The following is a 55,039-nucleotide window of genomic DNA, read 5'->3' as shown; positions in this document are numbered from 1 at the left end:
AATGGAGACCCTCCAACATGTGTCAGTGATGTTGTACTACCTCGTTTCTAAGAGTCTCTTGAATACACAGACCAAGTACACACAAACCGGAAAGAGAAACGGCCTGGTCATAAAGCATGCCTGCTGCTCTAAAAGGGGCTAGTTCCTTCATTCATCTGAACAAGGCAGCTGCGACTACCCAGTTATCTCCTTTGCCACACCTTGTCTGTACCTCTGACCTACTTTTTTTTTTTTTTTTTTTTTTTTAAGCAAATACTGGGATCGGAGTACCAACTACCAACTTTATACAGTACAAACTATCTAGGGAATCTTTCTAGTACCAGCATTTGGAGCACCCAGGAACAAACATTTTCTCCGTATTCCTTCTACCTTTCTCATTTGTTTTTTAAAGGGTTTCACTATGTCCCAGGCTGACCTGGAGTTCACGATGTAGACCAGTCTGCCTCTGGGTTTAAAGGCATATACCCAACCCCTATTCCTAGTAACCTCTATTCTCCCATAACAAACCTGAGGCCTGGACTGAGTCTTTAGTGCACACAGCCCATAAATGATTCATAGAAGGAAAACGGGTGAATCCATACAGGACCTATCTGCCTTACATCTTCGCTACTGAAGTAACTATTGAAGGTTTTTTTCTCCGATATGGAGCCTTAACCACTGCCCCAGAATCTAAGACTGCTTTTCACAGCACCAGTGACAACTATATTTCAGCTCAGAGATGGGGTGGGCAAAGGAGAAATTTATCCAACAAATAAAATAGGTACTTTTTCATATGCCAAGAAATTTCCGAAGTGTTGAGTCCACACACAACACTGACTAAAACAATCCCCTGCCCTCACAAAATGTACACTTCTTTCCTATAAGAGACTTCAGCAATGAAAGTGATTAACACATTTGACCTCACAGAAAACTAACAGAAAAATAGAACCATAGAGCTGGGGGTGTAGCTGAGTGAGAAATTCACCTAGCATGTACAAGACCTTTGTGTTTTTGTCCTCAGCACTACACACAACACACACACACACACACACACACACACACACACACACACACACACACACACGCGTGCACACGTGCGTGAAAAAAGAAACATTTTAAAACCAACTATAAAACTAAAAAAAAAAAGAAGTAACAAGGGCCAATGTCCTTTCAGTTCAAACTTTGCCCCTGGCCCAAGCAGATGAAACAGAGTAATTGTAAAGAGAAAAAGCAGAAACAGAAATTTCTTTAACCACGTGTCTGCCTTAGTCCATCTCCAAAGCCCCTCCTCCTTTGTTTCCAGGGCAGGTGGCGACTCCCATTCTCTGGGGTATATTTGCATCCAAAGGTTCCTGTTCCAGGTTGCCAGGCCTGTACTGTCATTAGCATTCCAAAATGAGCACCACGATTTGAAGTAGAAAAGCAGGACATAAGGTGAGCACCTTGACTCTTCCTGCAGCCTGGTACAGAAAGGCTGAATGTTATGGGCAGAGGCTCTTGCTTGGCAAAAGCAGCTGTATTTCATCCATACAGATTAGAAAAAATGTTAACAGAAGGAGAAAGGTGGAACAGAAAGCCAAGACTTAAGCAACACTTTTTTTCAGGAAACAATAGAAGCTTTAGGGAACATGTCCTTTTCTAAGACAAAAGAGCTTTGCTGTTAGGATAATTTTGCAAACAAGATTTTTAAGATGACGCCAGGCGGTGGTGGCGCACACCTTTAATCCCAGCACTTAGGAGGCAGAGGCAGGCGGATCTTTGTGAGTTCGAGGCCAGCCTGGTCTACAGAGTGAGATCCAGGAAAGGTGCAAAACTACACAGAGAAACCTTGTCTCGGAAAACAAAACAAAACGAAAAAAGATTTTTAAGATGAAGCTACCTAGGTCTTTGGAATCTGAGTTCTGACAACTAAATTTCCATCTCCCCAGGATATAGCACGTGAAAGCTCTTAGGAAGGGAGTCCTGTCTTCCCCCATCATCCAAAGCCTATGAATCAACCTAGTCAAGTGTCTAACTGTACCGTCAAGCACATCTCAGGGAATGGAATCGATTAGAACTTAATTTTAACCAGTTGGAAATGAGAGTGATGGTAGACGATGCATGGAAGTACCAGGGAAACTGGACCAGGCCATACTGACAGAAGCCCAGGCAGCAGGCTCTGATCACACAAGGTCTAGGGACCAGATCCAGCCCTTTTGGATGGCCTGGCCATGCCTCAGAGAGATCAGGAAGTTAGACAGCATTCTCACGGCCTCTTCCTCTCCCTCGTGTATGTGTGCATGTAAGGGAAAAAGACACTATAGTACACAAGGTTGCTTGGGAAAATGGATTATTCTAATAAAACTTTATTTTTTCAAACACAGCCACAGAGGCAGAACCTCATGTTTTAACACACACAGACTTATGGATTTTTTTTAATATAAAACAAAGTTTACGAAAAATTTTTTTCCACTTTTTGTTTCTGTAATCCCATTAGCACAGGGACTTTGGCAGCAGGTGGGAATGAAGGGCAGCTAGGGCTGCCATTGGGCAGTCACCGGGCACAGGAGGAGAGCATCAGCCTGGGAGTGGCTTCACTCACACACGAAGTAATACTCACCTACCGGCCAGCCACACCACACACGCAGCACAGATGCAGACATCAACACAGCATCAGCCACAAGCCCCGGAGGTGTGCTCCACTCTGGGAAAGCCCAAATGTGAAAACCCAGGTAATGAAACCGGCTAGAGTAGAGGGAGGTTGCTCGCTTTACAAAAGAAGCAATCATAGGCTGCTTTTAAATGGCCAGCAGTCCAAATGCATTAAAAAACAGCATTTGGTTTACACAGAACTGTTGGAACAGATCTATTGTGTAAAGCAAAATGATTCATGTCTTGAAAAGGCTTGTTCCAGGGCCAGAGGCATTTAAACTGGGAAGCAAGATGATAGTTCTGCCTAGTTTAACATTCCAGACTTAAAGGAATGGAATCAAAATATGACAACTGTAGGCCTCCTTCCCTAAGGGCGGTGACCTAAGGGCTTTGGGAAAGCCAGGACGGAGGCAGAATCACTGTCATCACTTAAACGTAGGGCCTTGCAGAAACCCCATTGGCATTGCCTATTAGAGGCCGACACTGCCATCTGCAGCAGAGCCCAAGGATGAGGATGCCCCAGGTGGAAAGGAAGCTGGCACCAGGGAAATTATGGACCAGAGAGGGAGAGCCGGGGAAGGATGAAACCAAGGATGGGCAGGTAACTCCTGGGTTCAGTTTCCCTGGATTCTCGAGAGAGCCTCTCTTAGGCCCTTAGAGACTGGTAGCCCAGTGGTAATATGTGGTAACTAGCCAGGAGATAGGGAGGAGCCCTGGAAAAGTAGAACCTCAGGGCCACAGGCTCAAGAAGACATGGCTACCTCCCCTGGAGACACCCTTGAAATGGAACAGAAAAATGCCCTTACTATAATAAACGGGAAGGGCAGGTCCAAATGTGTTATGCAGGGTGTTCTAAACAAAGACTTGCAGACTGCAGAAGTAGCAGCTTCTAAATGCATGCCTCCCGGTGCCAAGCCTACCAAAGTATCTGCAATCTTTAAGTCCATGACTCTGGCCACTGGAACCTGCTGCACCGACTGAAGGTGTGGGTAAGAAACAAAAAAGGAAATCCAATCTGGCAACCACCAACTCCCAGCTGCTTCTCAGAGCCTTTGCTTCACGCATCCCCAGCCAATCCCTCAGTGAGCCCCAGCCTCTCTGTGGTCTCTCAGGGCCAATTAGAGGCAAATAAACATTTCCTGGCAAGAGTGGAAGACAAGCAAGCTATGAAACGCTCAGCACCCTTCCTCTTTCTCACGGGCCAGAAAGAGGCTGGGCCTAGATCTTGCAAGAATAAGTTTCCCTACAGCCAGCTTCCGAAAGGCAGTGCCGGGGTGGGCTCCAGGACTTCTGGGGACTAAATGTCAGTGCTCCTGCCTCAGGTCTGCCTCAACATATTCTAGGGATCAACTCTGTCTCTGACTTGAAAGATCAGAACATGAAAGGGTCCCCTTGGTGAAGGAAAGAGAGAACTCCTCAGCTCTGCCTCAGCTGCCCTTATTTGCACCTACTCAGAGAACAAGAGCGGCAGGCTGTGTACAGCTTAGATAATCCAAGGAACACAATGAATGTGACCTTCCTACAAGCCCTCGATACTAGATTTATCTAGTGGGAGAGGGTGGGACTGAGGAAAAGACCATTAGCTGAGGTCACTGTACTTAGACCCCCAAACAGAGCCATCTGCAGAGCAAGTAATGCTATGAACTTAAAAGCCTGGCTCCAGAGCTATTAAGACCAAAACCAAAACCAAAACCAAAACCAAAAGAGCCCCTGTACTCTTGACACCTTGAACAAGCCCAACGTCATATTAAAAGAAAGAAAGAAAGAAAGAAGTCAAGATTCCGGGGGCATCCTGATGCTCTGCTGTCAGAGGAGCAACTGCCTTCCTTCCCTAAGGCTACACAAACACACCTTTCCTCAAGTATACGCCCACGCACACACACACACTCACACAATTTCTCCGAGGAGGCTGACTGAACGCCCCCACCCTGGCCAAATTCTAAGACACAAGTGCCCTTTGAAGCAAAGGGGCTAGTGAAATTCCCCGAGCTGGGGTCAGGAGACCCCTCCTTCCCTGCCCATTGCTCTCAGCGGCAGGGATACTCACACTCAGGGCCGCCATGGGGAGGGTCTGCTCTGGGGCTGTCCCTCCCGACACCAGCTCCGTTTATCTTGTCCCGGCCAGTCTCTTGGCATGGTCGAGCTTGCTGGAGCGAGAAGACTTGGGCTGCCCTGAGTCAGAGCCCTCCACTCACCCCCTTTCCCAGGCTGGGCCCTCAGCCTTGGGGCCTTCACACCGGTTAGTAGCCATTAGACAGTCAGTCTGTGTGGCCCAGGAAGTAGCCTCTCGGTTTTAGTTTTCCTCAATCAGATTCAGGTCCAGGTCCCCAAAGGCCTGCTGGCACAGTGTCCGCTTGTGTAGTGCCTGCCGACCCCACCGCACTGCCCCCTCTTCTTCCTCTTCGCTTTCACTCTGCACGTGGGATGAACCCTCAACAGGGCTGCAGGAAGCAGAGAGAGGCGCGGGGCTACAGGCCATGAACCACGGTGGAGAGATGCTGCTGCCTTCTCGAGCTGTTTCTTGGAGACAGAGACCTCCTGAGTATGGTTTCTGTCAAACAACAAAGATATTAATTTCCCAAAGTAACCTAGAATTTCAACAATTTCCCATTGATTATTTTCCAGGTACGGGTGTTTGCTTGCATGTATGTCTGTGTATCAAGTGGACAGAAACAATACTTGCAGAGACTGGTAGAGGGCATCAAGTCCCCGGAACTGGAGTTATACCACGTGGGTGCTAGGAATCCAATCCACCACAGGTCCTCCGGAGGACCTGTGCTCTTTACCACTGAGCCATGTCTCCTGGCCCTCCAAAAATACATTTTAAAGTGTCTCTCTCAGTTCCACTTGAAGGCAAAAATTCTAGGTTTTAGAGTGAGGTTCCAAATCATACAATTTGGAACATTTAGTATACATGTACATTCTCTAAGGAAAGAACTCCAGTTCCCGCTTTTAATCCCAGCACTCGGGAGGCAGAGGCAGGCAGATCTCTGAGAGTTCAAGGCCAGCCTGGTCTACAGAGTGGGTTTTGGACTACAATAATTAGACCCTGTCTCAAAAAACCAAACCAAACCTGAAGCACAATAAAGCATAGAAGCCTCGGGGCTGAGTATTAACACAGTGGCACAGCATTTGCAGAGCATGCTTAAGGACACAGGTTCGCTCTCAAGCACCACAAAAAAGAATGGAAGCTATGGATTATAAAAGGGGCATGGTGGTATCCGAACTCTCTCGGCTCAGGAGGCTGAAGCCAACCTGAGGTAAATAGAAAGACCTTACTTATCTTCAAAACAAACCAACCAACAAATAAATCCAAAACCACTCATTGCTAAGCTCCACGAAGTCAACACCACCATCTGCTTATTTGACCACTCTGGCCTGCCAGTGCCTGAGAAGAGTCAAGTACATCGATTTTGCCATGAATGCTTCCCGAATGGCTGAACAGAGACTAAAGGAACAAATTCTCCGAGACCCGTGACCAAGTGATCTAGAAAGCAAACTATGGAAAGTGGAGCATACAGAGCGGCTGCTCTCAGGCTAGGACTGCACAAGGTGCTCGGGAGGCTGTGGAAGGCTCCACTGCCTCCTCACACGAGGCGGTGACTCAGTGCAGGGAGCAAACTCGACCTTAAGCACAAGGAGTGGACTCTGACAGGGCTTTTGTGCCTCTGGCAAGGCACTCAGGGATCCCTGTGGGAAGGTTAACGTCTCCGCCTGGTTTCCCTGACCACCAAGGGTTAATCTGACAAGGCAGAAGACTTGAAAGGTTCCAACTCAAAAGGTCCCAGGCAAGCCAGAAGGGCCTCCTAGGGATGCCTACCGTAGGAAGGGTGGAGCTAGATGGTTCAACAGTCTTCCCACTCTCCCCTAGCTCTGCGGACCTACCAGCCCCACCTGATTCATCTTGTCGAAGTCCAGGGAAGGCCGCAGGCGCCGGGAGTCCTCTTCGTGACGCCGCTTGATCCCAGTTTTTCGGGCATCCAGGTCACAAGGCTGCGAGCGGCTTCGGGGAAGGTTGCGGAGACCCCGAGGTCTCCAGGGCAGCTCTGGGGAAGATGCAGGGGAGCTCCGGGCAGAGGGCAGGAAGCGGCTTGCCTGTGGGCCCAGGCTGGGTGACAGGGAGAAGCGGCGCTGGGGTGGGCAGGGTGACAGGGACTCCGCATCGCTCTCCCAAGAACCATTCTGAGGGGAGGTGGCACAGGGCTGAGCAGAATCTTGGGCCAGGGCCAGGCTGAAGAAGGGAGGGCTGTAGGGTCTGCGGGCCGGGGCACACTGAGAAGAGGCACTGGGAGCTTGAAGGAACCTGAGGCTGGAGACCCGCTTCGGAGGGCTCTGGTGAGGCACCTGCGGCCCACCCCCTCCAGCACTGCCCCGGTGCTTGATGGGAGTCCACAGCTTGGAGGGGGCGGGCCGCCACACTGGCTGCCAGCGAGACAGGTCCACAGGCACCGAGAGTGAGCGGCAGTGCCTCTTGGATGGAGGAGCAGGGGGCACAGGAAGCTTCTCTGGGTCTGGGGGTTCAGGGCTTAGTACTTGGGCCAGGGGCTGCTCCTGTGGGGAGTTTCCCCGGCTGGGTGGCCTGAGGTGCAGGCTCAGGCCTGAGGGATGGTAGCTGAAGTTGAGGCTGTCCTGGAACTCAGCACAGGAACAGTGGGGCAGGCCCCTCCAGGAAGCACCTTCTGAAAGGCATTCATAATAAAACGTATTAACAATAGCTAACCTATTATCAGAGCTTATGCATCACATAATGTAGCAAATACTTGTAGTGTCACAAAAATCTCCATGAAGGAGGTGACGGCAGTCTAACTTGCTCCGAAGTGTGTAGCTATCAAATGAACAAAACAGGATTTAGACTTTACTATACTACGCTACCTTCATCCTAAGAACCCCCCGGAATAAAGAACATTTACACTATCTGCCACCTCCTCTCAAAGGTACAATCGTCAAGAAAAACCTGCTTGTCTGTGTGTGTGCCCCACTGACCCCCAGACGCCCAGACCAGCCCTATCTTCACCCAACCTTCCCCGCTCCCAGCCTGAGTTCTGAAAATCAGGCCTAGGTTCGCCTTCTCTGGCCCTCTTCTTTTTTTTTTTTTTTTTTTTCATGACAGGGTTTCTCTGTGTAACATTCCTGGCTGTCCTGGAACTCACTCTGTAGCACAGGCTAGCCTCAAATCACAGAGATCCACCGTCCCCTGCCTCCCAAGTACTGGGATTAAAAGTGTGCCACCATCCGGCCCTTCTTCCTTTCTTATATGCCACCAGGACCAAGGAAGGAAGTGCTGTCTAGAGAAGTAATCCAGCAGCTAGACAATTGCTTTTATCCCCAGGAAAGGCAAGTGAGATGCTAGGGGTCTGAAGGCAGAACGTGTGCTCAAGAAACCCTGAGATTCTGTGTTAATTTTGTTCTTCTGTGTTTGTCTGTGCATATACTCGGCTTCCCTTCCCTTAGGCCTTCATTATAAATTTTGAAAAAACAACAACAAAAAAAATTTTTTTTGAGCTGAGGATCGAACCCAGGGCCTTGAGCTTGCTAGGCAAGCGCTCTACCACTGAGCTAAATCCCTAACTCCAAAAAGCTTTTTTTGAGACTAGGTTTCATTATATAGCCCTGGTTGGCCTGTAATTTTCTATGTAGACCAGGCTGGCCACAAATCTACCTATCTCTGCCTCCCAAGTGCATACACACACACACACACCCATAAATAAATGTAATTTAAAAATAAAATGAGGTGGGGCTAGAGAGATGGCTCAGAGGTTAAGAGCACTGACTGCTCTTCCAGAGGTCCTGAGTTCAATTCCCAGCAACCACATGGTGGCTCACAACCATCTGTAATGAGATCTGGCGCCCTCTTCTGTATACATAATAAATAAATAAATCTTTAAAAAATAGTAATAATAATAAAATAAAATAAAATGAGGTAGAGATTCGTTAAGCTCAACATATGTGGACTCACCCACATGAACATGTACACGTACACAAATGAACATGTACATTCACACACACACACACACACACACACACACACACACACGATTGTGTGTGTGAAGGTCAGAGGACAGCTTGGGGAAATCAGTCTCTCCTTCCATCATGGGGGTCCTACAGATGGAACTCAGGCCACCAAACACTTTATGACATCCTGCCTACCCCCTCCTCCATTTTTTTTCCTTTTTTTTTTTTTTTTTTTTTTTTTTAAGGTAGGGCCTCTCACTGAACCTGTCACTCATCAATTTGGATAGGCTGGCTGGCCAACCTATATCTACCTCTCTAGGCACTGGAATTATAGACTCTGCCATCATTCCTGGATCTTATGTGAATGCTGGGGACCCTAACACATCTACACACTTACAATACAAGCACTTTACCATCTTTCCAGTCCCCCCAAATTGTGACTTTTTTTGAGACCGGGTCTTGTGTAACCTAAACTGACTTCAAACTTGCTATAACCACTGCTGACCTTGAATGCCTTTCACCCTCCTGTCTCTACCTCCCCATTTAAGACTGATTTGGGGGAAATAGCTCACTATAGGACAATGGGCCTATTCCAAGTTTTCTCAAGAATTCTCCAGAAAAGGCACAAATCAAAGTATATAAAATCAGACTTGACCACAGCAAGCATTTGGTCAACAGTTCCTCTCCTTACCCGCCTTCATGAGGCAGGGGTCAGGGATTCTTATGCATAGGACCTGGCCTTCAGCAAGTGTTTTTTCAATGAGAGAAAGAATGTAGCTGCCTGCCAGGTAGCGCAGAAAGGAGACGTGTAGCAGCCCAGCAACACCGCTCAGAGAGCTTTCCGGCTGTCTTAGTTATGATCATCATCATAGGCCCTTAGATTAATTCACACTCTAGGAATTTACATTTCAGACGTATTTCCACATATTAAAAGTGACCTGGGGACAGAGTTATTCACACAGTTCTCTGTAAAGAATAGAAAAGGAGCTGGAGAGGTGGTTAGTAGGTGACAATACTTGCTGTGTGAGCCCAAGAACCAGAGTTTAGATCCTAGCCAGGCACCCACACCTGGGTCTGTAGGGTGGAGACAGGAGGATCACTGAGGCTTGCTGGCTGCCAGCCTACCTCCAGGTTCAGCGAAAGACTGTCTCAAAGGAGTGAGGCAGAGGGATAGACAGAACATCGGACGCGTGTCAAATATGCACACATATACACGTGCACATACAATACATGCACATGCGCCCCAAAATTAGAAGACTGCAAAGTACCCAAATCTCCATCAACAGGGATTAGGTGAACTAATACAGATCCATACAGTGTAGTAATGTACAACTATGTAAAACAGGAAAACACTCAGCACAGACTGGGGAAGGTACTCAGCTGCACTATGCTATAACGAAGCAGAGACGAACAGAAAACTCTGTGCTGAAAAAGCAATAATGCAGATAGATTTATATTAGCTTCTACTTGTATATAGATATCCAGGTGCTAGCAAGATGTCTCAGAGAATAAAGGTGTTTGCTGCCAAGCCCGATGACCTGAGTTCATCCCTGAGACCTACAAAGTAGAAGCAAAGAACCAACCCAATGCCCACAGCCCATAGTATACATACTCCACCCCTCCATAAGTATAATTAAAAAACAAAACAAAACAACAACAACAAAAAAAAAAAAAAGAGAGAGAAGTTATGAGTTAGGCCTACTGACATAGACCTGTAACCCCAGAGGCTGAAGCAAGAGGTTACAAAGTCAGTTTGTGACATTTAGAAAAACCCTGTATCAAGATAAAAAGTAAGCTGGGCATGGTGGCACACACCTGGAATCCCAGCACTTAGGAGGTGGGGGGCAGAGGAGCAGGAATCAACATCAGCCTCAACTACAGAGCCAGTTCAAGACAAAATAAAGAGTTGAGATGCAGTCCTGCTGTGGAATAATCCTGTATACACTGTGAAGACGTGTTGCTCTCATTGTTAATAAAGAGCTGACTGGCCAATAGCTAGGCAGGAAGAGGTTAGGTGGGAGAGCCAAACGGTTACTGGAAAGAAGGGCAGAGTCAAGAAATCACCAGAGAGTAAAGGAAGCAGGAGGTAAATATGCCATGTTGAAAAAAGGTACCACCACATGGTGGAATGTAAATAAGAAATATGGGGGCTGGAGAGATGGCTCAGAGGTTTAGAGCACTGACTACTTTTCCAGAGGTACTGAGTTCAATTCCCAGAAACCACATGGTGGCTCACAACCATCTATAATGAGATCTGACGCCCTCTTCTGGCCTGCAGACATACATGCAGGCAGAACACTGCATACATAATAAATAAATTTTTTAAAAAAAATTAAAAAAAAAAAAAAAAGAAATATGGGTTAAGACATAAGAGCCAGTTAGTAACAAGCCTAAGCTATTGGCCAAACATTTATATTTAATAAGTATGGTTATTTGGGAGCCTGCTGGTGGGACAGAGCTGACTGGTGGGACAGAAAAACTCCATCCACACAGTCCTGTAACAGAGTGCTTCCTTAGTATGTCTTAGTACGAGGTTCAATCCCAAGTACTACCAAAAAGAAAAAAAAAAAAAATTCTAGTTGGATCGTTCAATATATATGTAAGAAATTAGTTAACAAAGCCCAAGCAAGAAAGCTCAACAGATAAAGGTAGTTGCTGTCAAGCCTGATGAGTTGGATTCCCAATCCCTAGAAGCTATATGGTAGAAAGCAAAAACCAACTCCTGAGGCATGGTGTTCCCTTACCTCTATATATGTACTTTGCATTCATACATGCACAGCAACCTCTCCCCCCTATGTACAAAAGAGAACAAGAAGTTTATAGTTAAAGGGTAAAGATGCTTCAGGTCAAGCCTAATGACTTGAGTTCAATCATCCCCAGGACCCATGTGGTGGGAGAGAATTGATTCTTACAAATTGTTCTCTGGCCTCCACACACGTGCATACATTTTATATAATATATGTGAAAGAACAACAAAAAAACCTAATAATAGGAGTTGCCTCTCCATGCCATACATAGTTCTTAAGAGCAAAGGAAGAGCCTCATACATGCCAAATCCCCTGTCTCTGAGCCACAGCTTTCAGAAGGTACTTTTAGGGAGGAACTAAGGAGCGAAATGGACTGGAAACAGGAGATGATGACTTTTATCAACATGATACTTTTGCTATTTTTAAACTATGTAAATGTATTATCTCTTCAAAGCAATTACATTAGAAAAGTTAAACTGATCTAGGCTCACACCTGCAACCCAGCACTCAATAGCAAGACTGTTAAGAGTTCTAGGTCAGCCTGGGCTACAAGATCCTTCCTCAAAAACAAAAGAGTAAACTGAACATGATTTTCCTACAAGACAGTAAAATAGAGATAAATAGCACTCTCAGAAGGTAGCCTTGACAAAAACAAAAAACAAACAAACAAAAACAAGCTGGTGGCTGGTGGTGGTGGTGGTGGCGGCGGCGGCAGGGCACATCTTCAATCCCAGCACTTGGGAGGCAGAGGCAGGTGGCACTCTGAGTCCAAGGCCAGCCTGGTCTACAGAATGAGTTCCAGGACAGCCAGAGCTACACAGAGAAACCCTGTCTCAAGAAAAACAAAAACAAACAAAACAAAAAAACCAAGCTGGTGTGGTGGCAGGACACCTTTAACACTATCACTCTGGAGGCAGAAGCAGATCTCTCTGACTTCAAGGCTAGCCTGATCTACAGAGTAAGACCCTGTCTCAAAACAAAACAAAACAAAAGGCCCACCACAAAAACTAAAGGTAGGTTAAGCAGTTCTGGTCATTAAAAATTAATCACAGAAATGTAAGCACAAACACACATACATATAAAGCACAGATTCCTTACCAGACACAAGCTGGAAAGGGTTCCCACAGTTGGATATGTCTGCATGGTCAGGCAAAGGCTAAGAGAGAGATTATCCGTTATTACTTGGGTTCAGGGCGAGGACACTTCTAGAGAGACCTCTTATATATAATCTATAGAGATTCTCCCTAGAATTCATGGGCTACCAGGATATTAAGAGACTTCTGTGTTGTCTCTTCCCAAAGTTGGTGAGAAATCAGCCACACCTTCAAACATCACAAAGCCCTTGTCACCCAAATGTTAGTGTCCCAGCCCCCTTTCTCTTGGGCTGGGTTTTGAGCCATTGGTGGACTTTTCCAGTGCAAGCATGTTTCACACAACACAGAACAAGGGTAAAATTGTAGCAACAAACAGCTTCCAGGAAAAAAAAAAAGAGGGGAAGATCATGAAGAAGTAGGAATACTGGTCTTTTACCAGACTGATGCTGAAGCGTGTGCATTTCAGCTCATCCAGAGTCTGCTTCTGTAGCTGCTCAGTGATCAGGGTTATCATGTTTTGCCCAGGATTTGACTTGCACACTTCGAAGCAAATGACGGATGTCTTCCCTGTCGTTCTTCCAGATCTCACTCGTGAGCCGTCTTCTCCCACTGAAGCACCGTTCTAGCACCATTGGGACTTCCCTCTCCAGTCATGCCTGCTGAGTCTGCCAATCACAGAGGGATCAGCCCCAAGTACCATTAGAGATGTACCTGGTGCAGAGATGGAGAATGCATGGCACACACACCCCAGCATCCCTATGCCAGGCCTCTGGTAGACATCGTTAATTGATCATAGCACTCTCCCAGTGAGCCTAAAGACAGCCTCAGAAACACACTGAACTTGGCACTCTAGATATCCAGTAAAATAAACTGAAGATGGCAAATTGAAGCCTATTTACCATTCCTCACCTGGCTTATGCTCTGTTGTGTCTACCTGGAATATCAGCACCACTTAGAAAACAGCTCAAGTGAGAGATGCCCAAATGGTTATTTCCATACTGAATTAGCACATTATTCTCTTTATCTTACAGCCAGAAGCCAAGAAAGGAACCCTTCTCCTAAACCACAGGGGCTTAGTGCAGGGAGAGGAGCCAGGCATGGCTTTCTGCTTCAGATCTGGATAGGATTCTGAATCCTCCTATGGCCTGAATACACACATCACTATTCCCCAGTAGATACTGTGGGTATTCTCTTATACAATGGGGAGGAACAGTCAGGCTGGTTGGTTCCGATTACATTTCAACTGTACAGATATTAAAAACAACTCCATGACTTCATTCAACCAAGTTTTTTTCATGATCCCACTCAAAGACCATGGATATAGTTAACCAAGATTCTCCCTTATGACTGAAGCAAACTATTTTTTGTATCAAAGAGCAAGCTTCAAAATCCCACACATTCACTACCTGGGGGACCTTGGCTTGCTCAGAGGAGGGAGGTTAACAATGTCTTTTCTTTTACCTCTTCCCATAAATGACCAACAGGCAGACCCGAGGCCGTGGAGCATTAACTAGTACAGAGAAGAACCAACCAAGAAATCCAAGTCCTGAGCACACACCTGGGATCCCAGCACCTGGGAGGTGCAAGAAGAAACATAGAGCCAGCCTGGGCTACAACCCTGCCTAAAAACAAAAAGAGAAAGCTGCCACCACCACCAAGTCTTAACTCAGCTTGCTCAGTAAGTTTTGGCTAACCACATAACATTCCTGCTGCCACGTAAAACGGGAATAACAATCTTATTCTATCACCGAAACGAGGCCACATGAACTATCAAATTGAACAACACCTTACCAACTGGCCTATAAAAAATAGGAGTTCACATAGGTTCTCAAAGCCTTGGCATGCCCGAAGTGGTGATATCATTAAGATGAAGAAGGCAATAGGGTCTATCTCTGGCTGGATGCCACCCTCTCTCACATGCTCATCAAGGAAGAGCCTAAGGGCTCGGGCTCTTCCTCCTGTGACCTGGGGTGGGGTGGGGGGAGATCACCCCCTTAAAAAAAAAAAAAAAAAAAGAGGGTATCGTCTCCGAGGAAGGCAACAAAGAAGTGCAAAGTACCCTTGGATGTATTTGGAGTTCTTTGGAAGAAAGGTGCAGAAGTCAATCATCACTACAGTTAACTATCATTTCCATGCATAATTATTACTACTATGGCGAACAAAGTTCCAGCTTCCTGAGACCTCCCTCGGCTGCTTCCCACTGCGTTCTGGTGGGAGAAGGTGAAGCTTGACTCTCTTCTGCTCCTATTTTCTTAACTCTGCCCTCAAAAATCAACAGGGGAAGCTAAGTGGAGACTTCTACCCTAGAGACCCCAGGCTGACCAGCCTCGAGGAGCAGGGAAGTGAAAAAACTTGCAAGCTTTTCATGAGGCATTTGGACAAACAGCAAACTCCCAGCCCTCTCTAGGAGCAGCTGAAGAGAGTGATTTTCTATTTTTCTGCATTTTAATTGTTGGGATGTGGCCACACACGGCGGTAATTGGAACAATGCAACTACCACCACGCAACTGATACTCTCAGCCCGAGTTTCCTAAAACAGGCCAGGCTGAGAGGGGGAAACAGAACGGAAGCCATAAGGAATCAAACCAGGACACAAAAGAAGGCAAACCAGCTCTGCAAGGGGCCTCCTCGTTCTCAAGCAGACATTAAAACAAAAGTGTGAGGAGGCTTCTCTGGCGGCCTTCCTTCCCCTTCCATTTTGTGTATCTGAAGGGTAGACAGCCCTCAACACTGACTAAACAAGTTAAAACTTCTCAGCTTAACATTACTGGCACAAGGCTCAGCCCTTCACTGAGCAGCAGGCCGCTCGGCCCTCCCAGCAACCCCACCAGGCCTAACTCTCAACCCAGGGTCTCCCTCCACCACAAGCCCCCCTAAGATAACGACTAGACCCCCCACGCCTATTGGATGGAAGGAACCCCTGACACTTGTGTTTCAGGGAGACTGAGGTTGTGCTGAAACCTGGGCAACCTAGGATCCAGTCAGGCCAGGGGAAAAGAAAGTCATAAATAATTCCCTGGGGGCATTCCCCCCAGGTCCCAGTCCCGAACCTCTGGGAGAAACTGAAGGAAAACAGAAGCGAGGGAGGGAGGTGCAGGAAAAGCTACCAGACTGCTCTTCTTCCATATGGTTCTGCTGAAGAGAGGGGTGACAAGTGGGGTGCACCCATCCCCCCACCACGACGAAAAAGCAAACGGCTAGGCTCTCTCTAATCTTCAACCTCTCCCTCTGTTGCCCTGCCTGTCCCCGTGGGGTGGGGCATGGGGCATCTACTGCCCCCCCCCGGGGGGGGCACTCCAGGGTTTGCTCGGGGAGGACTGTCGCTGTCCTCTTTAGATTCGGGTTCCCCATCTGACCGCGGGAGGCGAACTCAGGACGCAGAGGATGGGGAGGGTCTGGGACATGCACTCCGCCGCCCCCTCCCCCACCGGGTCCCGTGCTCTCCCGCCGAGGCGGCCTGCGAGGCTCGGCCGCACGAGCGGCTGGACTGGGGGAGGGGAGGGGGGAGGGAGGGAGGGCCGGTCGCGGTGCCCGCCCCGAGGCCCCAGCACCACCTGCCCTCCGCTACCTACCGCGGCTCCTCCAGCTCCCAGGGCCGCGGCCGGAGCAGCTCTGAGCGCTCCGTTCGCCCCACGGTGCCCTTAAAAGGCGCTGGCACGAACCAACGGGCCCTAGAGGAGAGTGGGGGGATCGCTCCCGTTCGCCCAATCCCCCGGAACCGCCCGAAGGGACCCGAGCCCTGTGTGGTCTCTCCCTCAATCCTTTCCGGAATCGTGCCGTCGGAAAGGAGCCTAGAGCTATGATTTGGGGACCGGGATGGCTTCCTCACTAACGGATCACCCCCCTCCGAAATATCGCCGAAAGTGGACGCGCCCAGTTGGAAGCATATCCTGAAGCCCGAAGGGGAAGCCATGTCGGATAAAGGTAAACAAAGCCATTGTCCACTCCTTCCATTGCCCCATCTTCCCAACTGGACTGTCTCACTTAACTCAGACCCCCAAACAGTATTAGCCACAGCCTTCTCACCTGGTCTCCTGTCCCTTCCGAAACAGCCACCTTTGTGTAAGCATCCCCCCACTTCCCCCGGCAAAGGGCCGCTCCGCAGCGTGAAGGCTGCTGGGAAATGTAGTCCAAGCGCCGATCAGGGCCTGCTCTGAGTCCCTGGAGCCCCTCTTCTAGCTGCGGGTTCTGCTGGAACCTTTATAAACCTGGGATTTATAAAGGTTCCGGGGCTGTGTCCTCTTGTTCTGTAATTTGTTCTCACCCAAAAGACTTTGTAAAGCTGAGGCGGGCCCGAGGCTGTTCACTCCCTCCCTTCCCTATCCGCCTCTCCCTCCCCCCCAACAGGATGAGGTAATGGGATTGTGATTATGACATCATAGGTGGTTCAATTGCAGGGGGTGTGTTGGGGGGGTGGAGCACGGTGGTTATGGCTGGACCACTTAAGACAGAGAGGGAGGGAGGAATCTGGCATATGAGGAACCTGTGTCGACTGTACTGTATAGTTCCTCCTCAGGATCTGGAAACCACTTTTTATTAAATCTCCACCACCATCTCCCACCTGAGCCAAAGTTTTAAGTCCTTTTTCAAGGACTGAATGTTGATGTAAGTAAGGGGGGAAAACCCAGAGAGGTTCTCGGCTCTTCTGTAAACTGGAGTCTCAGGTGACAAAAAAAAGTTGTCAATAAATGCTCTCATGCTGTGATCACTAGTAGGGCAGACTTTTAGTTCCCTTTTCATTGGTTAGAAAGTGGTAATTCAGTCACTTCACTATTACAGGAGTAGCAACACGTCCCTAAAAAAACACGTGTTCTCTTTGACTATTCCGTACCCTACTCATCTGGGATAGGTAAACAGCAGCAGACCAGTTGCTGGGGATCCTCTTTGAGCTCAGGAGGGGAGGAAACAGGACCCTTGAGTATGCACACTGAAAAAGAATGAAAAACGGAATAAAGTATTAATCAAATAGTGGAGGTGGAAAGTCAGGTGTGGTGGCACACGTCTAAAATCCCAGCACTTGAGAGGCAGAGGCAAGCCTGGTCAACGTTTCAAATGCAGGGGCCAACCAAGGTCACACAGTAAAACCTAAAAAACGGGGTGCGGGGGCTGGAGATTTATATTGCGTTGCACATTTGAGCAAGAGTACAGGAGACATGGTTCCCAGCATGCACTGTGCTACATACTTTATTTACTTGTTTTTGAGACAAGGTCTCATGCAGCCTTCTGCGGGCTTCAAACTTACGTAGCTAAGGATGTCCTTAAACTCTGCTCTCCCTGCCTCAGTCCCCCAGATGCTAGGATTACAGAATGAACCCCCATGTCTAGTTGCACTATATACCTTTTGTTTGGTTGGTTATGGTTTTGGGGAACAGGGTCTCTTTGTGTAGCCCTGGCTGTTCTGGATCTCGCTCTGTAGCCCAGGCTGACCTCGAACTCACAAGAGATCCACCTGCCTCTGCCTCCCAACTACTGAGATTAAGGGCATGAGCCACCACTGCTTAGCTTGCACTATATACTTTAAGTAAATATTGTCGTTTTCCTTTCAATCACCAAATGAGGAAAAATCAACAACAAAACCACCGAAAGGCTAAATGGCTGCCCAAGTGGTAGGTAAAGGCTGTATCAAAAATCTGAGACTTTTTTATTTGGTTTTTCAAGACAGGGTTTCTTTGTGTAGCTTTGTGCCTTCCCTGGAACTCACTCTGTAGCCCAGGCTGGCCTCGAACTCACAGAGACCCGCCTGCCTTTGCCTCCCGAGGGCTGGAACTAAAGGCGTGCGCCGCCACCACCACCCGGCAAACTTGAAACTCTTAACACCTTGTTTTTTCTTTTGAGACAGGGTCTGGCTGTCCTGGAACTTACTATGTAGACCAGGCTAGCCTACAATTCACTGAGCTCCTCCTGCCTCTGCCTCACCGGTGCTGAGATTCTGGACATGGACCACTACACCCAGGAACACCTTGTTCCTTTATTACTAGCCATGCTTACTAAAGTTAAATGATTATGTGAAAGTTAAGTTGGCATTTGAAAGAAACTGAGTCAGACCCTGGAGAGAAGCAGGAAGATTGCCATAAACTCAGGGCCACCCTGGGTTACATAGTGAATTCTAGGCCAGCCTGGACTACAGAGTAAGATGCTATCTCACCCACCCCTCCCACCAAATAAATAAATAAGTAAAATAAAAAAGATAGGAAGGAAGGAAAGGAGATAAAAAATCAAACAGTCCTAAGGACAAGTTATTTGTCTGTTTGTTTGCAGGTCTTGTTTTTGTTTGGCCACAGAATATAATGCAGCTGAGGCTGGCTTTAAACTCCTGACCCTCCTGTTAATTTCTGTAATAAAGAACTTAATGTTTTATTGAAATCAAGCTTTACTTGACAGAAATAAACACCTCCTGGTCCTTTGCTTTTGCCTTCCCAGTGCTGGATTACAGGGGTCAGCAAGATGCCCAGGTCCCTTTGTGGAGTTTATCTGTGGTGAAAGAGGTCAAACTCAGGGCCATAGCACTCAGGCAAGCCCTCTATCTCCAGCCCCCATCTCCTGTGGACCCCACCTCCTGCCCTCCTAGGTCAGACCCAATCTGTTTCCCTGACCCGGTGGTTTTTGGCACAGGACACTACCTGGGCCTCTTTCTGGCCTCTGTCCCACTTCTCTGAGGATTCCGGGGCCTGAGGCCAGTCATCCAGATCGTCCAAAGGAGGAGCATCCACTGGCCTTAGGGAAGTCTTAGTTGCCTTCCTAGAGAGGTGGCAGAGTGAGGGAACATGAGCTCAAGCAGGTACTCCCCACTTCCACCCAATAAAACCGAGTCTTTGCAAAGTGGAGAAAGCAGGGCCCAGCCTGCCTCACTCATAGAAGGAGCCAGGCTAGTGAACACACCCCTTGGCCTCCCTGTCATGCAGAGGCTGGTTTGGGGGGGGGGGGGTTCCGGGTATGCAGGGCTCGTCTCCATTGCCTGATCTGGGCATCCCAGGATTGGCAGCTGTACCTCCTGTTTTTGTTTGGTGGTTGAGGGTGAAACCCAGGCTGTCGCTGTGCCCTGGCAACAACAAATATGCGTCAGATGGAGGTCAAAGGAAAGGGATACTGTTCATGGCTTAGCACAGTGAAGCGGAGGCCTAGACAGGAATTACCCGAGGACAGGATAATACTCCAGTCCACCAAATACAACGAGACCAGGCCTGGTGGCACATACCTAGCCTCCTGAAATTTTCGCACTTGGAGGTGGAGGCAGGAGGATCAGAAGTTCAGTGTCATTCCTGACTGCATAGTGAGTTTGAGGCCAGCCTGGGCTACATGAGACTAAGAGACACAGAGGGCAGGGGAGGAGGGCAGGGAATAATGCTCACTTCAGCAAGCACATATACTAAAATAAGAACTATACAGAAGTTTAAACTGTTCCTTGATTAAGGATGATATTCAACTTTCTGATGCAGTGTGTGTGTGTGTGTGTGTGTGTGTGTGTGTGTAGGACATGAAAATAGAAAGGGAACTATAGAAAAAGAAGGGACATAAGGTCTAAAGGGAGCAGAAAGGAATATACACAACATGAAAACAGAAGAGGGAGCTGGAGAGATGGCTCAGAGGACCTGGGTTCAATTCCCACCACCCACATGGTAGCCCACAACTGTCTGTAGTTCCAGTTCCAGAGGATCTGATAGCCTCTTCTGGCCTCCACAGGCATGCATGTGGTACACAAACATACATGCAGGGAAAACACCCATACACATAATAAAAAATTTTTAAAGTTAAATGAACAAAGAACAATGAAATACATTCATATAATGAAAATATCACAGTGAAACCCAGCCCCTGTACAAAAAAGGTTTGAGGCCAGCCTGGGCTACCAAGTGAGTTCCAGGAAAGGCGCAAAGCTACACAGAGAAACCCTGTCTCGAAAAACCAAAAAAACAAATAAACAAACAAACAAGAACCAAAGAAGGTTAATAAGAAAAGAAACATGGCGGGGTGTGGGGGGTGTGTGTGCAACAAAATGGCTCAGGGGAGAGGCTGATGACCAAGCTTGAGCCCAGAAGAGCCATTGCTGGAAGCAGAGAACCAACTTTTGAAAGTTATCCTCTGACTATGACAGGCACATCTGGACTCACACATTAAATGGTAGAACAGAGCAAAAACTTTAGAAAAACAAAAAAAGAAACATGGACAAGCTTTAAAAGTCTTCCGGGTTAAGACTTCTTTTCTACTTGAGAGAACTCTCAAACTTATTTTTGGGGACTAGGTTGTGGGAGAATTAGTCATTCCTCACCTTTGCCAGAGCACTCCGTTTCCAGGTTTCTTTTCATCACGTGACACTGAGCTCCAGCCATTTGGCTGACATTCTGGTTGTGACCACCCACAGCTCCACTCCCTTGGGGACCTGTTGTAACTGGGAAGTGCTGGTAACCAGGTGCACTGGCAGTATCTACCCGCTAATGCTGGTGGCCAGACGGCTTCATCTGTCTCCACTTTCTACCTGCAGGGAGGTTTCCGGTACCTCGGAAATAAACACGTCTCATACTCCCTTACCCCAGACTCGTTTTCCAACTTACCTGGCATGACAAGGCTCTGTGATGACCCCCACCCACACTTACCATCTCCATCTTAGAGGACAAAGACTTTCTGCACACCTCCTTTCTGGGGAGGCAGTTTCTGCAGATAAAAAGGGTATTAATATAGAAACAGGATGAAGCCAGGCAGTGGTGGTGAACGCCTTTAATCCCAGCACTTGGGAGGCAGAGCCAGTCAGATCTCTGTTGAGTTCGAGGCCAGCCTGGGCTACAGAGCGAGATCTAGGACAGGCACCAAAACTACACAGAGAGACCCTGTCTCGAAAAACAAAACAAAACAAAACCAAAAAAAAAAAAAAAAAGAAAGAAAGATAGAAAGAAACAGGACAAATATCCTGCATCTTTCAGCCACTGTCACCACTAAAACCCTCATAGGAGATAAGGGTTGGGTTGTTTGTTGTTGGTATTTATTTATTTTATTGAGAGGTCTTTTCCATAGCCTCAGTTGGTAGTTTAAAACTGACTAGTATCCAAATTGTGGTGATTTTCCTACCTTGGCCTCCAAAGCTCTGAGATTGCAGGAGTGAGCCAAGTCCAGCCTTTCGTTTTGTTTTGTTTTTGAGATGGCTTTCTCTGTGTAACAGAGTCCTAGCCATCCTGGAACTCATTTTGTTGACCAGGGTTGGCCTCGAACTCACAGAAATCCCCCTGCCTCTCCTGACTGCTAGGAGTAAAGGTTTGCACCACCATGCCCATTTTCCCCCCTTTTCGTATGTGTGGGTGTGTGTGTGTGTGTGGACGCCTGTTCACGTGTGTGCTTGTGCATTATATCAGAGGATGAAGGCAAGCATCTTAATCTTCACCTTGTATATTGAGGTAGGGTCTCTCGTTTGAACCCAGAGCTCACAGATTTGGCTAGTCTAACTAGCCAGCTTGCTGCAGGTGTCTCTGCCTCCTGAAGGCTAAGATGACAGGCAGGGCCCCATGCCACCCAGCAGTCATGTGGATTCTAGGAATCCAAATCGCGTTCTTTTGGTTGCTCTGCAAATGCTTTATCCACACAGCCATTTTCTGGTCCTCAAGTCCAGCTTTAAAGGTTATTTTTCTGACTTTTCTCAAAAAGTGGTCTGCAAGCTATTAGCATGAGTGACACTTGGCAACCTTTATCATTCCTGGGCCATACTCTATAGATGTATTGGCCTGCATTTAAAATAGTTCCTAAGGCTTTATATTAAAACATTTCTGGGCTGGAGAGATGGCTCAGCGGTTAAGAGCACTGGCTGTTCTTCCAGGGGTCTTGAGTTCAATTCCCAGCAACCAAATTGTGGCTCACAACCATCTGTAATGAGATCTGGTGCCTTCTTCTGGCCTGCAGGCAGATGTACAGACAGAGTACTGTATACATAATAAATAAGTGAAATATTTTTAAAAGAAATCTTTATTTTATTTTTATTTTTTATTAGGTATACTGTGTTCTGCCTGCATGTATCCCTGCAGACCAGAAGAGGGCACCAAACTCATTATAGCTGGTTGTGAGCCACCATATGGTTGCTGGGAATTGAACTCAGGACCCCTGGAAGAACAGATCTCTCCAGTGCAATAAATAAAATCTTTAAAAAAAAAAAACCAAAAACAAAAACCATTTCCTTTTTTGTTTTTGTTTTTGTTTTTGTTTTTTTTGAGTGACTTTGTGGCTTTCCTGGAACTCACTCTGTAGCCCAGGCTGGTCAAAGAGATCCATCTGGCTCTGCCTCCCAAGTGCTGGGATTAAAGGCTTGCACCACCACCGCCCGGCTCCTTTTTTTTTTTTTTTTTTAAACCAGAGCTGAGGACCGAACCCAGGGCCTTAAAGTGCTCTACTACTGAGCTAAATCCCCAACCTCCCCCCTTTTTTTTGAGACAGGGTTTTGCTTGGTAGCCCACGGGCATTGAACTTATGATCCTCCTGCCTCAGCCTCTCAAAGGCTTAGACTACAAGCTCTCACCACCAAATTCCCTACATTTTCTTTGATCGTGGGTCTCATTATGTAGGGAAGACTGGTAATTTTCCTTCCTCAGCCTCTCCAGAGAGCTGGGATTACAAGTGGGCATTACCATACCAGCTTAAAACATTTTAATTAAAATTTCAAGATAGGTGTGATGGCACATGCCTGTAATCCTAGAATTTAGGTGGTTAGAGCAGGGGAATCATGAGTTTGAGGTCAATCAGGGCTATATACCAAGACCCTGCCTCAACTAACCATTAGGAAAAAAAAAAAAAAAAGAAAGAAAGAAAGAAAGAAAAAGAGAAAAGGGCTGGAGAGAGGGCTCAAAAGTTAAGGGCACTGGCTGTTCTTCCAGGGGACCTGGGTTCAATTCCCAGCACCCACATGACAGGGGATCTGACACCATCACACAGACTTACACACAGGCAAAACATGAATGCACATGAAATAAAAATAAATTATTTAAAAAAAAAAAAAGAAAAAGAAAAAATTCAAATCGATCCTGAAGCAAAGTACAGGAAACTGGATGGGTGTGGTATCTCACACATGTAATCCCACAATTCAAGTGGCTTAGGCAGAGGGATTTCAAGCTGAAGACAAGTTTAGGCTAAATAACACACAAAACACACAATAATCATAGCGTAATGCTTTGCTACTCAAGGGTATGTTCCTGGGACCGGAGAGATCATCATCGGCTGAGGCTTTCTTTTTTTTTTTTTTTGAGCTGAGGATCGAACCCAGGGCCTTGCGCTTGCTAGGCAAGTGCTCTACCACTGAGCTAAATCCCCAACCCGAGGCTTTTTTTAATCAATGTAGAAATTTTGGTCTCATACCCAGACCTACTAAGTCGGAATCCACAGTTTCTCAAGAGCTCCAGGTGGTTAGTATGTACATTAGTTAAGATTCCCCACCCAGTCATCACCACCACACTCATGGTCAATTATTTCATCTATACTCATGCCCATTCTCAAATGATTTGAAGGAAAAAAAAAAAAAAGACCAACATAAGAATTTCTTGGGCTTAGGGGCTGGAGAGATGGTTCAGCGGTTAAGAACACATACTGCTCTTGCAGAGAAATTGAGTTTGGTTCCCAGCACCCATGTTGGGCAGCTCACAACTGCCCATAACTCCAGCTATGAGGGATTGTCTCTGACCTTCCAACTGGCACAAATACACACACACACACACACACACACACACACACACACACAAATTAAAAATATAAGAAATCTTTTCTTGGACTGGGGAGTCACAGCTAAATGTAGCATTCCCAAGGCTCTGGATTTTGTTCCTATCTCCACCACCACCCACCACTACTACTATAATAATCTTCCCGCCCCTCTCCTCCTTCTAGCAGGGTCTCACTCTAGCCCAGAGTGATCTGGAGCTCACTCTAGTGCAGGCTGTCCTCAAACTCCTATCTCGGTCTCTCAAGTCTTGAGATTACAGGCAGGACACCACACCTCTCCCTACATATAAATAGTCTCTTGTCAATGTTCAAATCTACATAGATAGCCAAGGCTTAAGATTTTCTAGAATGTCGTAAGGATTACGTCAAAAGGTTCAATCCCTCTACTCTCCCTAAAAAGGAATTTCTACCCAGAAAACCTCTCCAAAGGGGCCGGCGGCGACTCGGCATCAACACACACCTGCCATGTCCCAACAACTGCCACACGGGCGGCAAATGCTCCATTTCCAGCCGAAAGCTAGCAAAACTCAAGAGTAACGGCGCGAGAAAGAAGCAAGGAGAAGAAAACACTTCCACTTCAAAACAGTTCCTCCAGACCATCGTCGTTAGCGAAGCTGGTTTAAATCTCCCGGGGTTGCGGGGGCTGGGAATCGAGTACTGGAAGGGTGTGGCCATTGGCCAGAGGGAGAGCCAATGTGCATCAGGCTCTCTGTGGAGCGAGCCGCCCAGCCGACGAGGTACGAGCCTAGCGATTGGTCACGGGGCGGGGTCCTGGTCTGGCACGCTGATTGGCTGACGCTGCAGGCAGGAGGGCGGTGATAGGTTGTTGAGAGAGCGGAAGGTTTGAATGGTCAGGCCTATGGCTGTTGGTCTTGCCCTCCTTCCAGTTCCGGAGAGAAGCAGCCGAGCTGGATCTCGAGCTACCTAGGTAACAATTTTAACTCCAAGAGACGCTTCTGTTCCTCAGATTCCTTGTCATTCGGCGGAGTCTTCGCTTCCGTCCAGTCCTGCAGGAGTTTCTCCAAATTCAAATCTGCCTCTAAACTTAAGGTAAGCGGAGAGCTGCCCATCTCGGACACCCGATCGTCCCTGCAGGCTTCTTTCCGGACCGGAGGTCCGAATAGCCTTATCGCGTTAGTTAAATCTTTTTTTTTTCTGGTCGAGAGTGTGAAGCTGGAGGATCCGGATCAAGCCAATCTTCTCTTCGTCCCACCTTTGTAGTTCCGAGCTTGCCAGACGTCTGTAAGTTTTCGCCCTGAGAAACTGCAGTGTGACATTCCAGGGTGTTATACTTCATCCTTTGGGGGTGCTCCTCCACCCGGGCTTAGGCAGGCCCTGGAAAGGGCGGAGAGGTTGGAAAGGGTGAACATCTGGAGTGTTCTTCTCCTAGATAGCCCTCCCTCCCTTGGTGAAGACTCGGAAGTCATGTCTACGGGACTCTTTCCGTGCGCTAGAGAAGAGGGGAGTTCTGTTTCCGCACCCAGTTTTAGGTCCAATCCAAGGAAGATGCTACACCTACTTTTGGAGAGAAACTCTTCTTTTACCACCCGTTCAGATATCCCCAAATCTCCGGGAGACAAACTCCTCGACGCGACAAACCTAAGCATTTTGTCTGGGTAAATTAATTTTTTAAAAAGATTTATTTTTAAATGATGCACAGGAGAGAGAGAGAGAGAGAGAGAGGAGTGTGTGTGTGTGTGTGTGTGTGTGTGTGTGTGTGTGTGTGTGTCTGCATGTAGGTATATGTTTGTGATTATAGGTGCTTTCAGAGGTCAGAGGCATTGTGCCCCCTGAAGTTGCAGGTGGTTGCTCTGCCTGAAGTGGGTGCTAGGGTCTTAATTGCAGTCTTTTGGAAGAACAGCAAACTCTTAACCATTGAGCCATCACCCCAGCCCGTAAATTAATTTTTAGGTTTGTCCCTTATCTTTGGTTTTATGAACAGGTTTGTTTGCTGAATTATCCTCTTTCAAGGGTTAGGGTTTGAGTCTCAGCCATGACTTTGAACATGCCACTCTTGGGTTTCCTTTCTGTGTAACAAATAATAATAATAATAATAAATGTCTTTTTCTAAATGGGACTTAGTGGAGTATGTTTGTGATCTTTCCTTCTGGAGGTTGAGACAGGATGACCACAGGTTCAAGGCCAGCCTGGGCTACTAGTGAATTTCAGGACAACTAGTGGCCTACAAAATGAGACCCTATTGCAAACAAACAAATAATAACAAGAAGAAAAAAATCATTTTCTTTTTTCTTTCTTTTTCTTTTTCTTTTTTTTTTTTTAAGATGTCCTCATTTATTATATATGCAGCATGTACGACTACAGGCCAGAAGAGGGCACGCCAGATCTCATTACAGATGGTTGTGAGCCACCATGTGGGTGCTGGGAATTGAACTCAGGACCTCTGAAAGAGCAGTCAGTGCTCTTAACCCCTGAGCCATCTCTCCAGCCCCCAAAAATCATTTTCTGTCTTAACAGAAATAATCTTTTCCTGGCTTGTGGGAATCAATGTGCTGTCTAGGAGGAACTCTGAGAATTCTACTATTATTTAAGTTTTATGAGTTGGTCACTTTAATTGTATCTGCGTCAGTGTTGTACTTTAGATTCTGGTCATAATGTCTTTACACCTCATTAGCAAACAGTGTTTGAGGAGCAGTAGAGATTCCAGGGAGAAACTGAATTTGTGTTCAGTGTGAACAGGATAGAGACTGTAGGGTCAAGATTCTACTCACTGAGCAGGTGAGATGGCTCAGCATGTAAAGACACCTGTCACTGAGCTGATGGCCTGCGTTGGATCTCCTGTCTCCTGGAGTTGTCTTCTGACCTTCACACACAAGTATGTGCTCATACAAAGGATAAAATGTAGTAAAAATTCTAAAAAAAAAAAAAAGATCCCTTTAGATTCTTATTAAATGAATCCCATCTCAATGTGTTGGTAAGAAGAAAATGAGGCTCACATTATTGTGTTTTGTTTGTTTGTTTGCTTGCTTTTTTCAAGACAGGGTTTCTTTATGTAACAGCCCTGTCTGTCCTGGAACTCACTCTGTAGCCCAGGCTGGCCTCGAACTCACAGAAATCCTCTTGCCTCTGCCTCCCGAGTGCTGGGATCAAAGGTGTGCGCCACCACTGCCACATTATTGTAATAGAGAAAAAGTGGGGGATTATTTCCAGTCTGAGCTAGTTCCAAATAGCAGCTAGATTTATTTAGATACTATTTAGATTTTTGTGGTAGTAATTGAGAGAGATTTCAAATGAACTCATGATCTACCTTTTTTAGGATAGTACACCCTAATGGGAATCTTGATATATATTCTTATGTCTCAACAGAGGAACCCCAAAACGTTGCCTTGATCTTTCGAATCTTAGCAATGGAGAGATATCTGCTTCTCAGCTTACCACTTCTGTTGACTTTGAAACCGGTAGGTACAGTCTTTAAAGAGAAAACTAACTTTAAGATTGTTATTTTTATTTAATTTTCATGTGAATACATGTTTTTGCATGCATGTATGTATGTGTACCACATGCATGCCTGGTGCCCTCAGAGGCCAAAAGAAGAGTTGAGAGTTGGATTACTTGAAGCTAGGATTACTGACTGTTAGGAGCTACTATGTAGATGTTAGGAGATGAACCTGGGTCCTTTGGAAGAGCAGCAAGTGCACATAACTGGTAACTTGCTTAACTTGCTAACTTGGGCTGGAGAGGTGGCTCAGCCTTTAACGGCTAAGCTTACAACTATAAGGAAAAAGTGATTTTTCCAAGAGAGAACAAGGTAATAGGATAGAAATGGAAGATGTCGAAGATAGGTAAAGAACCTATGTAAAGCCAGGGATATTAACTTATATAAACCCGGCACTTGGAAGGCTGAGGCTGCCAGCACCACTACATACCAAAATCCATTTGCCTAAAAGCTGGAATTTTGAGTTTAGATAATTTTTTAGTTGAATGATAAATGCAAAGAGAAAATAACGGTAATAGAAGTTGCTTTGCACTAAAAAAAAAGTTCTTCAAGAAGGAATATATTTTGTTGACTGATTAATGGTGGGGATGAAAATACAGTAATAAAACATTTTTTTTTTTGTATCCTGATTTAATCTCAGTAGAAGTAAAGAAACTGGCATAAAGAAATGCTTTGTTCTACAAGACCCTTCATTCATCTTTAGTACCCTCCAAACACAAAAGAAATACTTTGTCAGCTAATTGGGGGGTGGATGTATGTGTTTCTGGGTCTAAAACAAAAAAGTTTTGCTCTCATTTTTACTGTAATTTCAGATTTCCCGAGCAACCACTTTTCTGTTGGTTTTCTTGGGGAGGGAGAAGGTGGAGGCTTGAGACAGCAGCTCAGGCAGAGCGGTCAGTGCTCTTAACCTCTGAGCCATCTCTCCAGCCCCTCTGTTTGTTCTCTTGGGGAGGGGGAAGGTGGAGGCGTTAGACGGCAGCTCAGGCTGCCCTCAAACTCACCCAGCTCAGGCTGCCCTCAAACTCACCCAGCTCAGGCTGCCCTCAAACTCACCCAGCTCAGGCTGCCCTCAAACAACTCACCCAGCTCAGGCTGCCCTCAAACTCACCCAGCCCAGTTAATGTTTTTCTTCCTCTCTTTTTTTAAAAAATGATTTATTATTAGTGTGTGTTTGTGTGGTGGTGGTGGTGGGATAACAGACTATGGGATAACTGATGTGTGCCACCATGTTTTGCTTTGTTTTATTTTGTCTTTGAGCTGAGGATCGAACCCAGGGCCTTGCGCTTGCAGCGCTCTACCATGGAGCTAAATCCCCAACCCCTTGGCTTGATTTTTTTAAGACAGGGTTTCTCTCTGTAGTTTTGGTGCCAGTCCTGGATCTCGCTCTGTAGATCCACCTGGCTCTGCCTCCTGAGTGCTGGGTTTAAAGGCATGCGCCACCACCGCCCACTACCGCCCAACTGCCCCCATGTTTTTATGGATTGAACCCAGGACTTTGTGCATGCTAGGCAAACACTCTACCAAGTAAGCTACATCCCCAGCCCATTATTCTTCATAACTGATTGCAGGTTCCTTGGATTCCTCAGGACCTCAGGATGTACAGTTAATTGGGAAGTAAGTTCTGCTGTTAAATGGTCTGCATGCCTTAAGCCTTTCCTCCCTTTTCACTGGGATGTTCTATGTGGACTCTTCAGACTGAAGTACTTCACTTGGGAGATCAGTGGGCTTGGAGGCCTAGATTCTGACTTGACAGCTTTGAAGTTTCCTAGTTCTAAATAGTGTTGTGAAGTGCAGGCTGTTTTAAACCAGCATACACAGAAATACCCTGTTTTTACATGAAGAGAAGTGCTGTACTGCACTCATGCTAGGGCTTCTCTTTGCACGTGAGAGGTGCCTCAGGATGCAGGGTCAGGAATGAGATTGTCTGTTTCTTAATTCATTGCATCACACTTTATTTATTCATAATATGAGATAACAGTAGCACTTTTTATAAACAGCTATTGAAAAGATTAAATAAAAACGAGAAGGCTGGGCCACTTGAGCCATCATCTCAAACAAAACAAAACACCATCCAACCCCAAAATGAAAACAAACACTAATTAGAGCCAGGTATTATGGTTTTTGTTTTTTTTTCTTTTTCTTTTTTCTTTTTGGCTTTTCAAGACAGGGTTTCTCTGTGTAGTTTTGGTGCCTGTCCTGGATCTTGCTCTGTAGACCAACCAGGCTGGGCTCGAACTCACAGAGATCCTCCTGGCTCTGCCTCCCGAGTGCCCGGATTAAAGGCGTGTGCCACTGCTGCCCAGCAATATGGTTTACATTTGTAATTCCAGGACTCATATGGTCAAGGCAGGACAATCAGGAGTTCAAGGCCAGCCTTAGCTACATAACAAGACTGAGGCCAGCCTGGGCTATGTGAGACATGATCTTAACCCCATCTCCCATCTCTACCCCTCAAAAAAGAAAGAAGAACAAAACAAAACATACATCTAACAAGTACCAAGCATTTTATGTTTGTTGTTATAACTATGATGAAGTATCATTGGAGATCCTAAAGTATTTAGCCAGGGATTGCATATGGAATAAAAACTAGTTTCAATTCAACTCTTTCAAAACTTATTCTAGGTGGTGGTCATACACACCCTTAATCCCAGCACTCGGGAGGCAGAGGCAGGCAGATGTCTGTGAGTTTGAGGCCAGTCTGGTCTACAGAGGGAGTTTCAGGGCAGCCAGAGCTACACACAGAGAAAAAACAAAAACAAAACAAAAAATCAAAACTTATTCTAAATTGACTGTTTTAATCTAGTTTATCCTTAGATGTTATGTAAGATAGATGTTACTTTATTACACTAGGGAAAGCTTTCTATAGCAATTTTTCTGAGTGTATGTGAAAATTTTACTTGTATTATTCATGTTTTTTGTTTTGTTTTTTTGTTTTTTGTTTTCTCGAGACAGGGTTTCTCTGTGTAGTTTTGCACCTTTCCTGGAACTCGCTTTGGAGACCAGGCTGGCCTCAAATTCACAGAGATCCACCTGGCTCTGCCTCCCGAGTGCTGGGATCAAAGGCGTGCGCCACCACCTCCTGGTCCTATATTATTCATGTTGTCTTTGAACTGGTTTCTCTTTCTTTTTCCTTTTGTCCTGGTACTTTGTAGATCAGGCTGGCCTTGAACTCAGAAATCCACCTGCCTCTGCCTCTAGAATGCTGGGATTAAAGGTGTGGGCCACCACCTGGATTGATTTTTCTCTTTTATACTTTCTTCTTGGCGGCAGGGTCTCACTGTAGTCCGGTATGACCTTGAACTCAGGGATCCTCCTACTTCGGCCTCCTGAATGCTGGCTTTATAGTGGAGGACCGCCAGGCTGGCTTTACGTTCCTTTAATTAGCCTATGCTGTACAGACTAGGTAGAAATTTGGGAGGAAAGATGGAAATGCATTTAAAAAAAAAAAAAAAAAGGCCTCCTATGGTCAATGTTAGAATATGACTAAGTTATGGTTTGTTTCTACAATAAGATGTAAGGCAGGAGTGGCGGGTGGCGGGTGGTGTCCGGTGGTGAGTCCTTGCTTAGCTTGTATAAGGTCCTAGGTTCCATCCCCAGCACCAGAACGGGGATAAGAGATGTAAGACACACTCCCATTTGCTGCGTGTTTATCTTGTCTAGTTATGCTGGTGAACTGAGGACCTTTTCCCAGCATGCCACTGGGCCTTGATAGTTGTTAATACCCTGCATATCGTTGTTGGAAGAGACAAATCACCAAAGACTAGAGCTCCTTAAAGAGAAGAGAAGGAAAACTGGGGTGCCCTTAGCCACTGAAGAACTAAACTGCTTGGGGATTACCTGACTAGTGGTTTGTTTTCGCTTGCACTTTCAGAAATGATCACCAGGACCTTGTGAAAGGCATCCCAGTAGGTAGACCGATCTGCCCACCCAGCTCCCTTCTTTCTTTCCTTTTCACGGAGGGTCTCACAGTATTTGGCTAGCTAGGCTGGAGCACCTGTTGAGCACAGGGACTTCAGGCATGTGTCACCATGCCCAGCCTAGACTCTCCTTTGGTTTGTTGGACTGTGGGTTTATCTCTCAGGTGGGAGGCAGAGGGTTCCCAGGTGGTAGTGCGGCATGTGGATACCGGATGCTTTAAGTAGACAGTGTCTTTTAGGTACAGCTTCTTTGTAGTACTCCAAATGCTTTGGACCATGGCCACAGAAAGAAAGATGCAATGCGTAGCATTTCTGCAAATAAAGAAAATGTAAGTATTTAATGGAAATTTAATAGATATATTAATTGTATCCCATTAAATGAACAACTGCTTGACATCACAAAACCTAGAGCTGTTTATACCTCAATATGCTAGACAAGCAAATTCATCATTGTAACAATGGAAAAACTATTTTTCCACCTAAGGTTTGACCTTAGGACAAAAACCTAGCTCCATAGCAAGTTATCAGTTATGTTCAGTTGATCAGTTTAAGTATTCAAACTGTCATGTAAATAATTGTTTTGAAATCATCATGTTGTGTTTGTGAGTAAGTGTGGGCACCAGGTGTACACACACACACACACACACACACACACACACACACACATATATATACATGCAAACATACCTTCCCAAGCAAGCTTTCTTTCATCTCTATCCTTTTGCTTAGGATGATAGAATTTGTATCCTCCCAAGCAAATCTGTGTGTCAGACATGAAATCCAAAGCATTATATATCTTCACATACACAGTTAATGGCTGTGTTATGTGGTTCATGAGAGTTATCCATGGCTTGGTCAGATGTGATGCTTTCGGCAGGTATTAGGACTACTTTTCTTCCTGAAGCCAATGCAGTTTGGTTGTTTTTGTTTTTGTTTTTGTTGTTTTTTTTAATGCAGATAAACACCAATCTAAAGACATTGGAGTGGGAGCCACCTAGGACCCCGGGGTTCCAAAACGTGCCTGGAGATCCTCTGGCTTCTCCTCTATCTGTGCTGGTGAGTTACTGGATATCAAGGGATGCCGGAGTACCATGGGCCACAGAGTAAGCTGTGGACTTCTGGCCCGTTGACTTTTCCTGAGCTGGCGTAGGTGGGACGGTGAATCCGTGCAGGCTGAGGAGAAGCTATGCATCTTCTGATCTTTTTCGTTGTTTAAACTGTGGAGTGAGAATGTTCTTAGGTCTTTGGTTCCTTCTTCTTTTCTCTTCGTTTCTTTTTGGGTTTTTGAGACAAGGTCTCACTCTGTATAGTCCAGGCTGGCCTCAGTCTAGGTGCTAGGATAACCACCATGGCACACATTGTCCAGTTTCCTTATTCTTTTTGTTGTTGTTGTTGTTGTTTTTCAAGACAAAGGTTTCTCTCTGTAGCTTTGCAGCCTGTCCTGGAACTCGCTCTGTAGACCAGGCTGGCCTCGAACTCACAGAGATCCGCCTGGTTCTGCCTCCCGAGCACTGGGATTACAGGCATGCACCACGACCGCGCAGCTTCCTTATTCTTTTTTGGGGTGAGGTCTCTCACTGCTGCTCAGGCCAGCCTCGAATGCCTGTCCTTCTGTCCTTCTGTCCTTCTTCTCGGTCTCTGAGTCCTGATGTTGAAGTCGTCTGCCACTGCAGGTGGCTTCTCCTAAGAGTCGTACACTTTTAATTCCTACATTTATATCGTTAGTATATTTTGAGTCAGTCTTTGTATACATAATGCAAGTGTTCTGAATAAAGGGCTTCAGGTTTGTTTGTTATTTTTAATTTTTATTTTCTTTCCTTGAGACAGAATTTGAGTATGTTAGCTCAGGCCTGCCTCAGACTGCTCTTGATTAGTGGGATCATAGACATATGCTTTCACACTCGGCCCTAACTAGGTTCTAATCTTGTCGATAAACTTGACAGGAAGATGGAATCCTGGTGGACAATGAAATGCGGTATCTGGATAGTCCCATCACTGCAGTTCCAAAACTGAGTAAAAAGCTGAAGCTAGAAGACCAGGAAGGGGTTGCAGGGGACCCAATGGAGTTTTCCCTGGAAGAGCAAGAGGCCAAGGTACAGTGTTCTGTTACTTCCCATTTTCATCCTCTCGTTTCATTTCATTTATTGTGTGCATGTGTCTCTATGTTTCTGTGTGTGCATGCATGTGCAGCTGTGTGTGTGGTACTCAGAGGACAACTTCTGAAAGTTAGTTCTTTCCTGTCATGAGAGTCCAGGCATCAAACTCAGTCATCAGGCCTAACGAGCTGAGTCTCCTCAGGGGCCCTTGGTTTTTCGTTATTGTTTCTTGTTTTTTTTTTTGTTTTTTTTTTTAAGATTTATTTATTTATACATTTATATATTTATATATTATGTATACAGAAGAGGGTGCCAGATCTCATTACAGATGGTTGTGAGCCACCATGTGGTTGCTGGGAATTGAACTCAGGACCTCTGGAAGAGCAGTCGGTGCTCTTAACCTCTGAGCCATCTCTCCAACCCCCTGATTCTTGCTTTTTAAAAGCAGGGTCTCATTATGTAGTCTATGTTGTTGACATTTCTGCTTAGCCCAAAGCAGCTTTGAATGGCAATCCTCCTGAATAGTAGGATTATAGCAGGGCAATCTTGTGCTACCACACCAAATTTTCTTTTTCATTTTGTTTGTTTGAGGCAGGGTCTCACTACCAGGCCCAGGCTGTCCTAGAACTCACTTGTAGCCAAAGCTAGTCTGGAATTCACTGTATAGCTCAGGCTGGCTTGGAACTCCTTGAAATCCTCCTGCCTCAGCCTCCCAAGTGCTAGGATTACAGGCATGAGCTTCTACATTTGTTTCTAAGTAAACAATATTGTATACCTATTGTACTAACAAAATAGACAAAGACACGCAGAAAACCCAGGCTTTTCGTCATGAGACATACCTGTCTTTCTACCACTTCATAGATAGGAGCAGGCCGGTTGTGTGTTAAGAGCCAACCTTGATTGCATAGTGAGACCTGGTCTCAGAAGGGGGAGTGGGACTAGAGAGATGGCTCATCAGTTAAGAGCCCTGGCTGTTCTTCCAGAGGACCAGGGTTTGAGTCCAAAATTTTTTTTAATTAAAAAAAAATTTTTAGACTGGAAGAATTACCTGGCGTATAGTGTCATGTCACCATGAGATCGTCCTATTATTGGATAAGAAAGTTTAGTCAGTAATCTGAGTCACTATCAAAAGCAATGGCTGGAATAACCTAGCAGAGCCTTACCATGTACTTCTCACATCACTAGGAGATAATCTGAAGCAGCTTGCGCCTCATTGACGCCCCAGAGATAGTTTCTGAGGTGTTTAGCACTTCCGAATCAGCTTCATTTATTTGAAACTAACGTGGGCAAAGATGTTATAAATTCATTCACTTAAATGGAGTAATTTTGTCTAGGGGGACAAAGCTGACTGAGGGAAATGGGAAGGGCAAGAAAGGGTAGAATAGGGGGTATAGGGAGTAACGCACTCGATGTACAATGCTTACTTGTACTGAAGCTTTAAAAAATTCAAAAGAAATAGTTTGCCATAAATGGTGGTTCCTGCTTATAATTCTAGAACTTGGTACCCTGAGGCAGGAGGGTTTCCTCAAGCTTGAAGTTGGCCAGGGTAGCAGAGAGATACCACCGTTTTAACAAACTGAAAAGTTTCATGAGTTCACAAGGCAGATGTGGTTCCATGGAGTTCGGCACTTGATTCCAGTTCTCGGCCTCTTCCCAGTGTTAGACCATTTGCCAGACTACTGCAGACCTCAATTTTCCCATCTAAAGTGGAGCGCAGGGCTGGGCAGATGCTCAGCTCATACAGTACTGGCTACAGAAGCAGGAGGACCACAGTGCAGATCCCAGAACCCACATAAATGCTGGGTGGTTCCACCTGTAATTCCAGCTCCAGAAAGGTGAAGACAGCAGACGAAGATGGGGCCAGCTGGCTACTTCGACTAGCCTTACCAGCAAGCTCTCTATTCAGTTGACAGACACACTGCTGCAGTGAATAAGGAGAGTGATTGAGGAAGACCTCTGGCATCCACCTGGGGGCCTCCACACGTTCACAAACACATGCACATGGATTACAGGAACACACATGCAGCAATACAATGGAGAGTGTAATAACTTCCACAGGATTGCTGTCCATACAATAAGTGTTAAGAGCAGTTTGTATAATCCCAGCACGCAGAAAACTGAGGCAAGAGACGTCCAAGTTCAAGACCAGCCTATCTCAATCTCTGCTTCTCCCTAAAATAAAGCAAGTGTCTTCTCATCTCACACATCTCTTTCTCAGCGTGTGTGCATGTGTATGTGTAAACACATGGTAGCAGTGTTTGATGGAGGATACGTTAGTTTGTATTGTGTATCTTAAATGTTTGCAATTCTTTTTTGTTTGTGAATTATACCTCAATAAAAGAGAAAAAATAATGTTTTCTGAGAGTGGTGGCGCACGCCTTTAATCTCAGCATTTGTGAGGCAGAGGCAGGAGGATTCCTGAAAGCTGGAGGCCAGCCTTGTCTACAGGGAGACCTTATCTCAAAAGGAAAAAAGAAAAGGAAAGGAAAGAAAAGAAAAGAAAAAGAAAAACTTAAAAAGCAGTTGATGGGCTGGAGAGATGGTTCAGAGGTTAAGAGCACTGACTACTCTTCCAGAGGTCCTGAGTTCAATTCCCAGCACCCACATGGTGGCTTCCAGCCATCTGTAATGAAATCTGGTGCCCTCTTCTGGCATGCAGTCATACATGCTGTATACATAATAAATAAATCTTAATAAAAAAAAAATAAAAGCAGTTGATAACATTCCACATACTTCATTATTTTTTAAGGTTTATTTTATTTTTATTTATGTGTTTGTGTAGATATCTGTGTAGGTCAGAAGACTGTGTCAGAGCTGCTGGAGGTCCAGTTACAGGTTGTGTTGAGCCCCCATGTGAGTGTTAGGAACCCAACTCCAGTCCTCTGAAAGAGTAGCAGGCACTCTTAACCACCGAGCTATTTCTCCAGGCCTGCTTTATTATTGTCACTAGTAACTAATATAATAGGAACAACATTCAATAATTAATACGATACCAGTATGGGCCAAGTGGTTTACTACAGTAGAGGACAATCATAATGAAGACAGAGAAGATTCCTTGGGGGTGGAAAGAAAGTTCAGTTTGTGGCTGGAGAGAGGGCTTGGTGGTTAAGGGCACTGGTCTACAGAGTGAGTTCCAGGACAGGCTCCAAAGCTACAGAGAAACCCTGTCTCGAAAAACCAAAACCAAACAAACAGACAAAAAGATGGCTCAGCTGGTTAAGTGCTTACTCTATAAGCATGAGCTCCAGCCTCAGCATGCACAGAAAAAGCCAGGTGTGCTACAACCCCAGTGCTAGGGAGGTAGCCAAGGGAGGCTGTCCAGCCTTGTCTAACCAGCAGGTCCCAGACTTCATTGAGAGGCCCTGTTGCAAAAACAAGGTGGCTGACTACTGAGGAATGACACCCAGGGTTGACCTCAGGCCTTCACCCATAGAGCACTCACAATTACAAAGAGAAGATCAGGGGCTGGGGATTTAGCTCAGTGGTAGAGCGCTTGCCTAGCAAGCACAAGGCCCTGGGTTCGGTCCTCAGCTCTGAGGGGAGGAAAAGAGAAGATTAGTAATTGTACAGGAGATCCTGGGTTCAGTCCCTGGCATGGGGGTGTGTGTACGTACATATTTCTGGAGTGTCATATGACAATATTTTATTGGTTTGTTTGTTTTTTGTTTTTCTGGACCAGGGTTTCTCTGTGTAGCCCTGGCTGTCCTGGAACTGGCTCTGTAGACCAGACTGGCCTTAAACTCAGATCCCCCTGCCTCTGCCTCCCAGTGCTGGGATTAAAGGTGTGCGCCACCACCGCCCAGTTTATTGTTCCATTTTAGGGAGGAGTCTTGTTCTATGCCCTGACTGGCCTCAAACTTGTGTCCTTCTGCTTTAGCATCCTCAATGCTGGGATTGCAGGTGTGCACTGCCGTGCCCAGCCCATGTAACGTCTTGACACTTCTTCAATGTTGGGATTTGAACCTAGGACCTAGCAAATGTTAGGCAACTGCTGAGCCATATAATATTCACATAGGGCAATTTTATACTTAAATTTTAGGAACTGCCCTACTGCAGTATATCATTTTACATTCCCCAGGAATACACAAAAGTCCCAATTTCTTCACTTATTTATTTAAAACTTTTTTTAGATTTTTTTTTTTGGTGTGTGTGTGTGTGTGTGTGTGTGTGTGTGTGTGTGTGTGTGTGTGTGTGTAGGCATTCACATGCATATGGCGGTCAAAGAACAGTTTTTGTTGGTTTGTATAGCCCAGGCTGGCCTTGAACACACAGAGATCTGCCTGCCTCTGGCTCCCGAGTGCTGGGATTAAACATGTGTGCCACCACCTCCCGGCCATAGAACAGTTTTGAGGACTTGGTTCTCCCTTCCACATTTATAAGGGTTCTGGGAATTGTACTCAGGTTGCCAGGCTCTAGCAAGTACCTTACTTACTGAGCCATCTTGCCAGCCCTGGTCTTTGAATCTTGAACGAGAGAATTGTGGGGTAAGTGAGAGTTTTGTCGTTTCAGGGCGTAAGACTACAGAAGATGGCCTCTCTGTGTGACATTGATGCCACTCAGATGGAGGAAGAAGATTCTGACGAACAGCATCTGATTGGTGATTTCTCCAAGGTGAGTGTGTGTGTGTACGTACTCACAGAGATCTGCCTGCCTCTGCCTCCTGAGTGCACCACCACCTCCAGGCTTTAATATTTTCTTGATTTTAATCTCTTTGCAGAGGATGCTAGATGTAACCATGCATCCTCACTAAATGTTCTTTGTTGACCTGAAGGTAGGCCTCAACCCTAAGTCTATCTAATAAGAAAGCATTTTTTGTTTATCTAGGAAAATCCAGAACACTGGTATGTATATGTAACTTTGTATCCTTTCTTATTAGAAATATCTTTTTGAGTCAGGCTCTGGTGGCGCACGCCTTTAATCCTAGTGCTACTGGAGAGGCAGAGGCAGGTGGATCTCTATGAGTTCGAGGCCAGCCTGGTCTACAGAGTGAGATCCAGGACAGGCTCCAAAGCTACACAGAGAAACCCTGTCTCGGAAAAGAAAAAGAAATATCTTTTTGAGAGCTGGCAAGATGGCCCAGCAGGTAAGAAGCCCCCTGGAACCCGGGGTGGAAAAAGAAAACCAACTCTTGAAAGTTGTTCTCAGACATTGACACATGCACGGTGGCACAAGAGTACCCACAGTCACCCTCACACACAATTCCTAAGATGTCTGAAAATTTTAAAAATCTTTTGTTTTTCCGAGACAGGGTTTCTCTGTGTAGTTTTGTGCCTGTCCTGGATCTCACTCTGTAGACCAGGCTGGTCTCGAACTCACAGAGATCCGCCTGCCTCTGCCTCCTGAGTGCTGGGATTAAAGGCGTGCGCCGCCACCACCGCCTGGCTAAAAATCTTTTAAGCTGGGTGTAATGGCTCACATCCTAGTCTCATCCCTCAGGAGACCAACGCAGGAGAATTGCTGCAAGTTTCAGATCAGCTTAATCTGTATAGTGAGTTCTAGGCCAACCAGAACTATCCAGTGAGACTCTGTCTCCAAAAGCAGGGGTGTGTGTGTGTGTGTGTGTGCGCGCGCAAATAAATAAATAGTACTTGGTTAATATAAAAAGTAGAAAATGATAAAATTTATCCCAAACCTTATCAACCAGAAAAATTATTTTCTTTTTTTAAAAGATTTAATTATTTATGTATTTATTATGTATACAGCATGTACAGAAAAATTAATTTTTGTGTGTATTTCTGCAGACTTTTCCCACACAAACACATACATGCAAGTAGGTTTTGTATCCCCCAACAACCGACAACAAAAATACCTCTTGTACTCTTTTGGGGTCTGTTGAGGTTTTGTGGTTTCTCTGTTTCTTTATGTTATCTCGTGAAGAAAAGCACAGCTCAGCGGTAGAGTACTTGCCAGTTTATATCAAGAACATCTGTCCTGAGGCAGGACAGTGAGTCTGGGCTGTGCAGTAAGATCCTCTTGAACAACAACAATTTTTTACTGAGGGCTAGAGATGTAACCCATAGAATGTATGCTTAGCATGTATAAGGCCCTGGGTTCAGACCTCAGACAATCTTTTCAGTAGTAAACAGTTCTGTTTCATCATTTATCTTTGTTTTTCATTTTTTTATTGTTCATACATTTACATTTTTAGAGTAAGTGTATGTGTGCATGAGAATGTGTATGTGTTCATATTATAATACTAGAGGACAACTGTGGGAGCTGGTTTTCTCCTTCCACTATGTGGTCGCTGGGGGTTGAACTCAGGTTTTCAAGTTTGGTGGCAAGTGTTAGGACCCTATCTCCGGTCCTATGTTTGTTTTTGTCAAGGCAGGGTTTCTCTGTGTAGCTTTGGTGCCTTTCCTGGAACTCACTCTTTAGACCAGGCTGGCCTGGAACTCACAGAGATCTGCCTTTCTCTGCCTCCTGAGTGCTAGGACCAAAGGCGTGCACCACCGCCCAGCCATATGTTTTTGTTTTTTAAGATAGCGTCTCATAGCTCAGGATCATCTGCTTCAGTCTCCCAAGTGCTAGGATTACAGATGTACACCAATGTACTTGGACATTTAGTCTCTTGGTTTGAGTGTGTGGGGGACGCTGTATGTGCTTTAGTGTGGGCATCCATATGGATCTATAGGTCACCCTTAAGTGGTGTTCCTTGGGAGCTGTCACCGTGTTTCTGAGACCGGGTCTCTCACTGGGACCTAGAGCTTGTAGATGAGTCTGGACCGGCTGGCCAGCAAGCCCCAAGGATCCTCGAGCTCTGGGATTACAAATGCAAACCATCCTGCCTAGTTTTGTGGATGCTAGGCATCAGTGCAAGTCCTCATACTGGTATTTTGCCAACTGAGCTATCTTCCCAGCCCCCATTTTTATTGTTAACAACAATAATAACAAAAGGATTGCTTTTTTAAAAAAATTATTTATTTATTATGTACACAGAAGAGGGCGCCAGATCTCATTACAGATGGTTGTGAGCCACCATGTGGGTGCTGGGAATTGAACTCAGGACCTCTGGAAGAGCAGTTGGTGCTCTTAACCTCTGAGCCCAGGATTGCTTATTTTTATTTCGTGTTTTTACCTGTTTTGCCTATATGAGCAATTGAGCCATAATGTGGGTGCTGGGAAATGAACCTTGACCCTCTGCAAGAGCAACAAGTGCTCTTAACCACTGAGAAGTGTCTCCAGACCCACATTTCATCATTAAAAAAAAGATTTGGGGGCTAGAGAGATGGCTCAGGGCTTAGGAGCACTAGCTGCTCTTCCAGAGGACCTGGGTTCAATTCCCAGCACCCACATGGCAGCTCATAACTGTCTGTAACTCCAGTTCCAGGGGATCTAATACCTTTACACCAATGTACATAAAATAAAGTTAAATAAATTATTTTTTAAAAAAAGATTTGGCTAAATGGTGCACACCACCCAACACTCAGGAGGCAGAGGTAGGCAGGTCTCTGTGAATTCAAGGTCAGTCTGGTCTACATAGTGAGTAATAGGATTGCCAAGAGTTACATAGTAAGACTCAAAAAAACAACAATAAAATGTTTTTATTTTATGTATATGGTTGTTTTGCCTGCATGTATGTCTGTGTACCACATGTGTGCAGTGTCGTCAGTGGCCAGAAGAGGGTGTCAGAAATATTGGTGCTAGAGCTAGGGACAGTTGTGAGCCACCATGTAGGTGCTAGGAATCTGAACCCAGGTCTTCTGGGAGAGCAGCCAGTGCTCTTAACCACTGAGTCATCTCTCCAGACCTGTATTTCATCATTTTCAATAACTGTTCATTAGTTAATTCTTTAGCTACTTATGATTTCTCTATAAATCCTTTCTTGTGGGATATTTAGTTTTATAATTTTTCTTATGAATAAAACGGGGCATATCGGTGGAGAAACATAAAATTTTGTGTACATCCTTGATAAGTTCCTTGGGATCAGTTCTTAGAAACAGAATTGCTGTTTTGTTTTGTTTTCTAATATCACTCGGAAGCTAGATGTGGTGTTATACACCTTTAATCCTAGAACTCTGAAGGCAGAGGCAGGGGGATCTCTGAGTTAAGGCCAGCCTGGTCTACAGAGTGAGTTCTGGGATAGATCTACAAGGAGCAACCCTGTCTCAAAAAAACAAACACAAACAAAAAGACTCACCTGGAAAGGACAACATGGGAGTCTTTGATGTGATGCTTAGGTTGGGAATTCCTGCTGTAATTTCAGTTCTTGGGTCTTTCTAGATGTGTGTGCTGCCAACGGTGTCAGGGAAACACCAAGATCTGAAGTACATCACCCCGGACACAGTAAGCAAATTTCTGGAGATGGTAACTGGGCGTATCATATCATCAGCCGTCTGACCTGTGCTCCCCTAACGCCCACCTCTGTCTGTATCGCTTTCACTGTCCCCTCACGTGGGCTTCTTATTCACCTGAAGTTATATTAAATGGACTCCTTTGTATCTATTTCCCATCTTTTTACTTTTTATTTATTTTAGAGATAAAGTTTCTTTTTGTAGACCAGGCTGTCCTGGAACTTAGAGATCCAGCTGCCTCTGCTTCCCAGGTGCTGGGAGTAAAGGTGTGTGCCACCATGTCCAGTTCCATTTCCTGTCTTTTGAAAAATTTTAGTTAAACAAATGATATATTATTATAGATAAGGGAGAGAAGGGAAGGAAGATATAAAAAGGAAAAAAATCAGCTGGGCGGTTCTTTCTAGAAATGCTGAACTAATTTATTCTTCTAGAAGTAGTTTACATGTTCTCTTTTATTCATGTTTTTTAAGGTTTATTTATTTATTATGTATACAGTATTCTGCCTACATATATGGCTGCAGGCCAGAAGAGGGCACCAGATCTCATTACAGATGGTTGTGAGCCACCATGTGGTTGCTGGGTATTGAACTCAGGACCTTTGGAAGAGCAATCAATACTCTTAACCTCTGAGCCATCTCTTCAGCCCCATTTTCTATTTAATTAAATTAAATTTATTTATTTATTTAGGTTTTTCGAGACAGGGTTTCTCTGTGTAGCTTTGCACCTTTCCTGGATCTCGTTTTGTAGATGAGGCTGGCCTCAAACTCACAGATATCTGCCTGCCTCTGCCTCCTGAGTGCTGGGATTAAAGGTGTGCGCCGCCACCGCTACCACCACCACCACCACCACCCGGCTACCCATTTTCTCTTTTAAATACAAACCCTCACCTGTATGCTCTCTGAAAGACTATGAATGGGGAACTATTTCCTGTGTTTTCTTATAAAATTAGGTTCTCTAACTACTACCTCTGCTACTTCTGTCCTCCCCGGATGTCTCCTGAGAGACTGATTGTGGCCATGCTTGCCTCTAGATAGATAACCTCAACATCAGCCATTTGTGTTCTCTACACAGGCATTTCCACTTCAAGCTCATGTGTGGGATTGGGCTTAACCATTGTTGTGTTGCAAATACAGGCTAAATCTGGAGGTTGTGCATACAGTGCAGTCCTGGGTGACTGCTAGGAATATGCAGAAAAGCACTCTGTGGCTCCTCTCAGAGTGCCAGTGAACGGGATATTCAGTCATTCTCTCTGTGCAGGTGGCTGCTTTACTGGCTGGAAACTTCCAGAGTCTGATTGAGAAGTTTTATATCATCGATTGCCGCTATCCATATGAGTACCTGGGAGGACACATCCTGGTGAGGTCACACTGTGGACATTAGCCAGGGAGAAGCTGGAGATTTGTGTTTATTGAGAAGAGTGATGGGCAAAGAGTCCTATGACATCTAGCACAAGGACAGAGATTATACACTTGGACTACATCGGAGGAAGTCCTTATTTCTGTTTTAAGTCTGTACCGTGAGCAATCTTTCCCTCCTTGACAGTCTCTCTCTTTTCTGTGGGAGCCTCGAGGTAAAAACAGTCTGAGAACTAGGAAGTACTTTGCAAACACTGAATGTTCAGAAACAGTTCTCATAGTTTAACCTGTGCTCTGGTGGTTCAGTAGTTGGAAGTTTTTCTGTGTCCCACCTACTTACGCAGCCACTCAGACCCGAATAAACACACAGAGGCTTATATTAATTACAAAATGGGTGGCCTCTGGCTCAAGCTTCTTGCTAGCTAGCTCTTGTTAACTTAACCATTTCTATTAATCTGTAAGTTGCTGTGTGCCCGTGGTGTTACCGGTTTGATGGCATGTTGCTGCTCCTTGGGCAGTGGCTGGCGTCTCCCCCTGCCTCTCCTCTCTCCTCTCACGGTCTCTCTTGGATTTTCCCGCCTGGCTCCATCCTGCCCTGCCATAGGCCAATGCAGCTTTATTTATTAACCAATCAGAGCAACACATATTCACAGCCTACAGAAACACATCCCACGGCAGTTCAGTTCTATGAATGTGTAGGGAGCAGCTACACAGCAAACTCTCTGCCAGCCCCTAGGGTAGATACAGAGATAGGCTTGGGCTTCCGCCCTAGAGTGCCTTCCTGCCTAGTGTCTGGCCTAAATATCCCAGAATAGTATCCCAGGCATTCCTGAGTATTGACTGTACACAAGCACTTGAGGGGATACTTGCTAACAACATCCTTTTCTACAGGGAGCCTTAAACCTGCACAGTCAGAAGGACCTGCATGAGTTCTTTCTGAAGAAGCCTATTGTCCCTCTGGACATCCAGAAAAGAATCATCATTGTGTTCCTCTGTGAATTCTCCTCAGAAAGAGGCCCCCGAATGTGAGTATCCAAGGTCGGTGATGGAAATGGATCTTGAATGAGACTTGGCAGACCATTTGGCAGAGACTGACCTGAATGAGCACCTTCCACTACAGTTTGATGGTGCAGAAACTCTGAGACATGGGTCTTGGCTAGTGCACATAGGCCATGGGATGGGCCTACTTCCTGTCCTGTACCTGCTTCCTGTTCCACCAAGATGTGAACAAGCTGAGCCATAACCTCTCGCTGCCAGCAGTGGGGCTACAGCCACCGCATGCCTTCGGGTGATTGAAGGAAGGTGTTCCCAGATTCAAAAGTCTAAGCACTAAAGGGCAGAATTGGGCACTGGAGATGTAACTCGGCTGGCAGAGTGCTTGCCTAGAATGTGTGCCTTGGGTTTGATCTCCAGCATTGCACAGAACTGGCCGTGATTGTGCACACCTATAATCCCAGCATGGAAAAGTGGGAGTCACACAAGCAGGAGGATCAGAAGTTGAAGGTCAGCCTGGTTCCAGATCAACCTGGGCTAGAGATCTTGTCCCCCCCCAAAAAAAGAGCCAGACATGCAGATCTCTGAGTCTGAGGTCAGCCTGGGCTACATGGTGAGACCCTATCTCAGAAACAAAACAAAAAACCATGTAAACACACACACACACACACACACACACACACACACACAGATTTGGGAATGAAGCCTCAGTGGAGCACAGGGAAAAGAGAATGTTATTTGGACCTTGGTTAGCAAATACCGTGAGAGATTGTATGTGTTGGGGATGGTGACTAGGGATTAAACCTGTCTCCTAGACAGTACTTTACCCCTGAGCTACATTTCCAGCCCTGAAGGTTCTCTAGGGAGGTTAGTCGTGGTCTGCCCTCCTTCCCCTCCCCACTGAAGGAAGGTCCATGGGCTCCTGACTTTGCCTCCTGCACCTCACCTACCTCTGGATTTTCTCTAAAGGTGCCGTTCTCTGAGAGAAAAAGACAGAGCTCTGAACCAGTATCCAGCATTGTACTACCCAGAGCTGTATGTCCTCAAAGGGGGCTACAGAGACTTCTTTCCAGAATATATGGTAAAGGGATGTGGAAGAGCTCAGACGTGGCACATGGTGGGAGGTGGGGGGTTGTGGGGGTTGTGGCTCAGACTCAGAGGAGCTAGCTTTAGCATGCAGCCTCCAGGGACTGTAAACTGCTGTCCCTCAGCCATTGAGAGCAGCACCTCTTCTCCTTAGTAGGCAGAGTCCTTGACCTTGTCTCCAACCTTCCAGGAGCTGTGTGAACCACAGAGCTACTGTCCCATGCATCATCAGGACCACCAGGCTGAGCTGCTAAGATGGCGAAGTCAGAGCAAAGCCCAGGAAGAGGATCGGCAGCTTTGGGAGCAGATTGCCCTCCTGGCGAAGGATGTGAGCCCACCATAGTGGGTGTGACAGTGGCAGTGAAGTCACTGGAAGACACTGGAGAGAGACCCTGAACAGAAAGAGTCATCTATGTCGCTAACCCCATGATTGTTAAAAAGTGTCTGCAAACACTGGGCAGAGGCCAGGCATGGTGCTAACAATTTAGTCCCAGCACTCAGGAGGTAGAGGCAGGAGGATCTCTGAGTTTGAGGCAGACCTGGGCTACATGTGACCCCTGTCTCAAAAACAGACAAATAAAAAGAAAACCTATCAAATAAAAGCTTCCAGGCACCTACAGGCTGATAGGTTGTATACTGACGAAATGCTGGGCCCGAGGGCCTGCTCAGTGTCAGTGAGCTGCTGGCTGGGCTCTGGATGGTGAGCAGAGGTGTCTGCATTCAGAGTTCATACAGTTCTTTTCCCAGTCTTCACACCTTGCCATAAACCCAACAGCTCATTCTCCAGCCCGGCCTGGTTTCTTCCTACCGTCTCTCTGTCCTTCCGCTGCTCCCCATCGTCTGCTCCAGTGGGCAGGTAAACAGGAGTGTGACTGTGAGCCCAGACTCTTCCCGGAAGATCTGCATAAGGGGAATAGTCCTTTAAGGGCTAGGACTGTTGTGGTGAGGGCCTGCCTAGCTGTCATGAGAACCCTGAATGTAAACTCTAGCAGTATAAACAACGTCAAAATAAAGCTGCACTGGGGAGATGGCTCAGTGGGAAAACCTTTGCTGCGTAAGCCTGAGGACCTGAGTTCAAACCCAGGAAGCCTCATAGAACGGCACTGTGACTGCAGACAGAAGCCCTGGGAACACACACAGAACAACAGAAGAGAGGCCCCGCCCTAAATAAGATGGAAGGGGAAGACCAACACCTGAGGTGATGCCCCTGCCACACACACTCACAAGCACACACGTACACATGGCTTTGAGACCTAAAGATATAACCTGAAAATGCCAGAGTTCTTTCTTTAGTGCTGAAGTTTTAGAGCATGGACCCTCAGCATCATAAGAATTTGAACTAAAAAAATTCCTGGTGCTCGCTTCAGCAGCACGAATACTAAAAACAGAACAAAAGTGCAAAGGTGATGCACAGATTAGTGAAGCATTACACACACACACACATATAAAATACTCATGGCTTCAGATTTTTTTTTTTTTAAGATTTATTGTATTTACAGAGTTCTGCCTGCATGTATGCCTACATGCCAGAAGAGGGCACCAGATCTCATTATAGATCTCATTATAGCCACCATGTGGTTGCTGGGAATTGAACTCAGGACCTCTGGAAGAGCGGCCAGTGCTCTTAACTGCTGAGCCATTTTCTAGTCCCCTCCCTTCTGATTTTAAGTCAGAACTTCTGAGGTTATAACTCACAAATCTGAGTTTTAAAACTTTCTGTTGTCTGGTGGTGGTGGTGCACATTTTTAATCCCAGCACTCAGGATGTGGAGGCAGGTGGATCTCTGAGTTCAAGGCCAGCCTGGTTTGTTTCAGGGGAAAAAACAAAAACAAACAAACAACTTTCTGTCAAGTGTGGAGCAAATGCCAGTAATCTGTAATCTGAGAACTCCATGAGGAGAACCTGAGGTTCAAGGCCAGCCTCAACTACTTGAGATCCCAACTGACAAAATCATCAAAACAAGAAAAATGTTCTTTTTCAGATAATTTGATGCACCCTGGGGCATAATAAACATTACTCTGGAACTAAGGGAAAGGTTCAATTGTATTCCTGAGCTGGACTTGGTGATAAATGTTTGTATCCCTAAATGGCCAAGGCAGAAAGATGGTGAATGTTAGGTCTCAAACCTGGGACTTCTTGACAGTGAGTTCATGTACAAGATACATAGTCTGTGGCGAACTTTTTCATTGTCTTTTCTTTGAAAAAATTTAAAGATTAATTTATGTGTATGAGTCTTTTACCTGTGTGTGTGTGTGTGTGTGTGTGTGTGTGTGTGTGTGTGTGTGTGTATGACAGAGACACGCGTGTGTGTGTGTGTGTGTGTGTGTGTGTGACAGAGACACGCGTGTGTGTGTGTGTGTGTGTGTGTGTGTATGACAGAGACACACGTGTGTGTGTGTGTGTGTGTGACAGAGAGAGACACGTGTGTGTGTGTGACAGAGAGAGACACGTGTGTGTGTGTGTGTGTGTGTGTGTGTGACAGAGACACTTGTGTGTGTGTGTGTGTGTGACTTGTGTGTGTGACTTGTGTGTCTGGTATCTGCAGAGGCCGTCTAGATCATCTGGAACCAGAGTTAAAGAGGATAGTGAGCCACCATGCGGGTGCTGGGAATAGCAAGTGCTCTTAACTGCTGAGCCGTCTCACTGGCCCCTGTTTATCATTTTTTAGTTTTGGAATGATTTCACTCTAGCTCAGACCAGTCTGGAGTGACTAGGTTGGTGCGCATTTGTCTAGTATGCATGACTTCTTGGGTTCAGTCTCCAGCACCACATGAATGGGCTTGCTGGGTCCATGCCTGTAATCCCAGCTACTGGCGGGGAGAGGGGGACTTAATCAGTGTCTTTCTTGGGTACATATCAATCAACACAGGCTACATAAGACCATGGCTTTAAAACAGCAAGAGGTGAAGAGGCGACTTGGCAGTTCAGAGTATTTGCTGCTCTTCCAGAGGACGCGTGTTCAGTTCCCAGCACTGTCATCAAGGAGCTCTTAGCCACCTGTAACTCCAGCTCTAGGGGATCCAGTGCCTTCTTATGGCCTCCATGGGCACCCACACATGGCAGACATTTTTTTCCCCATTGATTTGTCTTTTTTGTTGTTTTGTTTTTCAAGACAGGGTTTCTCTGTAGCTTTGGAGCCTGTCCTGGAACTCACTCTGTAGACCAGGCTGGACTCGAACTCACAGAAGTCTGCCTGTCCCTGCCTCTCAAGTGCTGGGACTAAAGGTGTGCACCACCACCGCCTGGCTGATTTGTCTTTTTAAAGAACTGGAAAGATGGCTCAGTGGTTAAGAACACTGTTGCTTTTGCAGAAGACACCCACATCACAAATCATCTCTAATCCCAATTCCAGGGTATCTGACACCCTCATCTGACTTCAGGGGCCATCTGGCACACATGTGATGCACATATAGACAAGGAGGCAAAACACTCAAAAAAAAATTTACACACATGCACATACATGCCATGGTGCTCATGCAGAGACCAGAGGATAAATTGCAGGAGTTGATTCCTGCCTACCACCTAACTTGGAATTGAATCTGGGACGTCAGGCTTGGAGGCAATGCCTTTACACACAGCCATCTCATCAGCTGTGCTGGCTAGTTTTTAATATTATTTCCCAGAAGTGAGGCTTTGTGAAGAGAAGGAATCTTAGTTAGAAAGCACCAGAGGGCATTTTCTTGATTGGCGATTGATGTAGGAGGGTGCAGATCACTCTAGGTGCTGCCACCCTTGGGCTGGTAGTCCTGGGTTAAAAAATGAAAGCAGGCTGAGCAAGCCAGGAAGCAGCGTCCCTTCATGGCCCCTGCATCAGCTCCGGCCTCCAGGTGCCTGCCCCGAGTTCTGCCCTGGCTTCCCTCAGGGATGTGTGACCGGAGAGTGGTAGGACGAAGTGAACTCTTTCCTTCGCCAGCTGCTTTGGGTTGGGTTGGGTTGGGTTTTGGTTTTCCAAGACAGGGTTTTTCTGTAGCTTTGCGCCTTTCCTGGAACTCACTCTGTAGCCCAGGCAGGCTTCGAACTCACAGAGATCCGCCAGGCTCTGCTTCCGGAGTGCTTACCACCACCACCCGGCCTCCAGCTGCTTTTGTCATGGTGTTTATCACAGCAATAAAAAAATAAAATAAAAAAATTTAAAAAAAAACCAACCCTACATCAAGAGTTCCAGGAAAGCCAGAGCTACACAGAGAAACCTTGACTTTAGAAAATAATAATGTACAAAAAGAAAAAAAAATAGAAGTGTGAGGAAAGATCAGACTTCAGGAAGACCTTTCAAACTGTTCTGCAGAGCTCTCTGAGGTGGGCAGGCTCTCATCTGTGTGGTGAGATACAGAGCTCTGGTACTAGGGACTGGTCACCCAAGATTAGGAAAGGAGGACGTGCTCTAAGGCACAGACCAGAGTCAAAAATAAATCTTCCCAGATTCTGGAACAGGGTGACATTCTTGATGTAAATGGTTAAGTAATACCGAGGGCTGTAGCCAGAGTTAGCTAGCTGGTGCCTGCGGCCGGACTGTTTCTTGTTGAATCCCTGCTTTACAGCAGAGGGCACTGCTGTATTCTCAAAGACAGTGGAGCCTCGACGCCAGCTGCCGGTGGGCATGAAAGCTGCCTCCCTTGACACGAAGCCCTTGAACTCAGCCTCTGAAAGTAGAGAGGGGTGGGGGGGAGGTACTGCTCCACGGTTCTACCCACTCAAGGGCCGGGACCAAGCAGAAGTTCCCAGTAGCCTGAGGAAGAAGAGTACTCAACACTGCTAAGTGCAAGGGGGGAATTCCGCATTCTTTACTGTCCCCAGTGGGTTATTTCCTGGTAAGTCTCCTCGGAGATGTAGATCCAAGTCCTAATAAGATACTGGTGTGTCTGTGTTCACATTTCAGTAATCTTATTTATTTTTGGATTTTTGAGACAGGGTTTCTCTTGTATAGCCTTGGCTGTCCTAGAACTCACTCTGTAGACCAGGCTGGCCTCGAACTCATAGAGATCCACCTGCTTCTGCCTCCCAATATTTTAGTAATCTTAAATAGACATTCTTTAAAAAAAAATTATTTATTATGTATACAATGTTCTGCCTGCATGCCAGAGGAGGGCACCAAATCTCATTACAGATGGTTGTGAGCCACCATGTGGTTGCTGGGAATTGAACTCAGGACCTCTGGAAGAACAGCCAGTGCCATCTCTCCAGCCCAGTAGACATTCTTATAAAGAAAAATACTAGGACTTTATCTTCTTTATGAAAAATGGTATTTGTCTAAAAGGCATTTCTCCACACTGGCCTATCATCTGGTGGGCAGGGCATGGGTGGAGTGTTGAGTATTGAACTTTGTATGCTAAGCAGGTGCTGGACCACTCAGCTCCAGCTTTCCCATAGGATTCATTTTATGTGTGTGTGTAAGTACCTGCATATAAGTATGCATACTACATGCATGCTTGGTGGGGGCCCAAACAAATGGTAGGCAATTGTAAGCCACCATGGGAGTCCCAGGAACTGAACCTGGGTCCTTTGCAAGAGGAGTAAGTATAAAGTCTCTGAGCTATCTCTCTAGCCCCAAGATTTCTTACCTCTCACTGTACTGGGACTGGATTGTTGAATTCATGTTACTTTCAAAAACAGTAATAGCACTTTGCAGCTGCTTGCTACACACAAGACTTTCTAAACTCATTACATACAACAACAATCCTACTGAGAGAAATTGAGGAAGACAGAGGATAACAAAACCACATAGCTGCCCCACATGGTGGCTCACGCCCGTAATCCCAGCACTCAAGACAGAGGCAGGGGGATTGCCAAGAGTTTGAGGCCAGCCTGGCTTACATAGTGAGTTCTAGACTAGTCTGAGCTAGTGTGAGATCTTGTCTCAAGCGAACAGAAACAGAAAGGCAGGCATGGTAGCACGCTTGTAATCCCAGTACTTGGGAGGAGACGAGGAGTTGAAGGCCATTCTTGGCTTCACAGTGGGTCTAAGACCTGCTTGGCTTACATGAACTCTTGTCTTCCAAGGGCAAGGGGCTGGGGATGGAGCTCAGTAGGGTGCCTAGCATTCACAAAACCCTGGGTTTGAGCACAACTATAATTCCTGCACTGTGGAGGTGGAGACAGAGGATTGGAAGCTCAAGATTATCCTTGTCTGCTTAGTGAATTCATGGGCAGCCTGGGATACTCAAGAGTACAGGTCATAACACACACACACACACACACACACACACACACACATAGTAAACAAAAAACAGCAAACTAGTAAATAGCAGCTACTCTTTATGGGTTTGTTTTTGTTGTTCTTTTATTTTGAGGGTTTTTTGTTTTTGTTTTTGTTTTGTTTTTGTTTTTTTGGTTTTTCGAGACAGGGTTTCTCTGTAGCTTTGGAGGCTGTCCTGGAACTCACTTTGTAGACCAGGCTGGCTTCGAACTCACAGAGATCCACCTGCCTCTGCCTCCCGAGTGCTGGGATTACAGGCGTGTGCCATCACCACCCAGCTTTATAAGAGTCATTAATTTTTCTTTCCTTTTTCTTTTTATTTGTTATTTTTTATTTTTTTGAGACAGGGTTTTGTTTGTTTGTTTGTTTTTGTTTTTGTTTTTGTTTTTCGAGACAGGGTTTCTCTGTGTAGCTTTGTGCCTTTCCTGGATTTTGCTCTGTAGACCAGGCTGACCTCGAACTCACAAAGATCCACCTGCCTCTTCCTCCTGAGTGCTGGGATTAAAGGCGAGTGCCACCACTGCCGGGCTATTTCGAGGTTTTTATGCAGCATTGAATTTGTTCTTTGACATTTTCATGCACACATATAATACACTGATTACTCTCCCCCTCCCTGCCTTTGCATCCCTCTCCTACTTCATGGATTTGGTTGTTACCAAATCCTCATCCAACACCAGTGTGCCTTTGGGAGTCAGTGATGTATTGAGCTTTAAATCTGTTCTTGAGAACTCATGCATGGCCCCAAGGGCAGACACTAGAGCACAAGGCTGTGTAGCTCTCACTGAAGGCCTTGAACTACTTGATATTTGACAGGTAATAAAGAATGGAAGTCTTCTGATCTAAAAGTGGAGTAGTCCATGTCAGCTCAGTGCCTGGGAACATGAAGTGGGAGGCATAAGCTACTTCTCTTTCAGTTCAGGCAAATATTACCCAAAGTACCACGAGGTGGACGAGGTGGTACAGCTCTATAAATTTCAGCACTCAGGAAATAGAGACAGGAGAATCTTCGCAAGTTTAAGGCCAGCCTGGTCTACATAGCCAGTTGCAGGTCAGCCAGGGCTCCACTGAAAGTCCCTGTCAAGGAAAAAAGAAAGGACACACACACACGTACGTGTGTGTGTGTGTGTGTGTGTGTGTGTGTGTGTGTGTAATTCTTAATGCCACCAGTGTTTTTTGTTTGTTTGTTTTTAGAGACAGGGTTTCTCTGTAGCTTTGCACCTTTCCTGGAACTCACTCTGTAGCCCAAGCTGGCCTCGAACTCACAGAGATCCGCCTGGCTCTGCCTCCCGAGTGCTGGGATTAAAGGCGTGTGCCACCACTGTCTGGCACCCCCAGTATTTAAATGTGACAGAATTCCTGCCCTTAAGGAACTGACAAAGGATAGACAGAGAGAGAGAGAGAGAGAGAGAGAGAGAGAGAGAGAGAGACTGACAAGGGTGTTGAGCAGGATTGCTCCATGGGCAGAGCACTTGCTGTGCAAGCCTGACCCCGGGGGCAAGGACAGAACTGATGCCTGAAAGTCAAGATGGTGTGTTAAATAAGAATGTCTTTCATGGGCTCATTTGTTTGGCTGTTTGGTCCCTAGTTTGTAAGACTGTTTGGGAAGGATTGGGGGTGTGGCCTTGTTGGATGAGGGCTAGGCTTTGAGGTTTCCAAAGCCCACCCCATTCCCATTTAGCTCTTTCTGTCTCCTGGTTGTTTTCTCAACAAGTCAGCTCTCACCTACAGCTCCGGCACATGCCTGCCTGCCTGCCACCATGTTCCTCACCATGATGGCCGTGGACTCCAACCCTCTGAAACTGAGCCCAAAATAAGCTCTCTTTTCTAATTTGCCTTGGTCATGGTGTCTGCACAGCAATATAAAGTAACTAAGACAGTTGTTCTCTGACCTCCACACATGCACTGTGCTACCCACCCATGCCCACAATAATAAGTAACAAAATTAAAAAGGAAAGAAAACCACAAGGTAAAGTCGGGTATGATGGCGCACTCCAGTAACCCGAGCACTTGGGAGGCGGAGACAGGAGACTCTGGGGTTCAAGGTCATCCTCAGTCACGTGTAGAGATGAAGGCCAGCCTGAGCTACTTGAGACTCTGTCTCAAAATTAAACCAAACCAAAAAAAAAAAACAAACAAACAAACCAAAAAACAAAAACAAACAAACAAAAAACACATCCAGCAAAAGAAAGAAAGAAATACGGCCACTTCTTGTTCCAAATCAGCAGGGCAGGTGGTGGGAGCTGGCAAAGTTCACAGAATAATTAACTCCTGTACTCCACCTGAGACATCACAATCTGCTCAGTGCTTGTCTGTTGAGGGCATTTGCTGAACTCCACATCCAGCGTGTACGTACTTATGTCTCATAGACATTATATAATACTTTGTCCTTAATTTTACAGGCGAAGAAATGGAACACAGAAAATTGACTGACTCGTTTTTGTCACCCTGCAGAGTGCTGGGGACAGCATTGAACCCAGCAGTCTCGAGTGTGTGCTCTTCACTATTCTCTGTACTATCTCTCCAATTTAGAAATCAAAGCTCGATGATGACACAGCCATATCTGATGGGGTCGGCACAAGTCCTAAAGCCAGCCCAGCTGCTTGACAAAGACCCAGCAAAGCTGAGCCGCATCATGGCCTCTGTGCCACTTTTTTTTTTTTTTTATCTCTGCCTCTTACATACTTGGGGGACTTTTAATATTTGTATAATTTGGGGATATTGGGTTGATGGAAAAATTCTTATGAATCATTTATGCCTCCTTCCAGAAGTGCTGCTTCTAAACTTCCCCAGGAAAGTCCTGAACTCTTCCTGCTTTTAGGGAGATATCCTTATCTACTTGAAGGTCTTGAGGTTGTGACACACATAAAGAAGCCAGAGGTCTCTTTATGAGGCTATGAGACATTCTTGAAACATCTGTCCCTGTTCTTACTCTGGAACAAGATAATCAAAACGAAGTAAACCTTAAAAAGATCAACAAGATTCGGTGGGCTAGAGGAGTCGCCCACAGATCACACCGCAAGCCTGTTCCCACTACACACTCAGACAAGTACGTGACATGTACAGCAACAAAGTTAGATTAGCTGGGGTTACCTCTGCCCTATACAGAGACTTACATTGATGGACAAAGAATGATGTAAAAAGATGATAAAATACTGAGATGTCAGGACCTCCCTTTCTACATACAGAGCCACTGTGATGTTAAATCACCACCACCACCAACCACCAAAATGCCAGGATTTGACATATGAACAAATTCTATATATATAAAATGTAAACATTGTGTCATGCCAGAATTTGAATAATAACTACAGCAACTTTGGCCTGAGAATTTTTCTTGGGCACTCTGACCATTAAGAGTTAATATGGGCTGGAGAGATGGCTCAGAGGTTAAGAGCACCCACTGCTCTTCCAGAGGTCCTGAGTTCAATTCCCAGCAACCACATGGTGGCTCACAACCATCTGTAATAAGATCTGGTGCCCTCTTCTGGCCTGCAGGCATACATGCAGACAGAACACTGTAAACAAATGAAATAAAATAAAAAGATTTACAAAAAAAAAAAAAAAAAAAA

At 45.9% G+C, this 55,039-nt stretch overlaps 2 protein-coding genes across 7 annotated transcripts; one reads left to right on the top strand and one right to left on the bottom strand.

The window, feature by feature from the left end:
- Window positions 1-2,291: 2,291 nt before the first annotated feature.
- On the bottom strand, window positions 2,292-16,558 carry Fam53c (family with sequence similarity 53 member C). Of its 6 annotated transcripts, none has more exons than XM_036204813.1 (6): window positions 16,430-16,558; window positions 12,840-13,068; window positions 12,408-12,465; window positions 11,307-11,354; window positions 6,496-7,289; window positions 2,292-5,161 (listed from the first exon to the last, which is right to left on the bottom strand). In XM_036204813.1, the coding sequence occupies exons 2-6, from the start codon at window positions 12,915-12,917 to the stop codon at window positions 4,904-4,906; spliced, it is 1,236 nt and encodes a 411-aa protein (XP_036060706.1). In that variant the 5' UTR covers window positions 12,918-13,068; window positions 16,430-16,558; the 3' UTR covers window positions 2,292-4,903. The 6 variants fall into 6 exon arrangements, with proteins under 6 accessions (XP_036060706.1, XP_036060705.1, XP_036060704.1 ...); XM_036204812.1 differs by lacking the exon at window positions 16,430-16,558 and adding an exon at window positions 15,976-16,220 and having other exon boundaries at window positions 12,840-13,114; XM_036204811.1 differs by lacking the exon at window positions 16,430-16,558 and adding an exon at window positions 15,976-16,220.
- On the top strand, window positions 16,208-45,775 carry Cdc25c (cell division cycle 25C). The gene is made up of 16 exons (XM_036204810.1): window positions 16,208-16,327; window positions 25,053-25,135; window positions 25,252-25,327; window positions 25,476-25,701; window positions 27,410-27,501; window positions 29,108-29,153; window positions 31,411-31,444; window positions 31,696-31,785; window positions 32,414-32,512; window positions 33,400-33,549; window positions 38,062-38,163; window positions 41,773-41,835; window positions 43,101-43,199; window positions 44,090-44,223; window positions 45,161-45,272; window positions 45,468-45,775. The coding sequence occupies exons 1-16, from the start codon at window positions 16,315-16,317 to the stop codon at window positions 45,618-45,620; spliced, it is 1,572 nt and encodes a 523-aa protein (XP_036060703.1). The 5' UTR covers window positions 16,208-16,314; the 3' UTR covers window positions 45,621-45,775.
- The last annotated feature ends 9,264 nt before the right edge of the window (window positions 45,776-55,039 follow it).

The sequence above is a fragment of the Onychomys torridus genome, chromosome 13 (genome assembly GCF_903995425.1).
Source record: "Onychomys torridus chromosome 13, mOncTor1.1, whole genome shotgun sequence".
Classification (NCBI taxonomy): Eukaryota; Metazoa; Chordata; class Mammalia; order Rodentia; family Cricetidae; genus Onychomys; species Onychomys torridus.
This window is presented reverse-complemented; position numbering and strand designations above follow the sequence as displayed.

Bases quoted from the DNA above. Each gene is read 5' to 3' on its own strand.
- Fam53c (XM_036204813.1), bottom strand. From the start codon at position 12,917: ATGATAACCCTGATCACTGAGCAGCTACAGAAGCAGACTCTGGATGAG. The intron at 7,290-11,306 runs GTAAGGGAACAC...AATGCCTTTCAG, and splicing joins TGCAAAGTACATATATAGAG to AAGGTGCTTCCTGGAGGGGC. The intron at 5,162-6,495 runs GTAGGTCCGCAG...GTTGTTTGACAG, and splicing joins AGATGAATCAGGTGGGGCTG to AAACCATACTCAGGAGGTCT.
- Cdc25c (XM_036204810.1), top strand. The intron at 25,328-25,475 runs GTAAGTTTTCGC...TTCTTCTCCTAG, and splicing joins TCCGAGCTTGCCAGACGTCT to ATAGCCCTCCCTCCCTTGGT. The intron at 27,502-29,107 runs GTAGGTACAGTC...AACTGATTGCAG, and splicing joins TTCTGTTGACTTTGAAACCG to GTTCCTTGGATTCCTCAGGA.